Genomic DNA, 72,089 nt, shown 5'->3' on the forward strand with positions numbered 1-72,089 from the left:
GAGAGAGATTGAGAAATAAGATATAAATTCGATCAGAATTCGGTTGGCTTTATAGCCAGAAGTGAAATTTGGGGCTCCGCGACTCGCGGCAAAATGGCCTTAAAACTCCGCGAGTCGCGGAGAGGTATTTACAGTTCACACCCTTGGAGTTTCTGGCTGCCGACGGTTTTTAATATATATATATAATATATATATAATTAATATAATTAATTATATATTATATTATATTTATATACATAGTTAACTTGTAATTTTTAGTCCGTTGCGTCGAGCGTTAAGAGTTGACTCTGGTCCCGGTTCCGGATTTTCGAACGTCCTCGCGTACAATTTAATATCTTGTACTTTGCGTTTTGAATCTTGTACTCTTGTGATTTCGAGACGTTTCTTATCAATAATTGGAACCTTTTTGATTGTCTTTTGTTCTTTTGAGCTTTTTGGTCGTTTGCGTCTTCAATTCGTCGAATCTGTCTTTTGTCTTCACCTTTTATTATTTAAACGAATATCACTTGTAAATAGAACAATTGCAACTAAAAGCTTGTCTTTCTTGAGGAATAATGCTATGAAATATATGTTCGTTTTTAGCATTATCAATTTGCTATATATCTATATATATATGAATATTTGCATAAAATTCGTTAATATGATTAATACATACCTTTATGTAATATTACCTATAGAAATATATCTTTATATTCATAATATTTATTTACTAAAATATATTAATAATGGTAAGTAAAAGTTGTATTTGATTATAATAATAAAAAAAATATAATACTACTACTTAATAATACTACTAATAGTAATAATATTAGTAATAACAATAATAATAATCATCATAATTGAAATTACAAATAATGATAAATAATACATATATTATTAATAATAATAACTATTATTATTATAATACTTTTAATAACACTAACTAATAATAATCTTCATGGTAATAATATTCATATTATTATTATTATTGTTATATAAATACAACAATAATAAGTGTAACAATAATAGTAATAATAATAACAATAATAATAATAATAATAATAATAATAATAATATTAATAATAATAATAATAATAATAATAATAATAATAATAATAATAATAATAATAATAAAAGTAAAAAGAAATTGAAGCACAACCTTTGAAGAGCATGGCTAAAAAAATAATAGAAACTCCACTGCCGGGACTCGAACGCCCGACCTCTCGCATACCCGAATAATCCTCTAACCATTCAGCTGTTGCCGTTTTTCTGAATTAAAGTTCCAATGTAATTTATTTAACCCGATTATTATTAACTGTTCTATCTTCTCCCTTTCTTCAATATTCAGTCGACCCAAATTCAATTCCAATCGTTATTCCCCGTTCACAATTAATTAAATAATTCGTATTAGCATCTAAAATATATACAGAACCATTATAAGATGAATTAAATTAGTAAAAACAAAAAAATAAATAAAAAATACGCTGTAACAGTTTTTGAAGAACACAAACAAACTCAAAATCAAAATCGATAATCTAGAAAGTTTTAGACTAGATTTACAACACGAACTGTACTTAAAATCACACCCAGAAACTTTCTAAATTATTAATTCCCACAGAATCGATCTTCAAAACATTAATTTGATCAAAAGATAAAAGTTGACTTTTATTTTCAAAACTTTGACTCGATTAATTCGAACTCAATAGATCGAATTGATTCTTGAAACTTTGTAGATAGTTTAGACACTAGATTTATAACTAAACTGCATTTAAGGATTTTTAAATGTATTTCAAAATCGAGGTTTTCGTTGAATGAAACAAGAACAGAACAGTTTAACGGGTGTTTCTTGGTTTTTTTTATATTTAATTTGACGATTTACAACTATAATTGGGGTAATTGTGATTGATAATAGATAGTTTAAATCAACTGGTACCAGATAACAACTTGAGTGGATCGTTTATATATTGATTTTGAAGTCGACCCATTATTTTCTTTCAGTACAGATATATAAAAAAAAATAAAAAGAGAAACCCATAATTAACTGATTTTGTTTGTTTGCAATGATATTATTCGATTTTTGTTGATAGAAAACAAAACTAGTACACTATGATTTTGACAACAGCAGATTTCAATTTGAATATATCTGATTCTTTATAATTCTTATAATATAACTAATATTAATAAATAATTAAGTATATTAATAATAATAATCCTAATAATAATAATGATAAATATTAATGATAATAATAATAGATTTATTAGTGATAATAATATTATTAGTAATGATAATAATAATAATATGATGTTATTAATAATAACAATAATCAATAATAATCTTTAATAAGCTTAATATTAATTAATGATAATGATAGCAATAATAAAAATGTTAATAATAATAAAAGGTATTAGTTCCTAATAATAATATCATTTAATAATTCTTAATAATAATAATAATATCTAATAAATAAATAAAAATAACAAGTTACATGTATTCTATTTTTCATATTAGAATAATGATATTAATAATACTGATATAGATATTAATGTTAATATCAATAACAGTAATCATAATATTGTACAACTATATTTCCAACTTATAATTACATTTAATATATTAATGTTATAGTTTAGTAGTTATATCATATTACTAATAACATATATTGAATATTTAGTATTTATATATATATTATAAATGTTATAATATAACAATTACTATTAGAGATCTTATATATATATATATATATATATATATATATATATATATATATATATATATATATATATATATAAACTTATTAATAGGAATCATATATAGATTCATATATATATATAATTATATAATAGTAACTTATTAATTCTATTTATTAATTTACATTTTACGTTCTAAAGATTCAATTATATCTTATTATTTCCACTACTTACATTTATATATATACATCTATATATACACAATTGTTCGTGAATCGTCGAGAGCAGTCGAAGGTCAAATGAATATATTAAACACAGTTCAAAGATTTTTTGAAACTCAACATTACATATTTTTGCTTATCGTATCGAGATCATGTAAAGATTAAGTTTAAATTTGGTCGGAAATTCCCGGGTCATCACACATGCGATCGCATGGGGTACTGTAGCAGGCCACATACTATAAAAACTCGATTTCGTTCAGTTGTTTCTTCAATATTTTTACTCCGTATATATTTAAATTATATATTATTATTATTATTATTATTATTATTATTATTATTATTATTATTATTATTATTATTATTAGTATTAATAATATTAAGATTAATATTATTATTAATCTTATCATTATTAGTAGTATTAGTATTATTATTATTATTTATACATAAAATACTACGACGAGGTCATGAGCGTGTCACTTTCAAAATGGGTTTTCAAACGGGATAGAGCTAAGAAAATTATGGGTTTTAAATATGGAAGTTATGGGTAATATTCATGGGTTTTATTCGCAAGACAAACCTAGTGTTTATCATCTCTGTTGCGTCTACATATTTTCCTGCAATATTGGATCACAATATTGATACGTGAGCATTTATATCTTATTTTTATACATTAGTTGTGTATCCATGTCTAGTGCTCGAGTATATATATTTATGCATGCTTGTATGCTAAATTTTGTCGTTAAACAGTTATGATGAATCACGAAGTAAATACATATATTACTGATAAAAGGTATATGATATGCATGTTTTTGGAAAGCTGACGAAAAATCAATAACTTTTCATTTAGAAATCGCGTAATTTCGGTGAACGAATTAAAAGATATGATCAATTGAATTATGATTGACATTGATTGAAATTGCTTTTGAAATTTGTTTGTAAGAATGATAAATTAGATTTTTGAATATTACCAGCCAAGTAAATGAATCCATATATAAGGCACGTCTCGTTTTGTTGAATTATTGTCAAAATTGACTTTTTGAAACGACTTTGGATAACTTTTGTATGTCGATCTCGAGCATTAGGATTATGATACACTATGACCTGACCTAGCTTGATAGACATTTATTTTAGTGACCCGAACTTTTCCATGTTTATATATATTAATTGAGATTGATATTTACATGATTAAATGTTTCCAACATGTTAAGCAATCAAACTTGTTAAGACTTGATTAATTGAAATATGTTTCATATAGACAATTGACCACCCAAGTTGACCAGTGATTCACGAATGTTAAAACTTGTAAAAACTATATGATGACATATATATGGATATATATATATAGTTAACATGATACTATGATAAGTAAACATATCATTAAGTATATTAACAATGAACTACATATGTAAAAACAAGACTACTAACTTAATGATTTTTAAACGAGACATATATGTAACGATTATCGTTGTAAAGACATTTAATGTATATATATCATATTAAGAGATATTCATACATGATAATATCATGATAATATAATAATTTAAAATCTCATTTGATATTATAAACATTGGGTTAACAACATTTAACAAGATCGTTAACCTAAAGGTTTCAAAACAACACTTACATGTAACGACTAACGATGACTTAACGACTCAGTTAAAATGTATATACATGTAGTGTTTTAATATGTATTTATACACTTTTGAAAGACTTCAATACACTTATCAAAATACTTCTACTTAACAAAAATGCTTACAATTACATCCTCGTTCAGTTTCATCAACAATTCTACTCGTATGCACCCGTATTCGTACTCGTACAATACACAGCTTTTAGATGTATGTACTATTGGTATATACACTCCAATGATCAGCTCTTATCAGCCCATGTGAGTCACCTAACACATGTGGGAACCATCATTTGGCAACTAGCATGAAATATCTCATAAAATTACAAAAATATGAGTAATCATTCATGACTTATTTACATGAAAACAAAATTACATATCCTTTATATCTAATCCATACACCAACGACCAAAAACACCTACAAACACTTTCATTCTTCAATTTTATTCATCTAATTTATCTCTCTCAAGTTCTATCTTCAAGTTCTAAGTGTTCTTCATATATTCTACAAGTTCTAGTTACATAAAATCAAGAATACTTTCAAGTTTGCTAGCTCACTTCCAATCTTGTAAGGTGATCATCCAACCTCAAGAAATCTTTGTTTCTTACAGTAGGCTATCATTCTAATACAAGGTAATAATCATATTCAAACTTTGGTTCAATTTATATAACTATAACAATCTTATTTCAAGTGATGATCTTACTTGAACTTGTTTTCGTGTCATGATTCTGCTTCAAGAACTTCGAGCCATCCAAGGATCCGTTGAAGCTAGATCCATTTTTCTCTTTTCTAGTAGGTTTATCCAAGGAACTTAAGGTAGTAATTATGTTCATAACATCATTCGATTCATACATATAAAGCTATCTTATTCGAAGGTTTAAACTTGTAATCACTAGAACATAGTTTAGTTAATTCTAAACTTGTTCGCAAACAAAAGTTAATCCTTTTAACTTGACTTTTAAAATCAACTAAACACATGTTCTATATCTATATGATATGCTAACTTAATGATTTAAAACCTGGAAACACAAAAAACACCGTAAAACCGGATTTACGCCGTCGTAGTAACACCGCGGGCTGTTTTGGGTTAGTTAATTAAAAACTATGATAAACTTTGATTTAAAAGTTGTTATTCTGAGAAAATGATTTTTATTATGAACATGAAACTATATCCAAAAATTATGGTTAAACTCAAAGTGAAAGTATGTTTTCTAAAATGGTCATCTAGACGTCGTTCTTTCGACTGAAATGACTACCTTTACAAAAAAGACTTGTAACTTATTTTTCCGACTATAAACCTATACTTTTTCTGTTTAGATTCATAAAATAGAGTTCAATATGAAACCATAGCAATTTGATTCACTCCAAACGGATTTAAAATGAAGAAGTTATGGGTATAACAAGATTGGATAATTTTTCTCATTTTAGCTACGTGAAAATTGGTAACAAATCTATTCCAACCATAACTTAATCAAATTGTATTGTATATTATGTAATCTTGAGATACCATAGACACGTATACAATGTTTCGACCTATCATGTCGACACATCTATATATATTTCGGAACAACCATAGACACTCTATATGTGAATGTTGGAGTTAGCTATACAGGGTTGAGGTTGATTCCAAAATATATATAGTTTGAGTTGTGATCAATACTGAGATACGTATACACTGGGTCGTGGATTGATTCAAGATAATATTTATTGATTTATTTCTGTACATCTAACTGTGGACAACTAGTTGTAGGTTACTAACGAGGACAGCTGACTTAATAAACTTAAAACATCAAAATATATTAAAAGTGTTGTAAATATATTTTGAACATACTTTGATATATATGTATATATTGTTAAAGGTTCGTGAATCAACCAGTGGCCAAGTCTTACTTCCCGACGAAGTAAAAATATGTGAAAGTGAGTTATAGTCCCACTTTTAAAATCTAATATTTTTGGGATGAGAATACATGCAGGTTTTATAAATGATTTACAAAATAGACACAAGTACGTGAAACTACATTCTATGGTTGAATTATCGAAATCGAATATGCCCCTTTTTATTAAGTCTGGTAATCTAAGAATTAGGGAACAGACACCCTAATTGACGCGAATCCTAAAGATAGATCTATTGGGTCTAACAAACCCCATCCAAAGTACCGGATGCTTTAGTACTTCAAAATTTATATCATATCCGAAGGGTGTCCCGGAATGATGGGGATATTCTTATATATGCATCTTGTTAATGTCGATTACCAGGTGTTCACCATATGAATGATTTTTATCTCTATGTATGGGATGTGTATTTAAATATGAAATCTTGTGGTCTATTATTATGATTTGATATATATAGGTTAAACCTATAACTCACCAACATTTTTGTTGACGTTTTAAGCATGTTTATTCTCAGGTGATTATTAAGAGCTTCCGCTGTCGCATACTTAAATAAGGACGAGATTTGGAGTCCATGCTTGTATGATATTGTGTAAAAACTGCATTCAAGAAACTTATTTTGTTGTAACATATTTGTATTGTAAACCATTATGTAATGGTCGTGTGTAAACAGGATATTTTAGATTATCATTATTTGATAATCTACGTAAAGTTTTTTTAAACCTTTATTGATGAAATAAAGGTTATGGTTTGTTTTAAAATGAATGCAGTCTTTGAAAAACGTCTCATATAGAGGTCAAAACCTCGCAACGAAATCAATTAATATGGAACGTTTTTAATCAATAAGAACGGGACATTTCAGTTAGTATCAGAGCGTTGGTCTTAGAGAACCAGAATTTTGCATTAGTGTGTCTTATCGAGTTTGTTAGGATGCATTAGTGAGTCTGGACTTCGACCGTGTTTACTTGAAAAAAGATTGCTTAACAAATTTTGTTGGAAACTATATATTTTTAACATGTGAATATTATGTGATATATTAATCTCTTAACGCGTTTGATATTATGTGATAGATGTCTACCTCTAGAACAAGTCCCATTGACTCACCTAATAATAATGAAGAGTCAAATGTAAATTGGAATGATTCGTAGACTGATTCACAAGTTCCCGAAGAGGAACCGGAAGAAGAGTCGGAACCGGAAGAAGAATCGGAACCGGAAGAAGAATCGGAACCGGATGAAGAAATAGAACCGGTGGGGAAAATAATAAAACAGTTAAGTAAAAGAAAATCCTCAACCAACCGACCAAGGTTAATCGGGAGGATTACCAATTCTTCGATGAATCGGATTCCGACGAGAATTCCGATTATGTTATAGAAATTACCCCAACTGAATTTAAAAAGGCAAAAGAAAATAATAAGGGAAAGGGCATAAAAATAGAGAAATATAATTCCAACCCCGATGAACTTTATATGTATCGTCAACCCCCGAAGTCCTTAAGTTGTAACAATGACCCGGGAACCTCTAAACCACCAGGTTTTTCTAAACCAATGTGGAAAATGACGGCTCGTATTAGGGGAACATCATATATCCCTAAAAACTTGGCAAAATGAACCAAAACCGAAGAAGAAGAAACAAGCGAGTCGGAATAAGATAGTTGTATTCGTGTGGTGTAATATATGTAATATAGTGTGCTTATGCTTTATGATATATGTAAAAATTGCTTGTATTAATAAGTATTTTTTTTATGAATCTAACTCTTGTCTATTTTACAGTATAAAAACACAAAATGGATAGACAACCCAATATTTTAAGAGACCTACCCGGAGACATGATTGATGAAATCTTGTCTAGAGTCGGTCAGAATTCTTCGGCACAACTATTTAAGGCGAGATCAGTTTGTAAGACATTCGAAGGACGTTCCAAGAATGCCTTGGTTTATAAAAGGCTTTCGTTCGAAAGATGGGGATATCACATTGGGAAATCCATAAGTTACGATGTGTTTACTTTGACGCATATATTGCGGGGAACCCAAATGCTATTTTACGCAATGGGTTAAGAAATTATTTTGACTCAATATATCCGAATATTGGACTTCGTGATTTAGAAAAAACAGCTAACATGCAACATAAAGAAGCATGTTATGCTTACGGATTAGTAATGTTCGCTTATCACCTAAGTGAGAACAAGAACATCGAGCTACAACTATTAAACAAAACGTTCCCACAAGTGACGGAGTCGGTAATTGGGGTAAGAAATGAGGTTTTTAGATTGTTACGGGACTGTTGGACATTACGTAACCCTCGTCCCTTTGACGACGTTACAACACGCTATCTTATCAGCGGCCATAACGGTTATGTTCCACAAGACCAAGGATGGGAAGTAATCCTAGTAAAACCAGAATGCATGATTTGTTTTTGGACGTATGAATTACGTGTCTTTATTGCCTTTGCTGAACGACGTGTGTACTAGCTTGAATTATCTTCACAACCATCTTGTATCAAATTTATTGTGTGCTATATTTCATGCTATATGTAAAATAAGCGGTATTGTAAGTTTGTAAAATATTGTGTAAAAGTTTGAACGCGAAATATTATTATAATCAGTTTTTCATATAGAATTGTAGTAGTTGAATTGTATATTAGCTACTAAGTATGAACTTAATGGGTAGGTACTACCCGAATTTAAACTTATAAAACGCTAATATGAAGAAAAAGCTTTTATAAATGAGTTCATATTATGCTACGAAATACTATTAACTACTCTTAATATTCTGTATGATTAACTTGTTCCATTTGACTATTTTGAAGGAAATGGCACCGACTACTCGACACACCGTGAATATGAATGAAGAGGAATTCCGTACTTTTCTAGCTTCAAACATAGCCGCAGTACAGGCTGCGCTACATACCAACAATAACCTTGGATCTAGCAGTACAGGAAATCGTGTAGGATGCACCTACAAAGAATTCACTGCCTGCAAACCTTTGGAATTTGATGGAACCGAAGGACCGATCGGATTGAAACGGTGGACCGAGAAGGTCGAATCGGTGTTTGCCATAAGTAAGTGTACTGAAGAGGACAAAGTGAAGTACGCTATGCATACCTTCACAGGTTCTGCGTTAACATGGTGGAATACCTATCTAGAGCAAGTGGGACAAGACGATGCGTACGCACTACCGTGGTCAGCATTCAAGTACTTGATGAACGAGAAGTACCGTCCCAGAACCGAGGTCAATAAGCTCAAGACAGAACTTAGAGGGTTACGAACCCAAGGATTTGATATTACCACGTACGAAAGATGATTCACAGAATTGTGCCTATTGTGTCCAGGAGCATTCGAAGATGAGGAAGAGAAGATCGACGCGTTTGTGAAAGGATCACCGGAAAGAATCCAAGAAGATATAAGTTCACACAAGCCCGCCTCCATACAACTGGCATGTAGAATGGCTCATAAACTAGTGAACCAGATTGAAGAAAGAATTAAAGAACAGACTGCTGAAGAGGGAAAGAATTAAAGAACAGACTGCTGAAGAGGCCAATGTGAAGCAAGTCAAAAGAAAGTGGGAGGAAAACGGTGATAAGAATCACCAATACAACAACAACAACAATTACAACAATAATCGCAACAATTATCCCAACAATCGCAACATCAATAGCAACTACAACAAACGGCCCAACAACAACAACAACAACAACAAAAACAACAACAGCAACTACAACAATCATCCCAACAACAATAATAACAGCAACAACAGAAACAATCAGAAGCAGCTATGCCAAAGGTGTGAAAAGTATCACTCGAGGTTCTGCACCAAATTTTGCAACAAGTGTAAAAGAAATGGTCATAGCGCGGCGAAGTGTGAGGTCTACGGACCAGGGGTTAATAGAACGAAAGGAACAAATGGTGTCGGAACGAGTAATGGCGGAGCAAGTAGTGTCGGAGCAAGTTATGCCAATGTAGTTTGTTATAAATGTGGAAAACCGGGCCACATTATTAGAAATTGCCCGAACCAGGAGAACACGAATGGACAAGGCCATGGAAGAGTTTTCAATATTAATGCGGCAGAGGCACAGGAAGACCCGGAGCTTGTTACGGGTACGTTTCTTATTGACAATAAATCTGCTTACGTTTTATTTGATTCGGGTGCGGATAGAAGCTATATGAGTAGAGATTTTTGTGCTAAATTAAGTTGTCCATTGATGCCTTTGGATAGTAAATTTTTACTCGAATTAGCAAATGGTAAATTAATTTCAGCAGATAATATATGTCGGAATCGAGAAATTAAACTGGTTAGCGAAACATTTAAGATTGATTTGATACCAGTAGAGTTAGGGAGTTTTGATGTGATAATCGGTATGGATTGGTTGAAAGAAGTGAAAGCAGAGATCGTTTGTTACAAAAATGCAATTCGCATTATACGAGAAAAAGGAAAACCCTTAATGGTGTACGGAGAAAAGGGCAACACGAAGCTACATCTTATTAGTAATTTGAAGGCACAAAAACTAATAAGAAAAGGTTGCTATGCTGTTCTAGCACACGTCGAGAAAGTACAAACTGAAGAAAAGAGCATCAATGATGTTCCCATTGCAAAAGAATTTCCCGATGTATTTCCGAAAGAATTACCGGGATTACCCCCACATCGATCCGTTGAATTTCAAATAGATCTTGTACCAGGAGCTGCACCAATAGCTCGTGCTCCTTACAGACTCGCACCCAGCGAGATGAAAGAACTGCAAAGCCAATTACAAGAACTTTTAGAGCGTGGTTTCATTCGACCAAGCACATCACCGTGGGGAGCTCCTGTTTTGTTTGTCAAGAAGAAAGATGGAACATTCAGGTTGTGTATCGACTACCGAGAGTTGAACAAACTTACCATCAAGAACTGCTACCCACTACTGAGAATCGACGACTTATTTGATCAACTACAAGGCTCGTCTGTTTATTCAAAGATTGACTTACGTTCCGGGTATCATCAAATGCGGGTGAAAGAAGATGATATTCCAAAGACTGCTTTCAGAACACGTTACGGTCATTACGAGTTTATGGTCATGCCGTTTGGTTTAACTAATGCACCAGCTGTGTTCATGGACCTTATGAACCGAGTGTGTCGACCATACCTTGACAAGTTTGTCATTGTTTTCATTGATGACATACTTATTTACTCAAAGAATGACCAAGAACACGGTGAACATTTGAGAAAGGTGTTAGAAGTATTGAGGAAGGAAGAATTGTACGCTAAGTTTTCAAAGTGTGCATTTTGGTTGGAAGAAGTTCAATTCCTCGGTCACATAGTGAACAAAGAAGGTATTAAGGTGGATCCGACAAAGATAGAAACTGTTGAAAAGTGGGAAACCCCGAAAACTTCGAAACACATACGCCAGTTTTTAGGACTAGCTGGTTACTACAGAAGGTTCATCCAAGACTTTTCCAGAATAGCAAAACCCTTGACTGCATTAACGCATAAAGGGAAGAAATTTGAATGGAATGATGAATAAGAGAAAGCGTTTCAGTTATTGAAGAAAAAGCTAACTACGGCACCTATATTGTCATTGCCTGAAGGGAATGATGATTTTGTGATTTATTGTGACGCATCAAAGCAAGGTCTCGGTTGTGTATTAATGCAACGAACGAAGGTGATTGCTTATGCGTCTAGACAATTGAAGATTCACGAACAAAATTATACGACGCATGATTTGGAATTAGGCGCGGTTATTTTTGCATTAAAGACTTGGAGGCACTACTTATATGGGGTTAAAAGTATTATATATACCGACCACAAAAGTCTTCAACACATATTCAATCAGAAACAACTGAATATGAGGTAGCGTAGGTGGATTGAATTATTGAATGATTACGACTTTGAGATTCGTTACCACCCGGGGAAGGCAAATGTGGTAGCCGATGCCTTGAGCAGGAAGGACAGATAACCCATTCGAGTAAAATCTATGAATATAATGATTCATAATAACCTTACTACTCAAATAAAGGAGGCGCAACAAGGAGTTTTAAAAGAGGGAAATTTAAAGGATGAAATACCCAAAGGATCGGAGAAACATCTTAATATTCAGGAAGACGGAACCCGGTATAGGGCTGAAAGGATTTGGGTACCAAAATTTGGAGATATGAGAGAAATGGTACATAGAGAAGCTCATAAAACCAGATACTCAATACATCCTGGAACGGGGAAGATGTACAAGGATCTCAAGAAACATTTTTGGTGGCCGGGTATGAAAGCCGATGTTGCTAAATACGTAGGAGAATGTTTGACGTGTTTCAAGGTCAAAGTTGAGCATCAGAAACCATCAGGTCTACTTCAACAACCCGAAATCCCGGAATGGAAATGGGAAAACATTACCATGGATTTCATCACTAAATTGCCAAGGACTGCAAGTGGTTTTGATACTATTTGGGTAATAGTTGATCGTCTCACCAAATCAGCACACTTCCTGCCAATAAGAGAAGATGACAAGATGGAGAAGTTAGCACGACTGTATTTGAAGGAAGTCGTCTCCAGACCTGGAATACCAATCTCTATTATCTCTGATAGGGATGGCAGATTTATTTCAAGATTCTGGCAGACATTACAGCAAGCATTAGGAACTCGTCTAGACATGAGTACTGCCTATCATCCACAAACTGATGGGCAGAGCGAAAGGATGATACAAACGCTTGAAGACATGCTACGAGCATGTGTTATTGATTTCGGAAACAGTTGGGATCGACATCTACCGTTAGCAGAATTTTCCTACAACAACAGCTACCATTCAAGCATTGAGATGGCGCCGTTTGAAGCACTTTATGGTAGAAAGTGCAGGTCTCCGATTTGTTGGATTGAAGTAGGGGATAGACAGATTACGGGTCCGGAGATTATACAAGAAACTACCGAGAAGATCATCCAAATTCAACAACGGTTGAAAACCGCCCAAAGTCGACAAAAGAGCTACGCTGACATTAAAAGAAAAGATATAGAATTTGAAATTGGAGAGATGGTCATGCTTAAAGTTGCACCTTAGAAAGGCGTTGTTCGATTTGGTAAACGAGGGAAATTAAATCCAAGGTATATTGGACCATTCAAGATTATTGATCGTGTCGGACCAGTAGCTTACCGACTTGAGTTACCTCAACAACTCGCAGCTGTACATAACACTTTCCACGTCTCGAATTTGAAGAAATGTTTTGCTAAAGAAGATCTCACTATTCTGTTAGATGAAATCCAAATCAACGAAAAACTTCAATTCATCGAAGAACCCGTCGAAATAATGGATGGTGAGGTTAAAAGACTTAAGCAAAACAAGATACCAATTGTTAAGGTTCAATGGAATGCTCGTAGAGGACCCGAGTTCACCTGGGAGCGTGAAGATTAGATGAAGAAGAAATACCCGCATCTATTTCCAGAAGATTCATCAACACCTTCAACAGCTTAAAATTTCGGGACGAAATTTATTTAACGGGTAGGTAATGTAGTGACCCGAACTTTTCCATGTTTATATATATTAATTGAGATTGATATTTACATGATTAAATGTTTCCAACATGTTAAGCAATCAAACTTGTTAAGACTTGATTAATTGAAATATGTTTCATATAGACAATTGACCACCCAAGTTGACCGGTGATTCACGAACGTTAAAACTTGTAAAAACTATATGATGACATATATATGGATATATATATAGTTAACATGATACTATGATAAGTAAACATATCATTAAGTATATTGACAATGAACTACATATGTAAAAACAAGACTACTAACTTAATGATTTTTAAACGAGACATATATGTAACGATTATCGTTGTAAAGACATTTAATGTATATATATCATATTAAGAGATATTAATACATGATAATATCATGATAATATAATAATTTAAAATCTCATTTGATATTATAAACATTGGGTTAACAACATTTAACAAGATCGTTAACCTAAAGGTTTCAAAACAACACTTACATGTAACGACTAACGATGACTTAACGACTCAGTTAAAATGTATATACATGTAGTGTTTTAATATGTATTTATACACTTTTGAAAGACTTCAATACACTTATCAAAATACTTCTACTTAACAAAAATGCTTACAATTACATCCTCGTTCAGTTTCATCAACAATTCTACTCGTATGCACCCGTATTCGTACTCGTACAATACACAGCTTTTAGATGTATGTACTATTGGTATATACACTCCAATGATCAGCTCTTAGCAGCCCATGTGAGTCACCTAACACATGTAGGAACCATCATTTGGCAACTAGCATGAAATATCTCATAAAATTACAAAAATATGAGTAATCATTCATGACTTATTTACATGAAAACAAAATTACATATCCTTTATATCTAATCCATACACCAACGACCAAAAACACCTAAAAGCACTTTAATTCTTCAATTTTATTCATCTAATTGATCTCTCTCAAGTTCTATCTTCAAGTTCTAAGTGTTCTTCATATATTCTACAAGTTCTAGTTACATAAAATCAAGAATACTTTCAAGTTTGCTAGCTCACTTCCAATCTTGTAAGGTGATTATCCAACCTCAAGAAATCTTTGTTTCTTATAGTAGGCTATCATTCTAATACAAGGTAATAATCATATTCAAACTTTGGTTCAATTTCTATAACTATAACAATCTTATTTCAAGTGATGATCTTACTTGAACTTGTTTTCGTGTCATGATTCTGCTTAAGAACTTCGAGCCATCCAAGGATCCGTTGAAGCTAGATCCATTTTTCTCTTTTCCAGTAGGTTTATCCCAGGAACTTAAGGTAGTAATGATGTTCATAACATCATTCGATTCATACATATAAAGCTATCTTATTCGAAGGTTTAAACTTGTAATCACTAGAACATAGTTTAGTTAATTCTAAACTTGTTCGCAAACAAAAGTTAATCCTTCTAACTTTATTTTTAAAATCAACTAAACACATGTTCTATATCTATATGATATGCTAACTTAATGATTTAAAACCCGGAAACACAAAAAACACCGTAAAACCGGATTTACGCCGTCGTAGTAACACCGCGGGCTGTTTTGGGTTAGTTAATTAAAAACTATGATAAACTTTGATTTAAAAGTTGTTATTCTAAGAAAATGATTTTTATTATGAACATGAAACTATATCCAAAAATTATGGTTAAACTCAAAGTGAAAGTATGTTTTCTAAAATGGTCATCTAGACGTCGTTCTTTCGACTGAAATGACTACCTTTACAAAAACGACTTGTAACTTATTTTTCCGACTATAAACCTATACTTTTTATATTTAGATTCATAAAATAGAGTTCAATATGAAACCATAGCAATTTGATTCACTCCAAACGGATTTAAAATGAAGAAGTTATGGGTAAAACAAGATTGGATAATTTTTCTCATTTTAGCTACGTGAAAATTGGTAAGAAATCTATTCCAACCATAACTTAATCAAATTGTATTGTATATTATGTAATCTTGAGATACCATAGACACTCTATATGTGAATGTTGGAGTTAGCTATACAGGGTTGAGGTTGATTTCAAAATATATATAGTTTGAGTTGTGATCAATACTGAGATACGTATACACTGGGTCGTGGATTGATTCAAGATAATATTTATCAATTTATTTCTATACATCTAACTGTAGACAACTAGTTGTAGGTTACTAACGAGGACAGCTGACTTAATAAACTTAAAACATCAAAATATATTAAAAGTGTTGTAAATATATTTTGTACATACTTTGATATATATGTATATATTGTTATAGGTTCGTGAATCAACCAGTGGCCAAGTCTTACTTCCAGACGAAGTAAAAATCTGTGAAAGTGAGTTATAGTCCCACTTTTAAAATCTAATATTTTTGGGATGAGAATACATGCAGGTTTTATAAATGATTTACAAAATAGACACAAGTACGTGAAACTACATTCTATGGTTGAATTATCAAAATCGAATATGCCCCTTTTTATTAAGTCTGGTAATCTAAGAATTAGGGAACAGACACCCTAATTGACGCGAATCCTAAAGATAGATCTATTGGGTCTAACAAACCCCATCCAAAGTACCGGATGCTTTAGTACTTCGAAATTTATATCATATCCGAAGGGTGTCCCGGAATGATGGGGATATTCTTATATATGCATCTTGTTAATGTCGGTTACCAGGTGTTCACCATATGAATGATTTTTATCTCTATGTATGGGATGTGTATTGAAATATGAAATCTTGTGGTCTATTATTATGATTTGATATATATAGGTTAAACCTATAACTCACCAACATTTTTGTTGACGTTTTAAGCATGTTTATTCTCAGGTGATTATTAAGAGCTTCCGCTGTCGCATACTTAAATAAGGACGAGATTTAGAGTCCATGCTTGTATGATATTGTGTAAAAACTGCATTCAAGAAACTTATTTTATTGTAACATATTTGTATTGTAAACCATTATGTAATGGTCGTGTGTAAACAGGATATTTTAGATTATCATTATTTGATAATCTACGTAAAGTTTTTTTAAACCTTTATTGTTGAAATAAAGGTTATGGTTTGTTTTAAAATGAATGCAGTCTTTGAAAAACGTCTCATATAGAGGTCAAAACCTCGCAACGAAATCAATTAATATGGAACGTTTTTAATCAATAAGAACGGAACATTTCATTTATTGACCAACATATGTTCTCTAGATTGAGATCTACGGTTATTTGGTAATCCGAGTTTCAGTCACATTTTGGTGAACGACTTTATATGCTGCTAAGGTGAGTTTCATTTGCTCCCTTTTTAGTTGCTTTTGAAATCTATATTTTTGGGCTGAGAATACATGCACTTTATTTTAAAAACAATGGATACAAGTACATACTAAATTCTACACTGAGTTTAAACCGAAAATCCCTTAGCTTTGGTAACTAGTAACTGCCAGTTATAAGAACTGGTGGGCGCGAGTAGTAGTATATGGATCCATAGGGCTTGATATCCCCGTCCGAGCTAGAGCGCTAGCCTTTTAACGGACGTATGCTATTTGAGAAGCGTACACGTTGGTTTGCGTGTATTATTAAGATGATTATACAAAGGGTATAAAATATATATACGTTAAGTTTAGTTACCAGGGTGCTCAATTTCGTAGAATATTTTGATAAACATTTCTGGATGAAACAACTGAAAACTTGTGATTCACCTTTACATACAGATTATACGAAACAATAAAACTATGAACTCACCAACCTTTGTGTTGACACTTGTTAGCATGTTTATTCTCAAGTTTACTAGAAGTCTTCCGCTACTGCTTATATGTTAGACAAGCTATGTGCATGGAGTCTTACATGACATACTTTTCAAGGAAACGTTGCATTCACCAAATCATCACCATGTATCTTATTTTGACTTCATTGTCAAAGGAAGTACTATTGTAAACTATTATTTACGGTGATTGTCTATATGTAGAAATCATCAGATGTCGAAAACCTTTGATTTAAATATTCATTTATGGTGTGTCTTTTCAAAAGAATGCAATGTTTACAAAACGTATCATATAGAGGTCAAATGCCTCGCAATGAAATCAATGAATGACGTATTGTCCATATAGATTTGGAGCAATCGTCACATAAGGGTATGCCGTGACGAGATACAATCTCCTTTATGTATAGTTGCGTGAGTTTCTCCATCGTATCAATTTCCTTCATGGCTAGGAAGTGTGCAGATTTGGTAAGACGGTCAACGATAACCCAGATGGTATCATAACTGCCTACCGTCTTCGGTAGCATCGTGATGAAGTCCATCGTTATTCCTTCCCACTTCCATTGCGGGATATCGGGTTGCTGAAGTAACCCGGATGGCCTCTGATGTTCGGTTTTGATCTTAGAACAAGTCAAACACTTTCCAACATACGTACAACATCCCTTTTGAGGTTTGGCCACCAATATTGAACCTTGAGATCGTGGTACATCTTACCAGCTCCTGGATGAATCGAATACCTTGACTTGTGGGCTTCGTCTAGAATAAGGCTTCGTAAATCCCCACAACTAGGCACCCAAATTCTTCCGACAAAATATCGGAGTCCAGTCTCCTTAACCTCAAATCGAGAGACGAGAATGTTCAAATGCTCTTGAGCAATATTCTCCTCCTTGAGAGCTTCCTCTTGGGCTATACGGATTTGGTTATTGAGATTTGTGTGGATGGTGATGTTTAGAGCTCGGATACGAAGGGGTACCATTCTTTCATTTCGACTCAAGGCATCGGCTACAACATTTGCCTTGCCATGGTGGTAGCGAAGTTCGCAATCATAGTCGTTCAACGTCTCGATCCATCAACACTGTCTCATATTCAGTTGCTTCCGATCAAAGATGTGTTGGAGGCTTTTGTGGTCGGTGAAGATGGTACTCTTGGTTCCATACAGATAGTGTCTCCACAGTTTGAGTGCAAAGACAACGGCTCCAAGCTCGAGATCGTGAGTAGTGTAGTTTCGCTCATGAATCTTTAGTTGTCGGGAGGTGTAAGCAATAACCTTCTTCCGTTGCATCAGTACACACCCAAAACCTTGTCGGGAGGCATCGTAATACACAACGAAGTCATCACTGCCTTCGGGAAGGGACAGAATATGAGCGGTGGTTAACTTCTGCTTCAGGGTTTGGAATGCCGAATCTTGCTCGGTTTCTCAAACAAACTTCTTCCCTTTATGAGTTAACGCGGTCAAAGGATGCGCAATCAAAGAGAAACCTTCGATGAATCTACGATAGTAACCGGCGAGGCCTAAAAATTGGCGGATATGAGTAGGAGTACTGGGAGTTTCCCACTTGCTGATGGCTTCGATCTTTGTAGGATCGACTTTAATACCCTGATCGCTCACGATGTGACCAAGAAATTGGACTTCCTTCAACCAAAATTCACACTTGGAGAATTTGGCATAGAGTTGCTCTTGTCTCAAGAGTTCAAGCATGAGTCGAAGATGTTGCTCATGTTCTTCTTCGCTTTGGAATAGATTAGGATATCATCTATGAAGACGATAACGAACTTGTCCAGGTACGGCTTGCATACGCGATTCATGAGATCCATAAACACGGCAGGTGCGTTAGTTAAATCGAATGGCATCACCAGAAACTCATAGTGACCATAACGAGTTCGGAACGCAGTCTTTAGCACATCGCTCTCCTTCACCCTTAACTGGTGATAACCTGATCGTAAATCAATCTTGGAGTAAATGCTGGATCCTTGCAGCTGATCGAAAAGATCGTCAATTCTAGGAAGGAGATATCGATTCTTGATCGTCAACTTGTTTAGTTCACGATAATCGATACACATGCGGAAAGATCCGTCCTTCTTCTTCACGAACAAAATAGGTGCGCCCCAAGGTGATGAACTCGGTCGGATAAATCCATGGTCTAGCAGTTCCTGCAGTTGACTCTGCAACTCTTGCAGTTCGGAAGGTGCAAGTCGGTAACGTGCGCGAGCTACAGGTGCAACTCCTGGCACTAGATCAATCTGAAACTCCACTTATCTCGGCGGCGGTAATCCTGGTAATTCTTCTGGAAAGACGTCGGGAAATTCGTTCACAATTCGTACATCATCCACGCTTTTCTCCTCAGTTTCTAACTTCTTCACGTGCGCCAAAATGGCAAAACGCCCCTATTTCATAACCTTTTGTGCCTTCATGCAACTAATAAGGTTCAGCTTCGGGCTACATCTCTCTCCGTAAACAATTAGTGGCTCACCATCTTCGCGTGGTTTACGAAGAATCTTCTCTTCACATATAACTTCTGCTCATACCTTGGACAACCAGTCTATACCGACTATCACATCAAAACTCCCCAACTTAATGGGTATCAAATCAATCTCGAAATCCATACCAACTAAGTTTATAATACCTCCTCGGTCAATTTGGTCAACCTTCTCTTGTTTCCCATTGGCTACCTCAACAAGAATACTCTCATTCAAAGGCACTAACGACCAATCTATCTTAGAGCAAAAGTGTCTACATACATAACTCCTATCGCGGTATCTGATAGTGTTCCAAATGAACATATATTTAGTAGCAATATCGTTCCAATATGTAAAGTTTTTAAATGTAATTTCCTTATTTTTAGTTGTAATAGTTAAATAAATAAGTGCGAAGACGAAAGACGCAAATCGCTCGAAAATGAAGATTTAAAGACAAAAACGAAGATTTGAAAGACCAAAACGTCCAAAAAGCTCAAATGTACAAGATACAATTCAAAAGGTTCAATTTATTGATGAAGAACGTCTAAAAATGACAAGAGTACAAGTTACAAAACGCAAAGTACAAGATATAAAATTGTACGAAAGGACGTTCGAAAATCCGGAACCAGGACATGAACCAACTCTCAACGCTCGACGCAACGGTGTAAAAATTACAAGTCAACTATGCACAAGAATAAAATATAATATTTAAATAATTCATAATAAGAATAATATTAAATAATAAAAAGTTGTTAATTGAGCATAGTTCAGGGGTCGTAAATGAAAATTTGAATTCTAATTTTCCTATAAAAGGAACGATACGTTCGATGAAGAGGGAGGAGAATTTTTATCCGATCTTTTTTTTCTTCGATCAATTATCAATATCAATTATCAATATCTATATTCTATATCTCTATCATAATGTTAATGTAATAAGATATAACAATAATCTTAATTTTAAGTTTAAATTATGATAATAATAAGATTTATGATAGAGATCATTTGAGTGTGTAAGTCGAAATTCTGTCCGTGTAACGCTACGCTATTTTTAATCATTGTAAGTTATGTTCAACCTTTTTAATTTAATGTCTCGTAGCTAAGTTATTATTATGCTTATTTGAGCCGAAGTAATCGTGATGTTGGGCTAAAATATTAAGACGGGGTTATTGAACTTTGTACCATAATTGGGATTTGGGCAAAAGACCGACACTTGTGGAAATTGGACTATTGACTATTAATAGATGGGGGGTATTGTCTAATTGAGTGACAACTCATTGGAGTCTGTCGAACCTATCTTCAAATTAATTAACCTAATAATTAATAATGATTATGGTTGTCCTATTTAGTGACGTTCATATGGAATCTGTTATAATCATTTAATTAATCAATTGGGTTGGGTAATTGATTATTCATTCTGATCAAGTGGATGAATTAATATTCATAAACTAATTAAAACAGGGGTGGATTACATATAGTGATAACTGGTGTAATTGTTGACAGAAGTGATAACTGCGTCACAGTTTAAATCCTTAATCAGTTGGAATATTTGACTTCGGGTATAAGGGTAATTTGACGAGGATACTCGCACTTTATATTTATGACCGATGAACTATTATGGACAAAAACCAGATAGACGTATCAAATAAACCAGGACAAAGGACAATTAACCCATGGTAATAAATTAAAATCAACACGTCAAACATCATGATTACGGAAGTTTAAATAAGCATAATTCTTTTATTATATTTCTCATCGTATCTTTATTTACTGTCATTTTATTACTCGCAATTTTATTTACTGTCATTTTATTTATTGTCATTATTTTACGCACTTTAATTATCGTCATTTATCTTTACGCTTAAAATATAGAATCGACAAACCGGTCATTAAACGGTAAAACCCCCCTTTTATAATAATATTACTACTTATATAATTATATATATTTTGTATAAATATAGTTAAAAATATAGTAAGTATCACCAGCTCCCTGTGGAACGAACCGGACTTACTAAAAACTACACTACTCTACGATTAGGTACACTGCCTATAGTGTTGTAGCAAGGTTTAGGTATATCCCATCCGTAAATTAATAAAACTTGTGTCATATTTTGTAGTATTTTGTATTAAAAATAATACTATTTCGTACCCTCACGCTACATCATCAAGTTTTTGGCGCCGCTGCCGGGGAGCGCTAAAACGCTATATTTTTAATTATAATAATATTGAAATAGAATATAATAATATAATAATATTGAAATAGAATATAATAATATAAAAATATTTAAGAATCTTTACGTAAATTTTAAAAAAAAAAAGTCGTATTTATTAAATACTTCAGGGGTATATTATGTAACTTATAATTAATAATTGCTATCATGTCGCTTTCATGTGAATAGTAAATTAATTAATTTATTTTCATTTACTATTCATGAATAGTAAATGAATTAAAAAAAAAAAAGAGTTTTAAAAAAAATTATAATTATAAAAAAATTATTAATTTGTAAAAAAAAAATCGTTTTTAAAAAAAAAAAAAAATCGTTTTAAAAAAAAAAAAAAAAAAAAAAAAAAAACGAAAAAAAAAAAAAATATAAAAAAAGAAAAAAAAAAAAAAATATATGTATTTTTAAGACTTTGTTAAATAGTTAAGTTTTAAAAGTTTCTTTATTTTTATTTTAGTTTATAAAAATATAAGTTTTAATTTTAATATCTTTTATTTAATTAAAAAACAGAAAAATAGAAAAAAAAAAAAAAAAAAAAAAAAAGAAAAACGCGTAAAAACAAAAGCTGTCAACTGAATTCCTGAACCCCGCGACTCGCGGAGTTTTCCTCTTTATTTGCCGCGACTCGCGGAGGCCTTCTGACACACGGACAAAAACCCTAATCACGGGTTATTTTTAATTATTATTATTATTAAAACCTAATTATTATTATTATTATTATTAGTTTTAAGTTTTATTTTTATTTATGTATTTAGTTTAAATAAGTTTTTATTAAATTGTAAAATTAATAGTTTTATTAAATAAATAATATAAAATAATATTTTTATAAAAATTGTACTTTTTACAACTTTTTGTATATTTTTATATTTTGTACCTTTTTAATCGTTGTAGCGTAACTTTTGTATTTTTAGCTCATATTTAATTTTAAACTTAGTTTTGCCATAGTTATTTTTACTTCTAGAATTTTTAGGCTTTGCCGTAAAATCCCTTAAGTGCTTATTCCTTAGACTAAGTTTTAGGTGCTTTAGAATTTTACGACGCCGTATTTCGCACTACTTTCTTATTTTTATTTTCCGACGCCTATTTTTCGACCTTTTATTTTTCGACATTTTTCGACGCGCAATCTATTTCTTTCTTATTTCTCGCCATTCTAGTTTTTAGGACTTAGAATTTTTTTCTACTTCTTCTCTAAATTTCTTAAAATTACGAAAATTTATTTTAAGTGGTTAAATTGATAGACATCAAAATTTTCTGGTTCGTAGTAATAGTTGGATTTGTACGTGGACCGGGTTATTGGAGCCAAACAGTCCTCAATTATATTGAGACCAAACGAATCCTGCCCCTCTGCTGCATCTTTTGGCTATTCGAAACGTGGGCAAAATCAGAAAAGTCTATTGATTGGATAACTTATTATAATTTTTCTTTCCTTTTAAAAACTAATAGGATATTCAGTGAATGCACCGAGCAAGACGTTCACCACCTTTTGTACGTTCACCACCTGTAACTAGATCAAGACATTTAACAAATATAACCGCCGTTGATTTCTCTTTAGAATCGTCATCCAGTAGACCAAGTACTTTAGTTCAAATTTCCGATAATCCATTTTTTTTTGAACCCGACTTCACAATTAAGAACCCGGAGCATATTCAAGGACAATTCCAAGATCCTGAACCACTAATTATTCCTCCTGAGCCACAAACCATTAAATCAGAATCCTCTAGTGATTCGGATACAACAAATTCAATTATGGAAAATCTGGAACCTCTAAGTATGGAAGATCGAATGAGAGCCACACGCACGGGCCAAGGTCACGCCATTATTAAACCAGAAGTTAATGCTCCAGATTATGAAATTAAAGGACAAATCCTACACATGGTAACTAACCAATGCCAATTCAGTGGTGCACCGAATGAAGATCCTAACGAACACCTTCGTACGTTTAAAAGAATTTGTACACTATTCAAAATCCGAGAAGTGGAAGATGAGCAGATCTATCTCATGTTGTTTCCCTGGACTTTAAAGGGAGAAGCCAAAGATTGGTTAGAATCGTTACCTGAAGGGGCGATTGACACATGGGATGTTTTAGTTGAAAAATTTCTTAAACGATTCTTTCCGGCATCCAAAGCCGTGAGACTTCAAGGAGAAATTGTTACGTTCGCGCAAAATCCAAATGAAACATTATATGAGGCGTGGACAAGATTCGGAAGGATGTTGAGAGGATGTCCTCAACACGGATTAGATACTTTTCAAATAGTACAAATCTTCTATAAAGGCGTAGACATCGCCACACGAAAAGACATCGACATAACCGCTGGTGGATCCATTATGAAGAAAACCGCAACTGAAGCTTACAAAATTATTGATAACACAGCCTCCCACTCGCATGAGTGGCACCAAGAAAAAGATATCTTTCGATCATCTAAAGCGGCTAGAGCCGATTCTAGCCCTGACTTTGATTCCGTTTCCGCAAAAATAGATGCTTTCGAAAGACGAATGGAAAAGATGAATAAAGATATTCACGCAATACGAATCAGTTGTGAGCAATGCGGTGGACCACACTTATTGAAAGATTGTCACATTGAACCAACGATGGAACAACGAGAGAATGTTTCCTATATGAACCAAAGGCCGGGAAATAATTATCAAAATAATTATCAACCGCCAAGGCTAAACTTAAATCGAAATCAAAACATTCTTTACAATCCAAAAGGACCCGAAAATAACTGGTATAACCAACAAGGTCCGAATAACCAACCAACTCAAAACAACACTTTCAATCAACAAAGACCTAGCTTGTATAAACCACCACAACAACCCGAAGAGAAAAAGCCAAATCTAGAAGAAATGATGGCAAAGCTGATTGAATCTCAAACACAATTCATTACATCTCAAACCCAAACGAACGAGAGGTTTGATCAGTCATTAAGAACTCAACAAGCTTCCATTTTGAATCTAGAAAAACACGTAGGTACTCTTGCTAGCATGATGAGTGAGAGGGAACAAGGAAAGCTACCGAGTAATACTGAAGTAAATCCTCGGAATGAGAATGTTAATATGGTGTCAACGAATTCTGAAAAACCAGCATCAGAAGATGGGAAGGTTTTAGATGAGAGTAACAATGAAGAAGTTACACCACCACCACCCGAGTATGTAAAGCCAGTGGTGGCACCATACAAACCACCCATCCCGTTTCCAAGAAAAGGAGTTGAGTATGAGCAAGTGATAGGTAATAAAGATTGTGATACCTCTGGAAAGAAGAAGAAGAAAAAGAATAAGAAAGTGCAAGAAACAAAAGCCGTAAATATAAACCCGGTGAAGACAGTTCCACCAAAACCTCCACCTAGGGTAGGTGATCCGGGTGAATTTATTGTTCCTTGTCTACTTAGTGATTGTGTCATGTATGATGCACTAGCAGATTTAGGTGCAAGTGTAAGTGTTATGCCTCTTTCCTTATATAAGAGATTAGGTGTAGGTAAGTTAAGTCCAACGGATATGAGTGTTCGACTCTTTGATCAAACCATTAAGCACCCAGTTGGAATTGCTGACAACCTACCCGTTCAAGTAGGCAATTTAACCTTTCTAGTCGAATTTATTGTCATTGACATAGAAGAGGACCCAAACATTCCTCTAATTTTAGGTCGGCCATTCTTAGCGTCCACCGGGGCGTTATTTGATGTAGGAAATGGAAGAATGACACTTAAAAGTGGTAACAAATCAATCACCTTTATGATTCGAAAGTCTAAACCTCCACCAACTAAAACCGTTGAACCAGTAAAAACGATTGGTAATAACCATGTTGTTTTACCAACTCCAACGGTAGTGCTTAGCAATAATAAAACGCCTAAGTGTGGGGAAAATGAAGTAAAACCTAATGATGACTTGATAATAAAGAACCCCGTTGTTGATACGAAATTAAATGACCCCGTTATTAACAGTTCAATGAAGAAACTTTTTAAACGGGCTATCGATGCTAGAAGTAAGGGGAACTTTAAGTTATGTAACCGGTTAGTATCCAATCTGTCGCCTAAAGAAAAGGCGAAACTAGTTGAATTTTGGGATATTACGGAAGAAGCCGGGCACTGGCTTAAAGCAAAAGTCACAGATATGCAAGTTGATTATGGTCCAAGAGAAATTGACGATGAAGTTAATCACAATTTCGACACCACATCTACCTAAGTGTGAGGAGATTCAAATATTCTAAAAAGAAAATGCTGTTTGGAGTTAGTTGTTCTGTTCTCGTGTAGTTCCGAGAATGGAATCCGATTGGTCTTTTCCGCTAGCAGACACTAAAGAACTAGTTTTCTCCCTCCATTCTGAATTTTTGTTTTGTAGGTTTTATATAAAATTAATATGTTTTTTTTTTAAATTTAAGTTTTGTGTGAATTTTAAAAATCAAAATTTACTTTATTTCATTAAGTTGAAAAAAAATGCTTTCTAAAATTCGTCGTAAGTTGAACACTAGGTCATTGAACCGAAATTGCTTTACCCGAGGGCGGGGCGAAAAATTTTGTTATCATTATTTTTAATTTTATTGATCTAAAGTATGCTAAAAAAATATTATATTTTATAAATTTTTGAACGTGGGGAAATATACCCAACTTCAAAAATATGTATATATATGTTTGTATTTTATATTATGTACAAAACAGGGTAGAACAACGCACTTTCAAAGACTAACATTAAGTTCAACAAAAAGCTACTAATTTTGATGACAAGGCGCAAAATATCAAATGTGATGTAAAATAATATGCTTACAAACTGGGTATTTTTAATCACTTTTCTACGCTAATCACCCTCATGAATTTAAATTATAGTCTGATTTCATGCAAATGAGGGCATTGCATGATCTCAAGTGTGGGGAAGGGTTATAAATTCTCTCGGGTTTGCACTTAGTTTATTTGCCAAATTTTGTGAAAATTTGAAAAATTTTCAATTAAATGAAGTCAAAATCATGTTTATACATATTTATGAACGGTGAAAACTAGGTGATAATACCGAAATTATCGGAAAGGACATAAATTGAAAAACAACCTAAAATGCTTGAATTCATTTAAAATGGAATAAAGGAGAATAAAAAGGCAAAGAAAGAAACTAAGTGTGGGGAGAATGTACCAAGTTATTCAATTAAAAACTATCTATCACATATTTTCGTACAAGATTATTGCAGGTACTTTTGTTTTGGATGATACTAATCAGTTTTACCCGATTTACTATAATACTTTTGAAAGAAAGATGGATCTACACGATGAATCAATTCCATCATTAAAAGGAAGTAAAGTCTTCCGAAAAAGACACGCGCTTCTTGATTTAGGTCATGAAGTTGTCGTCCAGACCAGCTGTAGGTTGACGAAAAACCTAGAAAAGTCATCACTAAAATCAGCAGGAAATCCACGGACCTCAGCATCAAACAGGGTCGCCAAGTGGTCAGACTTATCCTAACCATGAGAGGGTCTGTCTTGTAAAATAGGGAGGGCACCGTGCAAATTAGCTTGATAAGACTAATGAATCAGATCCCCAGAAAGGATAATCTCCTTAAAGATTAAAAATCAGCTTTTAAGACTGATATTACTCAATCCTTGAGATTGAACTTAAAGATTGAGAATTCAAACTCATGGAATTCAATGATATCTAAACTCGAGCTTGAACGAGAAAATATTTTGATCAAAAATACAAACCGATTTGTTTTCTGAAAATCCATTTTCAATGCGTTCATTACCATTGAACGTAAAATCCTAGGAATTCACCTGGAATTCATTAGGTCACCTGAAGCAAATCGGGTGTCAACCGTAAGAACGGTGGTTGCATAGCATGGTCAGAGACAGGACCTTGTGCCAGACCGAAAAATTATAGGATGATCTTTACTATCGCTCCTACCAAGGATAGTTCTAGCATCCGACACGTTAATAAGACCATAATCATCTGCATGTCACGGGACATTGCCTTAACAGTTTCTTGTTCATCGCTTTCCTTTACAACCGGACGGTAGTTTGCCGAAAGGTAATATACGGGACAAGTAAACTGGACGTGTTGCTTTCCTAATACAAGGTTAGCAAGTGGGTAACACAAAACCACAAGTGTTGAGCTAAAAGTTTCAAATCTGAAACCCACACAACCCACAAAAATATTTTGCAAACACCGGTGAAGGGTTATTCCGGAAAACTTATCTAGGGTAAAAGCTAGATTAAATTTTCAAAAAGATCAAATGTTTTCATAAAGATCCAATTTCCTTAAAGGATCTAAATTTTTATAGTCATGTGGGACTGTAAACCGCCTTTCAAATGTGCACTTTGCTTTGGAAACCGAAAGTAAATCGGCTATTTGATTGCAAGTGTCGTTGACCTAAACCCGAGGCAACTGTGGATGACACACCCACCTTTAACCATCATTACTGTCATTGTTTATACCGCTATATCAAAATCACTGATGTACAAAATGTGATGAATAAAAAAGTGATTCATGTATGTTTTTATTTCAAGTTCTGTATTGCTTGAGGACAAGCAACGCTCAAGTGTGGGGATATTTGATAGTGTTCCAAATGAACATATATTTAGTAGCAATATCGTTCCAATATGTAAAGTTTTTAAATGTAATTTCCTTATTTTTAGTTGTAATAGTTAAATAAATAAGTGCGAAGACGAAAGACGCAAATCGCTCGAAAATGAAGATTTAAAGACAAAAACGAAGATTTGAAAGACCAAAACGTCCAAAAAGCTCAAATGTACAAGATACAATTCAAAAGGTTCAATTTATTGATGAAGAACGTCTAAAAATGACAAGAGTACAAGTTACAAAACGCAAAGTACAAGATATAAAATTGTACGAAAGGACGTTCGAAAATCCGGAACCAGGACATGAACCAACTCTCAACGCTCGACGCAACGGTGTAAAAATTACAAGTCAACTATGCACAAGAATAAAATATAATATTTAAATAATTCATAATAAGAATAATATTAAATAATAAAAAGTTGTTAATTGAGCATAGTTCAGGGGTCGTAAATGAAAATTTGAATTCTAATTTTCCTATAAAAGGAACGATACGTTCGATGAAGAGGGAGGAGAATTTTTATCCGATCTTTTTTTTCTTCGATCAATTATCAATATCAATTATCAATATCTATATTCTATATCTCTATCATAATGTTAATGTAATAAGATATAACAATAATCTTAATTTTAAGTTTAAATTATGATAATAATAAGATTTATGATAGAGATCATTTGAGTGTGTAAGTCGAAATTCTGTCCGTGTAACGCTACGCTATTTTTAATCATTGTAAGTTATGTTCAACCTTTTTAATTTAATGTCTCGTAGCTAAGTTATTATTATGCTTATTTGAGCCGAAGTAATCGTGATGTTGGGCTAAAATATTAAGACGGGGTTATTGAACTTTGTACCATAATTGGGATTTGGGCAAAAGACCGACACTTGTGGAAATTGGACTATTGACTATTAATAGATGGGGGGTATTGTCTAATTGAGTGACAACTCATTGGAGTCTGTCGAACCTATCTTCAAATTAATTAACCTAATAATTAATAATGATTATGGTTGTCCTATTTAGTGACGTTCATATGGAATCTGTTATAATCATTTAATTAATCAATTGGGTTGGGTAATTGATTATTCATTCTGATCAAGTGGATGAATTAATATTCATAAACTAATTAAAACAGGGGTGGATTACATATAGTGATAACTGGTGTAATTGTTGACAGAAGTGATAACTGCGTCACAGTTTAAATCCTTAATCAGTTGGAATATTTGACTTCGGGTATAAGGGTAATTTGACGAGGATACTCGCACTTTATATTTATGACCGATGAACTATTATGGACAAAAACCAGATAGACGTATCAAATAAACCAGGACAAAGGACAATTAACCCATGGTAATAAATTAAAATCAACACGTCAAACATCATGATTACGGAAGTTTAAATAAGCATAATTCTTTTATTATATTTCTCATCGTATCTTTATTTACTGTCATTTTATTACTCGCAATTTTATTTACTGTCATTTTATTTATTGTCATTATTTTACGCACTTTAATTATCGTCATTTATCTTTACGCTTAAAATATAGAATCGACAAACCGGTCATTAAACGGTAAAACCCCCCTTTTATAATAATATTACTACTTATATAATTATATATATTTTGTATAAATATAGTTAAAAATATAGTAAGTATCACCAGCTCCCTGTGGAACGAACCGGACTTACTAAAAACTACACTACTCTACGATTAGGTACACTGCCTATAGTGTTGTAGCAAGGTTTAGGTATATCCCATCCGTAAATTAATAAAACTTGTGTCATATTTTGTAGTATTTTGTATTAAAAATAATACTATTTCGTACCCTCACGCTACATCATCAGTATCAATCAGGACAGAAGCTAATAGTTTATTGATAGTGAATGTACCTGTAACCAAGTCAGGATCCTCGCGGGCATCTCTGGCGTTCATGTTGAAGACTCTTCTACGTGCTGGCCCACCATCCTTCTTCTTGTTGGGACATTCATTCCTGAAGTGGCCCTGCTGACTGCACTCATAGCACTTACTTGGTCCACTTGGGTTTGTCCTCACAGCTGGGATGGTGCTCTTACAATCTCTGCCGACGTGTCCAATCCTTTTACACTTCTCACACACTACGTTGCAGTGTCCAATGTGATGCTTGTAGGATCTCTTACACTGAGGAATGGTACCTTTGTAGTTAGGGTTAGAGCTAGGGTTCGGGTTAGGGTTCCTCCAGTCGTTGTTTCCCTTAAAATTCTCATACCTCTTAGCTGGGTTTTGATCAAAACCTTTTCTCTTGTTTCCGTCTCACTTACGTTTCCCATTACTAGCTCCCGATTCTGATTTCGCCTTCTCTGGCTCTTGGCGGGTAATTTGATTCATCAGGGTGTGCGCCATGCGCATAGCTTCTGGGACATTTGCTGGTTTCGAAGAAGTGACATTTTCCTAAATGTCCTTGGGGAGTCCCCACAGATACCTCTCTATCTGTTTGTACTCCGGAGTAACCATTGTGGGGCACATCAATGCCAACTCCAAGTACCTTCGGTTGTAGCCATCAAGGTCAGTTCCTACAACTTTCAGTTCCCAAAATTCTGCTTCCATTTTCTGCATTTCGGTTCTAGGGCAGTATTCCTCAATCATAGCCCTCTTAAACTCCTCCCATGGTGTAGCATAAGCTTCGCCAATTCCCTGAGCCTGGGCAAACGTATTCCACCAAGTCAAAGCGCCATCCGACAAAGTGCAGGATGCGAACTTTGTCTTATTCCCTTCGGAGCAGTTACTCACACAGAACACAGATTCCAACTTCTCAAACCATCTCGTCAGCCCAACTGGCCCTTCTGTTCCACTGAAATTGTGGGGCTTACAACTCTAAAATTCCTTGAAAGTGCACCCATTCCGAATGTTCTGGTTAGCCGGTGGAGCTTGGGGGTTGGCATTCGCCATAGATGCGGCTACTCGAGCGACTATAATCTCCTCAATATGTGCTGCTGTGGGCATTTCCCTTGGACCTCTTCTATTAGCCATCGATCTTCCAAACAAAATTTTTGACTTAAGTCAAAATCCATTAACCAATAACATCACGGCATAAGGTAAACAACATGGAAGCAACACAATACACGTTAACTAAGCATGGCAAACAAGCAGCAGATAGCACAAAAGCCAACATGTAATAAAACGCCGTACAATAATCAACAACAGTAATTCCATTCATAGTAAGAAAATTGCATACAACAGCATAAGGTTCGTACAATACATAAATGAAAAACAGGAAACTACTAACGGGATACATAAAGAACTCTAATACAACAGTCCTAGGGTGAGGGTGGGTAAATGATGTCCATCAGGTGGGTCATCTGGTCCTCGAGCTCAGTTACCCGAGCACGGAGGGCATGCACTTCCCTCGTCAGTTCCTCGATGGTGGGAGATGCTGGTGGGGCAGGTGACGCAGGTGGTCCAGATGGTGCGGATGTAGTACTAGAAGTAGACGGCACTGAGCGGGCGACCTTACGCACAAATGGATCGGCAGGATATGGTACAACCCGCTTACGGGCTGTGACCCTAACCAACTGTCCATGTGCGTTCACGAATGGCTTACCTCCATTAACCCCTGGAATAACAATACCATCGAAACGGTACCGCTTCTTCAGCGAGGTAGAGGGTGGCTGCACGGGCTCCTCCTCGGGGTTCTCCTCAGAATCCTCCTATGACAACCCGGAAATTTCTGACTAAATTTAAACCTAACTTCGACTAGTTCCGACGACTCACGAACAATTATTCATAAATAATTATGCATTTGTATTAATTTAATATTATTATTAATATCATTTTTATCACTAATCATTATCATTTACAAATATTATTATTATTAATGTTATTATTATTAATAATTATTAATAACATTAATATTATTAGTATTATCACTTTTAAGATTATTATAAATATCATTATTATTATTAATACAACTTATTATTAATAATAGTATTATGATTATTAATAGTGTTATTAACATTTATAATGATTATTATCATTATTATTAATTATAATTATAATTATCATTTTTATTATTAATATTGTCATATTAACATTATTATCTATCATTAATAATAATAATATTATTATTAATATAATAATAATTATTATTATTAATATTATTATTATTATTAATTCTATTATTATTAAAAGTATTATTATTATTAATATTATTATTAATTCTATTATTATTAGTATTAGTATTTTTATTATTAAAAAGTATTATTATTATTATTAATATAATAATTATTATTAGTATTATTATTATTAATATTAATTATTAATATCAATTAAAAATAAGTTAAAAGTCAAAATATAGGTACGAATCTGTTTTATTTTTTTATTTTAACGTGACTACCTTTAATCTTTCTTTTCTTCTTAATCGTGATTCTTTGTTGACAATTAGGATAATACAAAAGAATAGCAGTTAGAAATCCACATGAACTTTTATTTATTTATATTTTTTTATTTGTAATTATAAATTGACACCCACGTTTATTAATTAATCAAACATCTCAGGTGTAATCGAATCATCCTCCATTATCATTATCAGCAACTTGTGTTTCCTTGAATTTAAAAAAAAAATAAGTATAAAAGGCCGACACCTCTGTTCTTAAACTTATATCACAAAAACTCGAATTCAAAACCCATTTCAAAATCTATAAATACAGTTTTGTTAGGATTTTTATACTCAAACTATCTGTAAAATCTCAAGTCCTAATTCTTCAAAACGAATCTTAATTTTCGAGTCAAAGTTTCAAATTCAAAAAGTCAAACGAGTGTTCTACAATCGAATTAAAGAATTAGGTGATGTTTCTGTTCCAATTAATGATCTCAGAAGATTTGAGGAATGATTTCCTACATAATTCATGTAGAAATCATAATCTAAAACCATTTGAATTTGAAAATCACGATTTATGTTCATAATTATTTTTTCTCGAACAGCTGCTATTTTTCTTTTTTTTATATTTTGTTTTCGGGTCTGTTAATGAAGCGACCCGTCCTAATCTATCTGGACGAAGTCCATATCGATTACAAATGATTCACAATAATTGATTATATCGCGAGGTACTTGACCTCTATATGATACATTTTACAAACATTGCATTCGTTTTTAAAAGACAAACTTTCATTACAACGAAAATTGACGGCATGCATACCATTTCATAATATATCCAACTATAATTGACTTAGTAATAATCTTGGTGAAATCTATGACTCGAATGCAACGTCTTTTGAAATATGTAATGAATGACTCCAAGTAATATTTTTAATACGAGCAAATGCACAGCGGAAGATTTCTTTCGTACCTGAGAATAAACATGCTTTAAAGTGTCAACCAAAAGGTTGGTGAGTTCATTAGTTTAACATAAATAATCATTTCCATTATTTTAATAGACCACAAGATTTTCATTTTCAGTTCTCATAAATAAACGTCCCATGCATAGTGACAAAAATAATCATTCATATGGATTGAACACCTGGTAACCGACATTAACAAGATGCATATAAGAATATCCTCTATCATTCCAGAAAATCCTTCGGACATGATAAAAACAAATTCGAAGTACTAAAGCATCCGGTACTTTGGATGGGGTTCGTTAGGCCCAATAGATCTATCTTTAGGATTCGCATCAATTAGTAGATCAGTTTACTAATTCTTAGGTTACCAAGCAAAAAGGGGCATATTCGGCTTCGATCATTCACCCATATAATGTAGTTTTGATTACTTGTGTCTATTTCGTAAAACAGTTATAAAAAGCGCATGTATTCTCAGTCCCAAAAATATATATTGCAAAAGCATTTAAAAAGGGGGTAATGAAACTCACCTAATGTATTTTGTAGTAAAAATACATATGACGACATTTAACAAGTGTAGGGCTGGCCTCGGATTCACGAACCTATATCATTTATATATTTATTAACACATATAATTGTAATCAAATAAGTTCATATATTATATCTTAAATTATATATAATACGTATTTAATTTGTATATATTTAAAATAGTTAATATTTACATAGTTTAATATTATATTTAAAATCAATAATTTGTTATATGTAATTATTTATATAAATAATCTTAATATATATAATTATATGTAATATTATGATAGTTGTAATATATGTACTCTTATATAGAAAAATATTTATTTGTTATAATAATATTGTTAATATAAAAGTTGTAATCATAATAATAATATTAATAATAATAATAATACTAATAATAATAATAATAATAATAATAATAATAATAATAATAATAATAATAATAATAATAATAATAATAATAATAATAATAATAATAATAATAATAATGATAATAATGATAAAAATAATAATAATGATAAGTAAATAAATTAAATAACTACCTCAAAGATGTAGTCCTAAAAAAAATTGTCCAAGTCCGGGTTTGAACCCGCGACGTCCCGTTAACCCGAAACTCCCCCAAACTACTGCTCCGTTACTTATATTCTGTTTTAACTCATACCTTTTATTCTGTTAACTTTTTATTATCATAATTCTATTTCCTAATTAATAACATCAACCCAATATCATCATAATACGATCGAACATCATCATCATCTTATACATGTATCATCATCATCATGAAGTATCATCATTATCATCGCCACCCTAACTATATCATCGTCATAATCATGTAACATCTAATCATAATCATCATCATTGACCTCATTCACATATCAACGAATCATCCTAATATATACACATATATCATCGTTATTATTATTATTTTCATATTCATTATCGTTAGTCATAATTATATTCATATCGTAACATCATCATCCTATATCATCATCATATCTAATTACCATCATCTTCATCGTTCGGTTAGCATCAAATTTGATCATCATTATCGTTTTCAAAACACCACTATCAAAATCGTGATTCACCCTCATCATGGAAACGTCTCAACATTTTTCATCTCAATACTCGTTATGATACGTAACTGGTACAGCTGCAATAGCAGCCATCTAATCCGAGCACACAGAAAGGGAAACGGCAACAACGGCCCTCTTTTGCCTTGGCCCAAATGGAAAACTAACTTATAGCCCAATTTGATTTCTATGCTATTGGCCCAACATACCAAAACAATATCCATGAACAATTTAAAAGGGTACCGTTTATCTTAAAGAAAAATACAACAACGAATTTGGATTGGAAAGGTGAATTGAAGGTAACGAATAAATAACACAGTTGGTGGGGTATTTTCTTCAATCATTCACTCCATTATCATTATACCCGACGGCGTCATCATCATAAATACTTTTGTTTCACAGTTTAAAAGAACAGCAATTATAGATGGTTAGGTGATGCTTCGGTGGTGTTTGTCCACGAAGATGAGCAGTTGTAAAAACAAATGGGGTTTTTAATCATAACATAAACTTTACCTAATCCCTTCAAAGAAAAAGACACATCCCTTTATTCCTACACCTTTGTTTTTGGTAGGCCATCAAGGAACCATTCAGCAATCATTTGTTTCACTAGTGCAGGTATACTGTAATAGGATCAAGTAATAGCAGTTTTGTTGGTGGGTCTTCGATGGAATACAGTAAATCAATTGATGGGGGTTGTGTGGGTTTGAAACTATACGGAAACAAAATTAATCAAGTGAGTTTTTAGAAGGTTTAATCGAAACTGGAATGGGAAAAAGAATATAGAAGCAGGTAACATACATAGTTGATTGTGATGGATATGGAGATAGAAGGGATGGTGATCAAAGTGGGTTTGATGATGGTAGGTCCTAAAGAGAGTGATAGTGAATCGAGGGTATTTTAGCTTGATGTTTTGCGTTGGTTAAAATAAAGATAGAAACAGCGTAATAGTTCGAATATATATGTGATAGGTTTGTGGTTTGGGTCTTGATTTAACTCGTACAGGAAGTAATAACTAACACTGTGGAAGGTTGAGTTTAGTGGGTTTAATCGATTAAAACAGGAAGTGATTGTGAAGAAAGATGGTGGTTGGCGATGGTTGCTTACATGGTGAAGATAGGAGAGGGAGAGAGAGATATGGTAGTCGATGTTTGAGGTGATATTCAAGGTGGTGATGGGTGTCATATGTAAGAATATATATGCATGTATATATTGAGATTGTTAGAGAGTTTAGGTGAAGAAGTTCAAAATAAGATTAGTAATCGAATAACAAGAAATGGGTGTGGTGAGTGAATCAAACGGCGAAGGTGATATTGATGTAAATTACATATAGATAATTGAGCAGAGAGTGAATAAATTGAGATATTATGTGGTGTAAGTTGATGTAAATATACTTACATCAATAATTAGTAAGGAATTAGTCAAAAGGAGAAAGCACTAATTCAATTATATGACATCAAGAAATAGTATTGAATGTCCGTGAGTAAACAGATGAGTGAGGTTCACAAACAAAACCAAAAGTAGGAATAGATAGATGGTAGGGACCTTGATAATGCTAAAGAAGATTACTTATTTAAAAGAAGATACGGTGGATAGAATTTGAAATTGAATTATCGTACTTCTTCAAGGAAATAATATTTGATGCATTGAAGTTCACATGAATGAGCTTGAGACAACAGATATGTATATTAAACTTAAGATACTAGCTATAATAACAAAAATATAAATTTATAACTTTATAATTAAAGCTATAAGTAAGAAGTACGTATATGAAGAAGTAGATGCAGATTCTTTCAAATTAAATTTAGATGTTTGGTTATGTGATTTCTCTTTTGAAAGTTCTCTGTCTTTAAAGTAGGAGTAACTAATAATAAAATAATATAATAAACTACAATATATATATATAGAAGCTCATTTAGGCTCGCGAGCTTATACGAGCTCGGCATATGAAGCTCGAGTTAAATTTATTTAATATCTATCGAATGACAAACGAGTGTTACTATCGTTTACTAAATAAATTCGAAACCATATGTATATATATATATATATATATATATATATATATATATATATATTCAATATATTTCATTTATATATATAGATATGTTCAATAATAGTCATTATATATTATTTTATTTTACAATATTATTTCTAACTATTAAATGGTATATTATTTCCCATTATATTTCAAATTATTATATATATTTATATATTTAAATATATATGTACATATTTACAAGTAATTGTTCGTGAATCGTCAGGAACAGTCGAAGGTCAATTGAATATATGAACATCGTTCCAAAATTTTTGAGACCCAACATTACAGACTTTGCTTATCGTGTCGGAAACATATAAAGATTAAGTTTAAATTTGATCGAAAATTTCCGGGTCGTCACAGTTAAATTAAAATCACAGTTATAAGTTGTTTTCTGTTTCAATTGAAGCACCTAAATCGTTAGTCAATTAGTTTGTTATGGTTGGTTATACCTGGTCGATAAATTGAAGAAGAAGAAGGAAATCACAGAATACGGGTTATATGTTTTGGGAAGGGAAATAAAATCGGAAAAATAGATTTGGAAGGATGGTTTAGCGTGTTTGCGGGTTAGCGAGAGGTTGAGGGTTCGAGTCCCGTTCTTGACATTTTTTTAAACAAGCTCTTAAGGTAGTTTTATTTACTTCTACTACTACTATTATTATTATTATTATTATTATTATTATTATTATTATTATTATTATTATTATTAACATTTTTATTAGCTTATTATTTATAATTAACATTATTATTATAATTAATTTTATCATTGTTATTAATCTTATTATTATAAAATTTTATAATTATGGTATTATTATTACTATACTAAAATGAATATTCTTATTATCAAAATTACTATTATCATTATAATTATTAATATGACTATTTTTATTAGTATTATTATTAAAAAGTATTATCATTATTATCATTTTTACAAAAATTATTATTTTTGCTATCATCAAAACTATATTATTATTATTATTATTATTATTATTATTATTATTAATTATTATTATTATTATTATTATTATTATTATTATTATTATTATTATTATTATTATTATTATTATTATTATTATTTTAAAAACCTTATTATGATTATTATCATTTTTACTACTAGTATTATTATTGTTATTATAAAATAATACAACTCTTTATTCATTATCATTATTAAAATCATTTTTTCAAACAAATACTTATACATAGAATATATATATATATATATATATATATATATATATATATATATATATATATATATATATATATATATATATATATATATATATATATATATAACATGTGAAATAATATAAATAAACTTATTCGATTACAAGTATATGTGTTAATATATATACTGGATATAGGTTCGTGAATCCGAGGTCAAACTCTGCACTTGTTCAGTGCCGTCAAACGCATAATTACTACAAACTATTGTATCGTGAGTTTCATTTGCTCCCTTTTTATCTATATTTTTGGGCTGAGAATACATGTACTATTTTTATAACTGATAGACACAAGTACAAACTATTATGCGACCAACATGAGTACTTTTATTGTGTTCATTTAAAACATGCAAAAACCCTGCTTTGTAATATCATTAATTGCTAGATAATGAAGAGGCAAACGGAATTATTATAAATAACGCTATTGGGAGTAACGTCCCGCACTGTTGACCTCAGGTCAATTGGTGGTATAATAATGATCTCGACAATTACATATGTATTGTTACGGGGTAAAATCGTTTAGTTTTGATATTATACGCGCATGGCATACTTTTGATATACATGATATATCGACTTTTATTGTATTAAATTTTGTGATCTATTACTGAAATCATTATTTATGACAAACCTATGAACTCACTCAACCTCGTGTTGACTTTTTAAGCATGTTTATTCTCAGGTACTTAAATATTGTTTCCGCTGTATATCTGCTGCTTTGATGATGATTTCTTGCCATGCTTCGAGTCTTCATGCATTACTTACCAATTCATTTAAAAACATTTAATGCTCTAAATACAATGTAATCTATTTATCTTCCGATGCAAAAACTCAATAAAACGTCTCATATAGAGTCGTTCTCGTTTATACAACTGTGATTTGATATAATTAGTCACAAATACCCAGGCCCTATTTGGGGGTGTGACAGAAATGGTATGAGAGTAGTATTGTTGTAGAGAACCAGGATTGCATTTTATGTGTGCCTTATAAATTAGGTACCTTAGCAATGTAGGACTACAATTTTCCTTGACCATAGTGCCTTTAATTGTTGCCTTTAATTGATAAATGCTACACTATACTTTAGAAACTATGCTTATTAAATTCTTTAATCTTCCTTAGAATGTAAAGCCAATCTAAGAACTCTGCTCACTCTCCTAAGTACTATCCAATTCCGCCACCATATTTAAATGCGACACCATGATTTCTGAAATTCTCGACATTCCTTTGTCATCTATCATGGTTTTGTGTATTACATATGTATTACATGAAATGTTATCCATGATTCTTGAAATCTCTACTATTCATATTCATTACTTTTAAATCTTTGCATTCTCTTTATTTTTGATAATTAAACTTTCTTGACGAGTGGCGTCTACGAAACTCTAGAATGGAAGGGTTTGGATTACCGTTTTAAAGGATCCTATAGCTCAAGCCCCTAGACCCGAATAGGCCATTGCGAATTGAAAGTCTTTAATCGAAAGATTATCTGATTTCTTACTTATCATTTTTATCTCAACACATCATACTGCAATTATTGCATAAATGAAGTATAGACACATCATATCTTATCTTATCTTATCATATCTATCCCAATAGACCTTGTCTAACACTTTTCCTAAATTTTCTCCATAAATTACGGAAATCTTTTTGCTATATATACGTATTCGAGGAGACGAAGGTATCATTCAATATTCAACACCCATTTCATATCAAAAACCCTTTATTCAATCATATAATATGGATTTCTCATCTGATTCCTCGAGCTCCATAGGCAGCATAACCGGAACGAATAAACCAATTAGTCATCATCTATTCTGGATGAATTGGGGATGGGTTCGTAGCCGACTCAATCAATGGAGGCGAGAAGAAGGAGATCCCTTCCGCTCATCAAATTTCCCTATTGGCGAAGAACCTGAAGCACTTATCGGCGAACCAATCCGGAACACCGTTTTTACCCTCATTTCCATGATATCCCGCCACGAGTATATAATATCTAGAATTCTAGATCTTATTCATCCACTTGTCCGAACCGGCAATAATCCCAGAATAATAGAAGAAGTCAACGAGCTTGGTGCTCGAGTAGTGGCTCTGGAGAATATGGTGCAAAATCTAAGAGCATCAGCAGCACCAGTAGCATAACCAGCAGTACCATCAGTACCATCAGTACCACCAACATCACCGACACCACAAGCACTGTAAGCACCATCAGCATCACCACCAACAGCATCAGCACCACCAACAACAACATCTGCATCCCACGTCTTAACATCATACTCGGTACCTCAAACATCAACATCATATGCCCCATAGATACCAAGGAATATTAGTAATAATAAGTTAAGATGTATTGACTCATTTTTCCTGAAGAATTATATATGTATACCTTATATATATATATATATATATATATATATATATATATATATATATATATATATATATATATATATATATATATATGGTTTGGAACAATAAGAAATCTTTTTGTACTAAGACATTACGTGTGAATCTTAACTAGTACTACTTGGTTAATTCATATCACTAATATGCTATGATGTACATCCTTCATTAATGACTTAACAATTGTTAATCACTGCTGTCGCACAATAAACTCCATTTCATAATAAACTAAGTGTATTATTCGAATACATGTTTGATTGTATACTTTCATTTTTGATGTACTCGAAACTTTTTAGAAAAACATTATTCGTGCCTTGCGAAGTTCACAAGAATTCCACGAGCAGCAACATCGTATACAGAGGTATATCAATAACAATGAATGATGGAGTATTGATTCATAACTTCATTAAAGAAATATTCCGTGACGATTATGTAATCTCCAAAGTTTTGAAGATTATTTATTCTCGTTTCAACCGTAAATCAAATGAGTTTAATATTATAGTAACTCATTACATCCATGATTACATCTAAAAGAAAATATATATGTACGTATATTTTCATAAAGATTGTAATTAAATATTCTGTTGTACAAACTGTTGATGATGAAAATATTTTAACGGGTAGGTAATACCCAAGAAATATTTAAATTTTACATTAATATGTTACACCGTACATCCTTCAATTCTGATTCAACAAGTCATTAACTATACTACCTACATCCACAGATATATGTAGCTGCTCACCAAAGAACAATAATTTCATACAAATCCAATTACATATAACAGATGACATCACTCTTAGATCCCTACATCTTTCAAAGCTATACTTTGACTTCAAAACTGTGCTAGAACATCACCTCTATTCATAAAACTCAGAAAAATATTCATGTCGTTCAAAATTCTAGAACATCATATGTATATTGACGATTACCATCTGCGTTCAAACTCTTCAAAATTCTTGAACACACCTCGGATTGATAACCAATGATTTAGATATGTTAACGTTGTGAATGCTAATGAAGCAGCAAAAGCTATAGATGGTCTTAATGGCCAAAAGCTTGATAATAAAGAAAAAAAAAGTGTTGGAAAAGCTCAAAAGAAAATCTGGTATTGAAAAACGGATTGAGCAAAACATAAAGGAAGCTGTGGATAAATCACAAAGACTAAACCTGTATTCAAAGAATCTAGATGATTCAGTATCTGCTGAAATCATTATCAATTACCCTGATCCTTACTTATCTTAAATCCTTATAGAAGAATTTTCTTCATTATCCTTCGATTTTAGAAATTCTAAGATATCATCGTATCTTTCAGTATAAATATCCTCAATATTTCTGAAGATATCTTCATAACGATTCTTGTCCGCAATTAATTATCTCTTTGCGATATCTTTATTACATCATAAAGTAAACTGTTTAAGTTTCTATATTTTGTAAAATTCGAGTTTAAATTATGAATGATTTTTGAAAAGTGTCGAGAATTGAAGCATGAGTTAGTAAAAATATAATGACGTCAGGCCAACGTGATTATATTACAGTAAGTCATGCTAAATTTTTAATGGAAGAAGATGATTCATAGACTTTATAAATCATCATTTTCCATGTTACACGACTCTTACATTCTACTTAACCTCTGAACATATCAAGAAAATATAATCTTGATAGTTCTTTCCTCAGTAATTTTGGTAATTTAACAAATCAAATTGTGATATTACGTTCCTTTCTGCTTAGAACATTAGGTTCATATGAAACTTCATACCTACGAATTCTGGACCATTATTCGCTTTACTTAAATTCGAGAAGAGAAAGCAAGAGCATGGAACTCCGAAATATAAAGAAAAATATAAAACCCGATAACAACACCGAAATTACAAACCGTGTATATCAATGCGTATAGCAATATAAAAACACGGGAGAACTAAAAACACTATAAATCCAAGAGCATAGTAGAAGTAAACAGATTCCTCTGGTGATAAATGAAAAAGTAGAATGATTGTATATATGGTCAATATAATAACAAGGATCAATACGGGATTAAGCATTTCCTTAATCTTTTAGAATTATGATTTGAGGAAGAAAGTATAGAAGTGGTGAAGATAATGAAACGGAAGAAGCTAATTTATAGCGAAATTCCAGGCACAACAATCGAGACAATTTACCGCATTTAATCAAAGAAAATCCTAATTTCCTTAATTACCGGATAATCAAATCTTATAAAGATTTCGAAGATTTATTTAAATCCCTTGAATTCCGGAAATCAACTTTAGCTATGTCAAAAGTTAAGATGAACATTTAATTTCCTCATTTCACTCTTTTGTGATAGCTTCGCGTATACTCTTCCTATAATCTAATTGTTTTATCCATACTATTCAAAGGTGATAAAACTCTATTTTTCAACTCATATTCATCATTAAATATTCTTGTTGTCAACAATGACGATCTCTATCAAATTTCATGACTGTGATTTTCACGAACTCCTCTCTATTTTGTCTTTCCTAATATTGTGGCATAACGCTCAAGGTTTAAATAAGCTCAATATTATTCATAACACATTTCATATGTACTGAAATGCTTGTTTAGCGTCATCATCTCTTCTGAGAAAACCTAATCAATGACACTCGTGTTATTCCCTTGAATAACCTCCGCATTAATAACAAAATGCACTTCGTAAAATTTATGGATCGTAAGATTTAAACGCTTGAAACAAAACAATATTCTATCCATTGGAATTCACGCAAGGCCCCGAGTATACCTGGGAATGTGAAGACCAAATAAAACGTAAATATCCTCATCTATTTATAAACAACGCTGACTGATGGCAACAACTAAATTTTGGGACGAAATTTCTTTTAACGGGTAGGTACTATGACAACCCGAAAATTTCCGACTAAATTTAAACCTAACTTCGATTAGTTCCGACGACTCACGAACAATTATTCATAAATAATTATGCATTTGTATTAATTTAATATTATTATTAATATCATTTTTTATCACTAATCATTATCATTTACAAATATTATTATTATTATTATTAATGTTATTATTATTAATAATTATAATTATTAATAACATTAATTTTATTAGTATTATCACTTTTAAGATTATTAAATATCATTATTATTATTAATACAACTTATTATTAATATTATTATTATTATTAATAGTATTATTAACATTTATAATGACTATTATCATTATTATTAATTATAATTGTAATTATCATTTTTATTATTAATATTGTCATATTAACATTATTATCTATCATTAATAATAATAATATTATTATTAATATAATAATAATTATTATTATTAATTCTATTATTATTATTAAAAGTATTATTATTATTAATATTATTATTAATTCTATTATTATTAGTATTAGTATTTTTATTATTAAAAAGTATTATTATTATCATTAATATAATAATTATTATTAGTATTATTATTAATATTAATTATTAATATCAATTAAAAATAAGTTAAAAGTCAAAATATAGTACGAATCTGTTTTATTTTTTTTATTTTAACGTGACTGCCTTTAATCTTTCTTTTCTTTTTAATCGTGATTTTTTTTTTGACAATTAGGATAATACAAAAGAATAGCAGTTAGAAATCCACATGAACTTTTATTTATTTATTTTTTTTTATCTGTAATTACAAATTGACACCCACGTTTATTAATTAATCAAACATCTCAGGTGTAATCGAATCATCCTCCATTATCATTATCAGCAACTTGTGTTTCCTTGAATTAAAAAAAAAATAAGTATAAAAGGCCGACACCTCTGTTCTTAAACTCATATCACAAAAACTCGAATTCGAAACCCATTTCAAAATCTAAAAATACAGTTTTGTTAGGATTTTTATACTCAAACTATCTGTAAAATCTCAAGTCCCAATTCTTCAAAACGAGTCTTAATTTTCGAGTCAAAGTTTCAAATTCAAAAAGTCAAACGAGTGTTCTACAATCGAATTAAAGAATTAGGTGATGTTTCTGTTCCAATTAATGATCTCAGAAGATTTGGGGAATGATTTCCTACATAATTCATGTAGAAATCATAATCTAAAACCATTCGAATTTGAAAATCACGATTTATGTTCATAATTATTTTTTCTCGAACAGCTGATGTTTTTCTTTTTTTTATTTTGTTTTCGGGTTTGTTAAATTAAAATCACAGTTATAAGTTGTTTTCTGTTTCAATTGAAGCACCTAAATCGTTAGTCAATTAGTTTGTTATGGTTGGATATACCTGGTCGATAAATTGAAGAAGAAGAAGAAGGAAATCCCAGAATACGGGTTATATGTTTTGGGAAGGAAAATAAAATCAGAAAAACAGATTTGGAAGGATGGTTTAGTGTGTTTGCGGGATAGCGAGAGGTCGAGGGTTCGAGTCCCGTTCTTGACATTTTTTTAAACAAGCTCTTAAGGTAGTTTTATTTGCTACTGCTGCTGCTAACATTTTTATTAGCTTATTATTTATAATTAACATTATTATTATAATTAATTTTATCATTGTTATTAATCTTATTATTATAAAATTTTATAATTATGGTATTATTATTACTATAACTAAAATGAATATTCTTATTATCAAAAATTACAATTATCATTATAATTATTAATATGACAATTTTTATTAGTATTATTATTAAAAAGTATTATCATTATTATCATTTTTACAAAAATTATTATTTTTGCTATCATCAAAACTGTATTATTATTATTATTATTATTATTATTATTATTATTATTATTATTATTATTATTATTATTATTATTATTATTATTATTATTATTATTATTATTATTATTATTATTATTATTATTATTTTTAAAACCTTATTATGATTATTATCATTTTTACTACTACTACTACCACCACCACTACCACGACTACCACGGCTACCACGACTACGGCTACGAAGACCACGACGACTACGACTACGACGACGACTACCACGACTACTACGACGACTACGACGACTACGATGACTACGACGACTACGACGACTACGACTACTACTACGACGACGACGATGACGACTACTACTGCTACTGCTGCTGCTGCTGCTGCTGCCGCTGCTGCCGCTGCGGCCGCCGCCGGCGGCCTACTGCCGCCTACTGCTTCCTACTACTACTACTACTACTACTACTACTAGTACGGCGGCGGCGGCTGCGGTGGCGGCGGCAGCTGCGGTGGCGGCGGCGGCTGCGGTGGCGGCGGCGGCGGCTCCGGCTGCTGCCGGCGGCGGCAGCGGCTGCTGCTGCTGCTTTTTATTAGCTTATTATTTATTATTAACATTATTATTATAATTAATTTTATCATTGTTATTAATCTTATTATTATAAAATTTTATAATTATGGTATTATTATTATTATTACTATAACTAAAATGAATATTCTTATTATCAAAATTACTATTATCATTATAATTATTAATATGACTATTTTTATTAGTATTATTATTAAAAAGTATTATCATTATTATCATTTTTACAAAAATTATTATTTTTGCTATCATCAAAACTATATTATTATTATTATTATTATTATTATTATTATTATTATTATTATTATTATTATTATTATTATTATTATTATTATTTTAAAACCTTATTATGATTATTATCATTTTTACTACTAGTATTATTATTGTTATTACAAAATAATACAACTCTTTATTCATTATCATTATTAAAATCATTTTTTCAAACAAATACTTATACATAGAAATATATAACAAGTGAAATAATATATATAAACTTATTCGATTGCAAGTATATGTGTTAATATATATACTGGATATAGGTTCGTGAATTCGAGGTCAAACTCTGCACTTGTTCAGTGCCGTCAAACGCATAATTACTACAAACTATCGTATCGTGAGTTTCATTTGCTCCCTTTTTATCTATATTTTTGGGCTGAGAATACATGTACTATTTTTATAACTGATAGACAAAAGTACAAACTATTATGCGACCAACATGAGTACTTTTATTGTGTTCATTTGAAACATGCAAAAACCTTGCTTTGTAATATCATTAATTGCTAGATAATGAAGAGGCAAACGGAATTATTATAAATAACGCTATTGGAAGTAACGTCCCGCACTGTTGACCTCAGGTTAATTGGTGGTATAATAATGATCTCGACAATTACATATGTATTGTTACGGGGTAAAATCGTTTAGTTTTGATATTATACGCTCATGGCATTGTAACACCCGTTTTTCAGTTACACGTTATTTCGAGCGTCATTCGAAATACGAGGCATGTAAGTGTATATTTGGATCCCAAATAATGTTGGAGTTGATGTTCTAAAACCTTACCATTGGATAGTAAATCTCATTACGTTTCCAACGATATTTGATTAGTCGAAAACGGAGTTACGGTTTGAAAGTTACGACCAAAACAAGTTCAGTTTCAGACTCAGTTCATTGGGACTCCGTCCAGACTTTAGGACGCCGTCCAACAATGAAGGTTAGGACGTCGTCCAAGCTTTTTGGACGCCGTCCAGAAGGCCTGACGGGCCAGCAGCTCTATTTTACTCAAATTAAAAGGGGTATTTGGGTCTTTTCACTTGGGGTCGGTTTGGGATCATCAAAAATGATCTAGAACTCCATTTGGAGCTCATTCTCACCCACACAAAACACTCTCATCTTATTTTAGAGAGAGAGGGTTAATTTAGAGTGAGAAAGCTTGGTTTGGTGAAGAAGATGAGCGTTTCGGGTCAAAGCTCGAGAGTTAAAGTTGTTCCTTTCGTTCACGGCTACATTTTGGTAGTATTGGTAAGTCTCAACTCCGAATTTCATTGTTAAGATTCTTGTGTACATTTAGGGTTTGAGCTTGTTATTTGTAAAACCCTTTTAGATGATGAAGAGGGTTTATGGAAACCCATTATTTTGATATTTTGCGGGTTTTGGGTTGGTTAATGATTTAAGCATGTTTAAGGTTTGTAAGTGGGGTATAATCACTAGTATTAGTGATTTTAGGAGTGTTGGAACTTGTAAGACCCATTTGGGGGTAAAATGGGTGAATTTAGATTATGTTGAGATAAGGAAAACCCTAATAGCTATGATCTAGGGTTTGGCCATGTGAATTGAAGTTGTAAGTGTTAAATTGTGTTGATTGGTCATTAATACACTTGTAAATGATGGAAGAATTGTAAATGGGTCATGTTTGGCTAAAATGGTATGTATAAGTGTTGAAATGGGTCAAATGAGTTAAGGTTGACCTAATTGGGTGAAATGGGTATGAAACACCCTAAGTTTGTGCTAATTGGTGTTAGTAGACTTACATCACTAATTTTAGTAATTAAAGATGAGTCTTGGCCATTTTATGGGCGGTTTTGGGTGTGAGTGAGTATTGTGGTTAATTCCATAAGTTGTGTATTAAATGTGTACTTATGTATTAGGTACCTTGCTCGAAGCATACAGAAGTGCTAAATCACCACCGACGTGATAAGGTGAGTGGAATAATTATATGCGTGGGTATATAATGTATCTATTTGTTGTAGCGTGAAATGTGTAGTGTCGAGGTGTTAAGACACCACGTTTCACGTGAAGAGTGTAGCATCGAGGTGTTAAGATGCCACTCGGGTGTAGCATCGAGGTGTTAAGATGCCACCTAGGAGTGTAGTGTCGAGGTGTTAAGACACCACTCCGTAAAATAATGAGTGAAGCATCGAGGTGTTAAGATGCCACTCGGGGTGAAGTGCCGAGGTGTTAAGGTGCCACCCTAGGGGTTAGTGGTGCGAGGTGTTAAGTGCCCTAACGGATGTTGTGAACACCGATGGCGTTTTCGCGAGCGCCGTTCCCTTGTACTATTGGTTAACCATGGTTATTGTGTTGTAGTGAAAGCATATTACTTTGTTCATGTTATATATGCTTGTGTTATGCTAGCATGATTATTGGAGGTTATAGCTTGTATTTGTGACGATAAGCTAATTGTGTTTGCTAGCATGTTTGCGGTATTTGTGTAAGTGATTGCAAGTAGGTATATTATATATGTATGTGTATAATTATTGCATTCACTAAGCTTTATGCTTACCCCTCTCGTTGTTTACCTTTTTACAGGTATTGTGTTATTGATGCTAGCTAGTTGTTAGACTAGACGTGCAGGAGCGCTTGGGCTTGATGGGGTAGCTTTCGGATAATTGGACGCGAATGGGAGTTTTAGTAGTCCCCGGGATTATGCTCTTGGTATCGGGTTGGGTTGTAGAGTTCTAATCCGTCTAAAGAGATAAATGGGTCGAAACTGCTACTTTATTTGTAAAACGGGTCATTGTGAGCCCGGGGTTGTAAAACTTGTTTTTATGGTGGCAATATCTTAGTTTTACTTAATATGTCATATTGTGAAAATGGTTTCGTTGAAAAGTGTCGGGGAGCGAGTTTTTCGCTCGCGTGTAAACAAAAACTGATCAGTACTTTTTAGTTCATTGGGACGCCGTCCCAAATCCTTGGACGCCGTCCCAGTTGTAAAGGCTGGACGCCGTCCCGATTTCTGGACGCCGTCCAGATGAGCAGTCACAGAAAATTTTTTTTGTGTCGTGTTTTTGGTAAATCAATGTCGGGTTGTTACAAGTGGTATCAGAGCATAGTCTAAGGGAATTAGGTGACCTTGGAATAGGTGCCTAGTCTTAGACTTATTGGCGGTTGTGCGTTATTTGTGGGACTTGTAGGATTACGGGTCGGATTGAGATTTGTTAGTGCCTTAGAGTAGGTGACTAACTAGGACTTGTTTTTGTCCAAAGTGTGATGATGTGGGGCCTTATTTCGTGAGTAAATTAGTGCCTTAGATTGTTAGTGCCTAAGGTAAGTAGGCGAACGGGGACGTTGTTTTAGTGATAGTCACCTAGGCTGTAGGATGACGTGTTATTGCGGTGTACTTGTGTATCTTTATTATTATGTTGTATATAGGTGTAAATATACAGGTATCTTTTATGCGGTATCCTAGGGATGAATCTATTGGGGAGATTCATATGTTTGGCGGTTTTGAGTGATCAAGTTCACGGTAAGGACTTTGGTCATTCGGGTACTAGGAGTTATCGCGTGTTATTTTGTGTGAATGTTGCGTCAGTCCGGGTAAAGTACTTTGCGTGACCATGTGGAAATGGTAAGGTACGCATTTGTAATAGTGACCGATCACCATTATTACGAAAGTGTATCTTGACATCAAGCATGACATGACAAGTACCGAACGAAGGAGACGAGGCATGGTTGGGGTAGAACAGGACGAATTAGGAATCTTTTATTGGTTCCTAGGATATAGTAGTCTCGAGTGATGTGCTTGTTATCACATCAGGTTCTTTGTGAGTCGGGAAGTGTATGATGGAATCGGTTAGTTAAGTGAGCGATCTAACTCACGAGTTTGGTGCGTGCTTAGCCACCCTAAGTAGTGGGTGCATTATTGAGATTGTAATTGGTTTTAGTTACCCATCGTAACTAGGATGACCGATTTACGCTTGCGTGTGTGCGACGAGGACTTGAATTCCGTAATGGAATGCGACAAGTCTAATGATTGTAGTTTTGAGTTACACTCGGTAGAGTGTGTGGGTAGAGAATCATGTTAGGATTCTTGTTGTGAGTCGCCTTGGAATTGGCGAATCGAGGAGTCTTCGGGTCGTTAAACTCATGGGAGTGGGACCCGTGTAATGTTGATTGCGTTAGTGTGTTGTAGATTATAGGGCAACATTCCTAATGGAATATCCCTTGTAGTAGTGGTTTTATCGAGATGTAGAAGGGTGTAAGACTTGGTATCCCCGAGCATCTCCTTGTGTTAGATGAAGGGCCTCATTAGGCTATATCGTTTGGCCTTGTGGAAACTGCGGGTAGCGTGTGATCGCTAGGAACTTTCGATAAGACAATAAACCGTAAGGTTGTCAGGTAGGTATGACTTCGGGTCATTATTATAGAGAGATGGGTGACATCGGGTGTATGGAACCTAAAGATCGATTTTCTAAAATTCATTTGATTGTGGTGGGAGTCTGCATGACACTGCGTCAGGTGCCTTTTTATACCTGCTAGTGTAATGTTCAACTCCGGTAGTGGTGTGATCACTTTGTGCTTAGGGTGCCCGTGAGATACCTTTGGAAGCATCGGAGATTATAATAGTGATCGACGGGTGATGGTAATTCGACGGTTGCGAAAGTAGAAGTTTAAGAGCATTGTGACGAATACTTCTTATGAAGTGACTGGTGAGCGAATCTTGTTGCTCTTAAGTGATAGACGGGTAGAGATGACTGGTGAGCCGGTGACGGACTTAATGGTCGGTTAGTCCGAAGGATATGATGAACTGTTGACATTGTGGTGAACGCAATTATGGTGTCGGAATTGGTCACTCTTCTCCATGAGAGTGAGCAATTGTTGAAAAAGTTCGTTGCGTGGAAGGGCGGGTGATCTCGACTGAGATGCACGACTGAGTAAGCGGAGTGACATATGCCTAGGCTTAGAGGCATATGTAGGACTTTGGTGGAGTTTGCTTTTCAAACAATTAAGGTAGTTAGTTGTGAATTGTGGTATGAATGTGCGATGTCATCGCGTGTACGACGTCTCAAGTGATTGTGCATGTCGGCTCTGAGAGCTTAAAGTGAATTTGCGGTGAATTGATATTTATGACCAACGGTGACAATGGTCAGGTGTGACGTGGAATTTCAATTCTGCGGGATGTTATCATCTTGGCGGTGAGAATAGGGAGATAAATCCTAAGTGGGGGAGTTTTTACTGCCGCCCGAGGAAAACTCCAGTGGTGTTATGTATAGTGAAATGTCGGAGCATACCGTGCTAAGCCTCAATAGGTATTCGGAGTTCCTAACGAGGAAGAGTGACGGGTTGCTAATGTCGACTCGAGATCGTGCTTTACGATTGTGAGTTACAACTCTGGAATGTTATGCGTGAAGATTGTGATGATGGGATCGAAGGAAGTGTAAGACTTCCTATGTAAGGTGGTCGTGTAGTACCAATGTGCGGTATGAGACCAAATGTGAAGTTTGAGATCCCGGAGTGAGAGAATGAAGTGTCGTTGCGAGTGCTCCCGTAGTGAAAAAAAAAATCTGGGTTGTCATGAAACCCGGACAGTATAATTGAATGAGAACGAGTTCGATATCGTGGCGAATATCGTATTTTCCCTGTCGGGAAATGCAATCGTGAAGATTGTCAGTGGATTATTCCACTTTATGGACGAATGTGAGGCGGAGAGTGTCGATTCTGATTGTCTCACATCGAGACACGCAGATGTTGTTTGTTTACGAGAGTGTGCTCCCTAGTGATGCGACTGTTAGTTGCATTGAAATGTTGAGACCATCCTTAACGGACGGTCTAGGTAGGAAAGTTCACCCGGCGTGGTGAATATTTTTGTGAGTCGTGTGGCGAATTGCGGAAATTTTGTGATGATAATTCGCCGTTGACGGGATTTTGGTATACGAATAGCTTCTATGCTAGTACTAGGAAGCCGTATTGTATGGTTCAGAGGAGAAACCCTATGACGATGTGTTGATGCTTCGTCTAATTCGTGGTGTATTATTGTTGTCCTGGATTAATCCAGTGACAGATTGGTCGTGTGCGGATTGACTGATTGAGTGATATGGTTACGGACGTAGCTTGTGGCGAGTTGTAGCCAAGAGAACTTGAAGGTATATGTAGTGATTTTCGTATTTTCCTAAATGGAAATTCTGGACGTTGAGTGTATGAGATATCGTTTATTGCGGTAGTGCACGCTAGTAATTATTAGCGTGTGGTTAGATCTTCGGATTTGTAGAAGATGTTATGGATGTCGGGCTTGGTTGTGTTTCGTAAGATCGTGAGGCGTGACGACGATGTTTGTCGGCAAATTGTTCTACTCTTAGGACGATTGTGAAGTGTATGGTATGAGTTTGGATACTCGGCGTAGGAGCAACGGTTACGGTTATTTCGACTCGTGGGTTGATTACCCAATATTGTGGTATTATGATGCGTTAGTGCACGAAGCGAGGATTCGGATGAGTTTACTACTTGTGTGACTCCGCGTCGGAAGCGAAAATGTTCGTGGGAGAAGTGCTTAACTTCTAGTGTTTGTGCGGATCACGAGGACGTGATCCAATTTAAGTGGGGGAGAGTTGTAACACCCGTTTTTCAGTTACACGTTATTTCGAGCGTCATTCGAAATACGAGGCATGTAAGTGTATATTTGGATCCCAAATAAAGTTGGAGTTGATGTTCTAAAACCTTACCATTGGATAGTAAATCTCATTACGTTTCCAACGATATTTGATTCGTCGAAAACGGAGTTACGGTTTGAAAGTTACGACCAAAACAAGTTCAGTTTCAGACTCAGTTCATTGGGACTCCGTCCAGACTTTAGGACGCCGTCCAACAATGAAGGTTAGGACGCCGTCCAAGCTTTTTGGACGCCGTCCAGAAGGCCTGACGGGCCAGCAGCTCTATTTTACTCAAATTAAAAGGGGTATTTGGGTCTTTTCACTTGGGGTCAGTTTGGGATCATCAAAAATGATCTAGAACTCCATTTGGAGCTCATTCTCACTCACACAAAACATTCTCATCTTATTTTAGAGAGAGAGGGTTAATTTAGAGTGAGAAAGCTTGGTTTGGTGAAGAAGATGAGCGTTTCGGGTCAAAGCTCGAGAGTTAAAGTTGTTCCTTTCGTTCACGGCTACATTTTGGTAGTATTGGTAAGTCTCAACTCCGAATTTCATTGTTAAGATTCTTGTGTACATTTAGGGTTTGAGCTTGTTATTTGTAAAACCCTTTTAGATGATGAAGAGGGTTTATGGAAACCCACTATTTTGATATTTTGCGGGTTTTGGGTTGGTTAATGATTTAAGCATGTTTAAGGTTTGTAAGTGGGGTATAATCACTAGTATTAGTGATTTTAGGAGTGTTGGAACTTGTAAGACCCATTTGGGGGTAAAATGGGTGAATTTGGATTATGTTGAGATATGGAAAACCCTAATAGCTATGATCTAGGGTTTGGCCATGTGAATTGAAGTTGTAAGTGTTAAATTGTGTTGATTGGTCATTAATACTCTTGTAAATGATGGAAGAATTGTAAATGGGTCATGTTTGGCTAAAATGGTATGTATAAGTGTTGAAATGGGTCAAATGAGTTAAGGTTGACCTAATTGGGTGAAATGGGTATGAAACACCCTAAGTTTGTGCTAATTGGTGTTAGTAGACTTACATCACTAATTTTAGTAATTAAAGATGAGTCTTGGCCATTTTATGGGCGGTTTTGGGTGTGAGTGAGTATTGTGGTTAATTCCACAAGTTGTGTATTAAATGTGTACTTATGTATTAGGTACCTTGCTCGAAGCATACGGAAGTGCTAAATCACCACCGACGTGATAAGGTGAGTGGAATAATTATATGCGTAGGTATATAATGTATCTATTTGTTGTAGCGTGAAATGTGTAGTGTCGAGGTGTTAAGACACCACGTTTCACGTGAAGAGTGTAGTATCGAGGTGTTAAGATGCCACTCGGGTGTAGCATCGAGGTGTTAAGATGCCACCTAGGAGTGTAGTGTCGAGGTGTTAAGACACCACTCCGTAAAATAATGAGTGAAGCATCGAGGTGTTAAGATGCCACTCGGGGTGAAGTGCCGAGGTGTTAAGGTGCCACCCTAGGGGTTAGTGGTGCGAGGTGTTAAGTGCCCTAACGGATGTTGTGAACACCGATGGCGTTTTCGCGAGCACCGTTCCCTTGTACTATTGGTTAACCATGGTTATTGTGTTGTAGTGAAAGCATATTACTTTGTTCATGTTATATATGCTTGTGTTATGCTAGCATGATTATTGGAGGTTATAGCTTGTATTTGTGACGATAAGCTAATTGTGTTTGCTAGCATGTTTGCGGTATTTGTGTAAGTGATTGCAAGTAGGTATATTATATATGTATGTGTATAATTATTGCATTCACTAAGCTTTATGCTTACCCCTCTCGTTGTTTACCTTTTTACAGGTATTGTGTTATTGATGCTAGCTAGTTGTTAGACTAGACGTGCAGGAGCGGTTGGGCTTGATGGGGTAGCTTTCGGATAATTAGACGCGGATGGAGGTTTTAGTAGTCCCCGGGATTATGCTCTTGGTATCGGGTTGGGTTGTAGAGTTCTAATCCGTCTAAAGAGATAAATGGGTCGAAACTGCTACTTTATTTGTAAAACGGGTCATTGTGAGCCCGGGGTTGTAAAACTTGTTTTTATGGTGGCAATATCTTAGTTTTACTTAATATGTCATATTGTGAAAATGGTTTCGTTGAAAAGTGTCGGGGAGCGAGTTTTTCGCTCGCGTGTAAACAAAAACTGATCAGTACTTTTTAGTTCATTGGGACGCCGTCCCAAATCCTTGGACGCCGTCCCAGTTGTAAAGGCTGGACGCCGTCCCGATTTCTAGACGCCGTCCAGATGGGCAGTCACAGAAATTTTTTTTTGTGTCGTGTTTTTGGTAAATCAATGTCGGGTTGTTACAGGCATACTTTTGATATTCATGATATATCGACTTTTATTGTATTAAATCTTGTGATCTATTACTGAAATCATTATTTATGACAAACCTATGAACTCACTCAGCCTCGTGTTGACTTTTTAAGCATGTTTATTCTCATGTACTTAAATATTGCTTCCGCTGTATATCTGCTGCTTTGATGATGATTTCTTGCCATGCTTGGAGTCCTCATGCATTACTTACCAATTCATTTAAAAACATTTAATGCTCTAAATACAATGTAATCTATTTATCTTTCGCTGCAAAACTCAATAAAATGTCTCATATAGAGTTGTTCTCGTTTATACAACTGTGATTTGATATAATTAGTCACAAATACCCCAGGCCCTATTTGGGGGTGTGACACCTCCTCGGGATCCTCGTCTCCGTCTGAGATGTCCATGAGGTGAAGCGCGTATCTACTATCTCCAGAAGACGAATCGCCAGAGTCGCCGGAGGGTAACGGTAAGTCAGCAACAATAGTAGGCGAGGTAGCAGACGTATATGAGTCGCTCTCGAAGTCAAAGGTCATGGGCGGCATGTCTGACATCTGAACAAGGAAAAATAACTTTTTTCATGTCAGTAAGACATATAGCAAGCACGTAATCAGGCACTACAGCATCCTAGCAGTACATAGCATGGAAATCGTAACAGTATCAAACAAAAGTAACATGCAATCAAAGGAAGATAGTAGCATGCAGTATCGAGAAAATAGCAGTAGCATACAACAAGTTCACATAGCAGTAAAGGTAAGCAGTAGCATGCAGTAGTAGTAAGCAGTAACATGCAGTAATATAATACAGTAGCATGCAGCAGTTCCGCAGAAACAAGTAAACGAGCAAGTTGTAGATTAGTCCTATTAGCAAATCCTACTCAGCTCGGTCAAGACTCACTAATGCCACCTAATTCCCTACAACCGATGCTCTGATACCGAATGTGACGCCCCGTACAAAACCATCATGTACGAATCGTTAACAACAGGTCCATTGTAGTGACCCGAACTTTTCCATGTTTATATATATTAATTGAGATTGATATTTACATGATTAAATGTTTCCAACATGTTAAGCAATTAAACTTGTTAAGACTTGATTAATTGAAATATGTTTCATATAGACAATTGACCACCCAAGTTGACCGGTGATTCACGAACGTTAAAACTTGTAAAAACTATATGATGACATATATATGGATATATATATAGTTAACATGATACTATGATAAATAAACATATCATTAAGTATATTAACAATGAACTACATATGTAAAAACAAGACTACTAACTTAATAATTTTTAAACGAGACATATATGTAACGATTATCGTTGTAAAGACATTTAATGTATATATATCATATTAAGAGATATTCATACATGATAATATCATGATAATATAATAATTTAAAATCTCATTTGATATTATAAACATTGGGTTAACAACATTTAACAAGATCGTTAACCTAAAGGTTTCAAAACAACACTTACATGTAACGACTAACGATGACTTAACGACTCAGTTAAAATGTATATACATGTAGTGTTTTAATATGTATTTATACACTTTTGAAAGACTTCAATACACTTATCAAAATACTTCTACTTAACAAAAATGCTTACAATTACATCCTCGTTCAGTTTCATCAACAATTCTACTCGTATGCACCCGTATTCGTACTCGTACAATACACAGCTTTTAGATGTATGTACTATTGGTATATACACTCCAATGATCAGCTCTTAGCAGCCCATGTGAGTCACCTAACACATGTGGGAACCATCATTTGGCAACTAGCATAAAATATCTCATAAAATTACAAAAATATGAGTAATCATTCATGACTTATTTACATGAAAACAAAATTACATATCCTTTATATCTAATCCATACACCAACGACCAAAAACACCTACAAACACTTTCATTCTTCAATTTTCTTCATCTAATTGATCTCTCTCAAGTTCTATCTTCAAGTTCTAAGTGTTCTTCATATATTCTACAAGTTCTAGTTACATAAAATCAAGAATATTTTCAAAGTTTGCTAGCTCACTTCCAATCTTGTAAGGTGATCATCCAACCTCAAGAAATATTTGTTTCTTATAGTAGGTTATCATTCTAATACAAGGTAATAATCATATTCAAACTTTGGTTCAATTTCTATAACTATAACAATCTTATTTCAAGTGATGATCTTACTTGAACTTGTTTTCGTGTCATGATTCTGCTTCAAGAACTTCGAGCCATCCAAGGATCCGTTGAAGCTAGATCCATTTTTCTCTTTTCCAGTAGGTTTATCCAAGGAACTTAAGGTAGTAATGATGTTCATAACATCATTCGATTCATACATATAAAGCTATCTTATTCGAAGGTTTAAACTTGTAATCACTAGAACATAGTTTAGTTAATTCTAAACTTGTTCGCAAACAAAAGTTAATCCTTCTAACTTGACTTTTAAAATCAACTAAACACATGTTCTATATCTATATGATATGCTAACTTAATGATTTAAAACCTGGAAACACGAAAAACACCGTAAAACCGGATTTACGCCGTCGTAGTAACACCGCGGGCTGTTTTGGGTTAGTTAATTAAAAACTATGATAAACTTTGATTTAATAGTTGTTATTCTGAGAAAATTATTTTTATTATGAACATGAAACTATATCCAAAAATTATGGTTAGACTCAAAGTGGAAGTATGTTTTCTAAAATGGTCATCTAGACGTCGTTCTTTCGACTGAAATGACTACCTTTACAAAAATGACTTGTTACTTATTTTTCCGACTATAAACCTATACTTTTTCTGTTTAGATTCATAAAATAGAGTTCAATATGAAACCATGGCAATTTGATTCACTCAAAACGGATTTAAAATGAAGAAGTTATGGGTAAAACAAGATTGGATAATTTTTCTCATTTTAGCTACGTGAAAATTGGTAACAAATCTATTCCAACCATAACTTAATCAACTTGTATTGTATATTATGTAATCTTGAGATACCATAGACACGTATACAATGTTTCGACCTATCATGTCGACACATCTATATATATTTCGGAACAACCATAGACACTCTATATGTGAATGTTGGAGTTAGCTATACAGGGTTGAGGTTGATTCCAAAATATATATAGTTTGAGTTGTGATCAATACTGAGATACGTATACACTGGGTCGTGGATTGATTCAAGATAATATTTATCGATTTATTTCTGTACATCTAACTGTAGACAACTAGTTGTAGGTTACTAACGAGGACATCTGATTTAATAAACTTAAAACATCAAAATATATTAAAAGTGTTGTAAATATATTTTGAACATACTTTGATATATATGTATATATTGTTATAGGTTCGTGAATCAACCAGTGGCCAAGTCTTACTTCCCGACGAAGTAAAAAATCTGTGAAAGTGAGTTATAGTCCCACTTTTAAAATCTAATATTTTTGGGATGAGAATACATGCAGGTTTTATAAATGATTTACAAAATAGACACAAGTACGTGAAACTACATTCTATGGTTGAATTATCGAAATCGAATATGCCCCTTTTTATTAAGTCTGGTAATCTAAGAATTAGGGAACAGACACCCTAATTGATGCGAATCCTAAAGATAGATCTATTGGGCCTAACAAACCCCATCCAAAGTATCGGATGCTTTAGTACTTCGAAATTTATATCATATCCGAAGGGTGTCCCGGAATGATGGGGATATTCTTATATATGCATCTTGTTAATGTCGGTTACCAGGTGTTCACCATATGAATGATTTTTATCTCTATGTATGGGATGTGTATTGAAATATGAAATCTTGTGGTCTATTGTTACGATTTGATATATATAGGTTAAACCTATAACTCACCAACATTTTTGTTGACGTTTAAAGCATGTTTATTCTCAGGTGAATACTAAGAGCTTCCGCTGTTGCATACTAAAATAAGGACAAGATTTGGAGTCCATGTTTGTATGATATTGTGTAAAAACTGCATTCAAGAAACTGATTTCGATGTAACATATTTGTATTGTAAACCATCATGTAATGGTCGTGTGTAAACAGGATATTTTAGATTATCATTATTTGATAATCTACGTAAAGCTTTTTAAACCTTTATTTATGAAATAAAGGTTATGGTTTGTTATAAAAATGAATGCAGTCTTTGAAAAACGTCTCATATAGAGGTCAAAACCTCGCAACGAAATCAATTAATATGGAACGTTTTTAATCAATAAGAACGGGACATTTCAGTTGGTATCAGAGCGTTGGTCTTAGAGAACCAGAATTTTGCATTAGTGTGTCTTATCGAGTTTGTTACGATGCATTAGTGAGTATGTACTTCGACCGTGTTTACTTGAAAAATGATTGCTTAACAAATTTTGTTGGAAACTATATATTTTTAACATGTGAATATTATGTGATATATTAATCTCTTAACGCGTTTGATATTATGTGATAGATGTCTACCTCTAGAACAAGTCCCATTGACTCACCTAATAATAATGAAGAGTCAAATGTAAATTGGAATGATTCGTGGACTGATTCACAAGTTCCCGAAGAGGAACCGAAAGAAGAGTCGGAACCGGAAGAAGAATCGGAACCGGAAGAAGAATCGGAACAGGATGAAGAAATAGAACCGGTGGGGGAAATAATAAAGCGGTTAAGTAAAAGAAAATCCTCAACCAACCGACCAAGGTTAATTATGGTCAATGGTGTTTCCGCAAAGGAAGCAAAATATTGGGAGGATTACCAATTCTCCGATGAATCGGATTCCGACGAGAATTCCGATGATGTTATAGAAATTACCCCAACTGAATTTAAAAAGGCAAAAGAAAATAATAAGGGAAAGGGCATAAAAATAGAGAAATCTAATTCCAACCCCGATGAACTTTATATGTATCGTCAACCCCCGAAGTCCTTAAGTTGTAACAATGACCCGGGAACCTCTAAACCACCAGGTTTTTCTAAACCAATGTGGAAAACGACGGCTCGTATTAGGGGAACATCATATATCCCTAGAAACTTGGCAAAACGAACCAAAACCGAAGAAGAAGAAACAAGCGAGTCGGAATAAGATAGTTGTCTTCGTGTGGTGTAATATATGTAATATAGTGTGCTTATGCTTTATGATATATGTAAAAATTGCTTGTATTAATAAGTATTTGTTTATGAATCTAACTCTTGTCTATTTTACAGTATAAAAACACAAAATGGATAGACAACCCAATATTTTAAGAGACCTACCCGGAGACATGATTGATGAAATCTTGTCTAGAGTCGGTCAGAATTCTTCGGCACAACTATTTAAGGCAAGATCAGTTTGTAAGACATTCGAAGAACGTTCCAAGAATGCCTTGGTTTATAAAAGGCTTTCGTTCGAAAGATGGGGGATATCACATTGGGAAATCCATAAGTTACGATGTGTTTACTTTGACGCATATATTGCGGGGAACCCAAATGCTATTTTACGCAATGGTTTAAGAAATTATTTTGACTCAATATATCCAAATATTGGACTTCGTGATTTAGAAAAAGCGGCTAACATGCAACATAAAGAAGCATGTTATGCTTACGGATTAGTAATGTTCGCTTCTCACCAAAGTGAGAACAAGAACATCGGGCTACAACTATTAAACAAAACATTCCCACAAGTGACGGAGTAGGTAATTGGGGTAAGAAATGAGGTTTTTAGATTGTTACGGGACTGTTGGACATTACGTAACCCTCGTCCCTTTGACGACGTTACAACACGCTGTCTTATCAACGGCCATAACGGTTATTTTCCACAAGACCAAGGATGGGAAGTAATCCTAGTAAAACCAGAATGCATGACTTATTTCTGGACGTATGAAATACGTGTCTTTATTGCCTTTGCTGAACGACTTGTGTACTAGCTAGAATTATCTTCACAACCATCTTGTATCAAATTTATTGTGTGCTATATTTCATGCTATATGTAAAATAAGCGGTATTGTAAGTTTGTAAAATATTGTGTAAAAGTTTGAACGCGAAATATTATTATAATCAGTTTTTCATATAGAATTGTAGTAGTTGAATTGTATATTAGCTACTAAGTATGAACTTAACGGGTAGGTACTACCCGAATTTAAACTTATAAAACGCTAATATGAAGAAAAAGCTTTTATAAATGAGTTCATATTATGCTACGAAATACTATTAACTACTCTTAATATTCTGTATGATTAACTTGTTCCATTTGACTATTTTGAAGGAAAGGGCACCGACTACTCGACACACCGTGAATATGAACGAAGAGGAATTCCGTACTTTTCTAGCTTCAAACATAGCCGCAGTACAGGCTGCGCTACATACCAACAATAACCTTGGATCTAGCAGTACAGGAAATCGTGTAGGATGCACCTACAAAGAATTCACTGCCTGCAAACCTTTGGAATTTGATGGAACCGAAGGACCGATCGGATTGAAACGGTGGACCGAGAAGGTCGAATTGGTGTTTGCCATAAGTAAGTGTACTGAAGAGGACAAAGTAAAGTACGCTACGCATACCTTCACAGGTTCTGCGTTAACATGGTGGAATACCTATCTAGAGCAAGTGGGACAAGACGATGCGTACGCACTACCGTGGTCAGCATTCAAGCACTTGATGAACGAGAAGTACCGTCCCAGAACCGAGGTTAATAATCTCAAGACAGAACTTAGAGGGTTACGAACCCAAGGATTTGATATTACCACGTACGAAAGACGATTCACAGAATTGTGCCTATTGTGTCCGGGAGCATTCGAAGATGAGGAAGAGAAGATCGACGCGTTTGTAAAAGGATTACCGGAAAGAATCCAAGAAGATATAAGTTCACACGAGCCCACCTCCATACAACAGGCATGTAGAATGGCTTACAAACTAGTGAACCAGATTGAAGAAAGAATTAAAGAACAGACTGCTGAAGAGGCCAATGTGAAGCAAGTCAAAAGAAAGTGGGAGGAAAACGGTGATAAGAATCACCAATACAACAACAACAGCAATTACAACAATAATTGCAACAATTATCCCAACAATCGCAACATCAATCGCAACTACAACAAACGACCCAACAACAACAACAACAACAGCAACTACAACAATCATCCCAACAACAATAATAACAGCAACAACAACAACAATCAGAAGCAGCTATGCCAAAGGTGTGAAAAGTATCACTCGGGGTTCTGCACCAAATTTTGCAACAAGTGTAAAAGAAATGGTCATAGCGCGGCGAAGTGTGAGGTCTACGGACCAGGGGTTAATAGAACGAAAGGAACAAATGGTGTCGGAACGAGTAATGGCGGAGCAAGTAGTGTCGGAGCAAGTTATGCCAATGTAGTTTGTTATAAATGTGGAAAACCGGGCCACATTATTAGAAATTGCCCGAACCAGGAGAACACGAATGGACAAGGCCGCGGAAGAGTTTTCAATATTAATGCGGCAGAGGCACAGGAAGACCCGGAGCTTGTTACGGGTACGTTTCTTATTGACAATAAATCTGCTTACGTTTTATTTGATTCGGGTGCGGATAGAAGCTATATGAGTAGAGATTTTTGTGCTAAATTAAGTTGTCCATTGATGCCTTTGGATAGTAAATTTTTACTCGAATTAGCAAATGGTAAATTAATTTCAGCAGATAATATATGTCGGAATCGAGAAATTAAACTGGTTAGTGAAACATTTAAGATTGATTTGATACCAGTAGAGTTAGGGAGTTTTGATGTAATAATCGGTATGGACTGGTTGAAAGAAGTGAAAGCAGCGATCGTTTGTTACAAAAATGCAATTCGCATTATACGAGAAAAAGGAAAACCCTTAATGGTGTACGGAGAAAAGGGCAACACGAAGCTACATCTTATTAGTAATTTGAAGGCACAAAAACTAATAAGAAAAGGTTGCTATGCTGTTCTAGCACACGTTGAAAAAGTACAAACTGAAGAAAAGAGCATCAATGATGTTCCCATTGCAAAAGAATTTCCCGATGTATTTCCGAAAGAATTACCGGGATTACCCCCACATCGATCCGTTGAATTTCAAATAGATCTTGTACCAGGAGCTGCACCAATAGCTCGTGCTCCTTACAGACTCGCACCCAGCGAGATGAAAGAACTGCAAAGCCAATTACAAGAACTTTTAGAGCGTGGTTTCATTCGACCAAGCACATCACCGTGGGGAGCTCCTGTTTTGTTTGTCAAGAAGAAAGATGGTACATTCAGGTTGTGTATCGACTACCGAGAGTTAAACAAACTTACCATCAAGAACCGCTACCCACTACCGAGAATCGACGACTTATTTGATCAACTACAAGGCTCGTCTGTTTATTCAAAGATTGACTTACGTTCCGGGTATCATCAAATGCGGGTGAAAGAAGATGATATTCCAAAGACTGCTTTCAGAACACGTTACGGTCATTACGAGTTTATGGTCATGCCGTTTGGTTTAACTAATGCACCAGCTGTGTTCATGGACCTTATGAACCGAGTGTGTGGACCATACCTTGACAAGTTTGTCATTGTTTTCATTGATGACATACTTATTTACTCAAAGAATGACCAAGAACACGGTGAACATTTGAGAAAGGTGTTAGAAGTATTGAGGAAGGAAGAATTGTACGCTAAGTTTTCAAAGTGTGCATTTTGGTTGGAAGAAGTTCAATTCCTCGGTCACATAGTGAACAAAGAAGGTATTAAGGTGGATCCGGCAAAGATAGAAACTGTTGAAAAGTGGGAAACCCCGAAAACTCCGAAACACATACGCCAGTTTTTAGGGCTAGCTGGTTACTACAGAAGGTTCATCCAAGACTTTTCCAGAATAGCAAAATCCTTGACTGCATTAACGCATAAAGGGAAGAAATTTGAATGGAATGATGAACAAGAGAAAGCGTTTCAGTTATTGAAGAAAAAGCTAACTACGGCACCTATATTGTCATTGCCTGAAGGGAATGATGATTTTGTGATTTATTGTGACGCATCAAAGCAAGGTCTCGGTTGTGTATTAATGCAACGAACGAAGGTGATTGCTTATGCGTCTAGACAATTGAAGATTCACGAACAAAATTATACGACGCATGATTTGGAATTAGGCGCGGTTGTTTTTGCATTAAAGACTTGGAGGCACTACTTATATGGGGTCAAAAGTATTATATATACCGACCACAAAAGTCTTCAACACATATTTAATCAGAAACAACTGAATATGAGGCAGCGTAGGTGGATTGAATTATTGAATGATTACGACTTTGAGATTCGTTACCACCCGGGGAAGGCAAATGTGGTAGCCGATGCCTTGAGCAGGAAGGACAGAGAACCCATTCGAGTAAAATCTATGAATATAATGATTCATAATAACCTTACTACTCAAATAAAGGAGGCGCAACAAGGAGTTTTAAAAAAGGGAAATTTAAAGGATGAAATACCCAAAGGATCGGAGAAGCATCTTAATATTCGGGAAGACGGAACCCGGTATAGGGCTGAAAGGATTTGGGTACCAAAATTTGGAGATATGAGAGAAATGGTACTTAGAGAAGCTCATAAAACTAGATACTCAATACATCCTGGAACGGGGAAGATGTACAAGGATCTCAAGAAACATTTTTGGTGGCCGGGTATGAAAGCCGATGTTGCTAAATACGTAGGAGAATGTTTGACGTGTTCTAAGGTCAAAGCTGAGCATCAGAAACCATCAGGTCTACTTCAACAACCCGAAATCCCGGAATGGAAATGGGAAAACATTACCATGGATTTCATCACTAAATTGCCAAGGACTGCAAGTGGTTTTGATACTATTTGGGTAATAGTTGATCGTCTCACCAAATCAGCACACTTCCTGCCAATAAGAGAAGATGACAAGATGGAGAAGTTAGCACGACTGTATTTGAAGGAAGTCGTCTCCAGACATGGAATACCAATCTCTATTATCTCTGATAGGGATGGCAGATTTATTTCAAGATTCTGGCAGACATTACAGCAAGCATTAGGAACTCGTCTAGACATGAGTACTACCTATCATCCACAAACTGATGGGCAGAGCGAAAGGACGATACAAACGCTTGAAGACATGCTACGAGCATGTGTTATTGATTTCGGAAACAGTTGGGATCGACATCTACCGTTAGCAGAATTTTCCTACAACAACAGCTACCATTCAAGCATTGAGATGGCGCCGTTTGAAGCACTTTATGGTAGAAAGTGCAGGTCTCCAATTTGTTGGAGTGAAATGGGGGATAGACAGATTACGGGTCCGGAGATTATACAAGAAACTACCGAGAAGATCATCCAAATTCAACAACGGTTGAAAACCGCCCAAAGTCGACAAAAGAGCTACGCTGACATTAAAAGAAAAGATATAGAATTTGAAATTGGAGAGATGGTCATGCTTAAAGTTGCACCTTGGAAAGGCGTTGTTCGATTTGGTAAACGAGGGAAATTAAATCCAAGGTATATTGGACCATTCAAGATTATTGATCGTGTCGGACCAGTAACTTACCGACTTGAGTTACCTCAACAACTCGCAGCTGTACATAACACTTTCCACGTCTCGAATTTGAAGAAATATTTTGCTAAAGAAGATCTCACTATTCCGTTAGATGAAATCCAAATCAACGAAAAACTTCAATTCATCGAAGAACCCGTCGAAATAATGGATCGTGAGGTTAAAAGACTTAAGCAAAACAAGATACCAATTATTAAGGTTCGATGGAATGCTCGTAGAGGACCCGATTTCACCTGGGAGCGTGAAGTTCAGATGAAGAAGAAATACCCGCATATATTTCCAGAAGATTCGTCAACACCTTCAACAGCTTAAAATTTCGGGACGAAATTTATTTAACGGGTAGGTACTGTAGTGACCCGAACTTTTCCATGTTTATATATATTAATTGAGATTGATATTTACATGATTAAATGTTTCCAACATGTTAAGCAATTAAACTTGTTAAGACTTGATTAATTGAAATATGTTTCATATAGACAATTGACCACCCAAGTTGACCGGTGATTCAAGAACGTTAAAACTTGTAAAAACTATATGATGACATATATATGGATATATATATAGTTAACATGATACTATGATAAGTAAACATATCATTAAGTATATTAACAATGAACTACATATGTAAAAACAAGACTACTAACTTAATGATTTTTAAACGAGACATATATGTAACGATTATCGTTGTAAAGACATTTAATGTATATATATCATATTAAGAGATATTCATACATGATAATATCATGATAATATAATAATTTAAAATCTCATTTGATATTATAAACATTGGGTTAACAACATTTAACAAGATCGTTAACCTAAAGGTTTCAAAACAACACTTACATGTAACGACTAACGATGACTTAGCGACTCAGTTAAAATGTATATACATGTAGTGTTTTAATATGTATTTATACACTTTTGAAAGACTTCAATACACTTATCAAAATACTTCTACTTAACAAAAATGCTTACAATTACATCCTCGTTCAGTTTCATCAACAATTCTACTCGTATGCACCCGTATTCGTACTCGTACAATACACAGCTTTTAGATGTATGTACTATTGGTATATACACTCTAATGATCAGCTCTTAGCAGCCCATGTGAGTCACCTAACACATGTGGGAACCATCATTTGGCAACTAGCATGAAATATCTCATAAAATTACAAAAATATGAGTAATCATTCATGACTTATTTACATGAAAACAAAATTACATATCCTTTATATCTAATCCATACACCAACGACCAAAAACACCTACAAACACTTTCATTCTTCAATTTTATTCATCTAATTGATCTCTCTCAAGTTCTATCTTCAAGTTCTAAGTGTTCTTCATATATTCTACAAGTTCTAGTTACATAAAATCAAGAATATTTTCAAAGTTTGCTAGCTCACTTCCAATCTTGTAAGGTGATCATCCAACCTCAAGAAATCTTTGTTTCTTACAGTAGGTTATCATTCTAATACAAGGTAATAGTCATATTCAAACTTTGGTTCAATTTCTATAACTATAACAATCTTATTTCAAGTGATGATCTTACTTGAACTTGTTTTCGTGTCATGATTCTGCTTCAAGAACTTCGAGCCATCCAAGGATCCGTTGAAGCTAGATCCATTTTTCTCTTTTCCAGTAGGTTTATCCAAGGAACTTAAGGTAGTAATGATATTCATAATATCATTCGATTCATACATATAAAGCTATCTTATTCGAAGGTTTAAACTTGTAATCACTAGAACATAGTTTAGTTAATTCTAAACTTGTTCGCAAACAAAAGTTAATCCTTCTAACTTAACTTTTAAAATCAACTAAACACATGTTCTATATCTATATGATATGCTAACTTAATGATTTAAAACCTGGAAACACGAAAAACACCGTAAAACCGGATTTACGCCGTCGTAGTAACACCGCGGGCTGTTTTAGGTTAGTTAATTAAAAACTATGATAAACTTTGATTTAATAGTTGTTATTCTGAGAAAATGATTTTTATTATGAACATGAAACTATATCCAAAAATTATGGTTAGACTCAAAGTGGAAGTATGTTTTCTAAAATGGTCATCTAGACGTCGTTCTTTCGACTGAAATGACTACCTTTACAAAAACGACTTGTAACTTATTTTTCCGACTACAAACCTATACTTTTTCTGTTTAGATTCATAAAATAGAGTTCAATATGAAACCATGGCAATTTGATTCACTCAAAACGGATTTAAAATGAAGAAGTTATGGGTAAAACAAGATTGGATAATTTTTCTCATTTTAGCTACGTGAAAATTGGTAACAAATCTATTCCAACCATAACTTAATCAACTTGTATTGTATATTATGTAATCTTGAGATACCATAGACACGTATACAATGTTTCGACCTATCATGTCGACACATCTATATATATTTCGGAACAACCATAGACACTCTATATGTGAATGTTGGAGTTAGCTATACAGGGTTGAGGTTGATTCCAAAATATATATAGTTTGAGTTGTGATCAATACTGAGATACGTATACACTGGGTCGTGGATTGATTCAAGATAATATTTATCGATTTATTTCTGTACATCTAACTGTGGACAACTAGTTGTAGGTTACTAACGAGGACAGCTGATTTAATAAACTTAAAACATCAAAATATATTAAAAGTGTTGTAAATATATTTTGAACATACTTTGATATATATGTATATATTGTTATAGGTTCGTGAATCAACCAGTGGCCAAGTCTTACTTCCCGACGAAGTAAAAAATCTGTGAAAGTGAGTTATAGTCCCACTTTTAAAATCTAATATTTTTGGGATGAGAATACATGCAGGTTTTATAAATGATTTACAAAATAGACACAAGTACGTGAAACTACATTCTATGGTTGAATTATCGAAATCGAATATGCCCCTTTTTATTAAGTCTGGTAATCTAAGAATTAGGGAACAGACACCCTAATTGACGCGAATCCTAAAGATAGATCTATTGGGCCTAACAAACCCCATCCAAAGTATCGGATGCTTTAGTACTTCGAAATTTATATCATATCCGAAGGGTGTCCCGGAATGATGGGGATATTCTTATATATGCATCTTGTTAATGTCGGTTACCAGGTGTTCACCATATGAATGATTTTTATCTCTATGTATGGGATGTGTATTGAAATATGAAATCTTGTGGTCTATTGTTACGATTTGATATATATAGGTTAAACCTATAACTCACCAACATTTTTGTTGACGTTTAAAGCATGTTTATTCTCAGGTGAATACTAAGAGCTTCCGCTGTTGCATACTAAAATAAGGACAAGATTTGGAGTCCATGTTTTTATGATATTGTGTAAAAACTGCATTCAAGAAACTGATTTCGATGTAACATATTTGTATTGTAAATCATTATGTAATGGTCGTGTGTAAACAGGATATTTTAGATTATCATTATTTGATAATCTACGTAAAGCTTTTTAAACCTTTATTTATGAAATAAAGGTTATGGTTTGTTTTAAAAATGAATGCAGTCTTTGAAAAACGTCTCATATAGAGGTCAAAACCTCGCAACGAAATCAATTAATATGGAACGTTTTTAATCAATAAGAACGGGACATTTCATCCATTACACGGTATAATACTACATGCTGTTTTAAAACGAGTTTTGCATTCATGGAAAGATAATGTTTTACAAAAGATAACGTGACACAAAGGTCGTTACAAAGCCATTATTCAAAATAACATAAGTTGCGAATGCAAAATAAAAGTTCCATGATTGGGACATCTCTAAGTAATGCAACGGGATTCTAACACAGCGAGTCTGTAACAGCAAGTCTATAACACCAAGACAGCAAGTCTAACAGCGGAAGCAACAACGTTTAAGCACCTGAGAAATACACGCTTAAAAGGTCAACATGAATGTTGGTGAGCTATAGTTTGTTTGTAATCAGGAATGTAATGTAGACCACGAGATTTCGTATTCAAAACAGTATGAAAAGTATATGCTTATCCGTGGGCACCCGGTAACTAACTTAACGTAATATTACCCCCTAAAAGTACACTTGGCGAGTGCGTCTGTTTACGAAGTATTAAACACCCGTTGAATGCTAGCGCGACTAGCCCGAGTGGGGATGTCAAACCCTATGGATCCATATCTAAGATTCGTGTTCACCGGTTCATAAACCAATGACTAAACGTTACCGAGCTAAGGGGAATCTTTGTGCCGTTATGTCACCCACACATATATAAAGTTTAAGTACTCGTGTCTAGTAAGTAAAACATAAAAAGCGCATGTATTCTCAGTCCCAAAAATAGTTAAAGTAAAAAGGGAAACTATAACTCAAAGTGAATAAGCAGTAAAAGTTGATATGAAAAGTATGCAAGTAGTAAGTCGGTCCGAAAGGTCGTCAACCTAAGTAAAAGGTCACTAAGTCAGTATATTGTCCCCAAAAGTTTAAAAGTGAATAAATTAAGTATTAAGTATCATCATCATCATCATTCGTAAAAGCTAAAGTAAGTTTTCAACAAGAATAAAGATCGAAACAAAAGGCTGACTTCGGACAGCTGCTACGACCTCTATACAAACCGAAAAGATGCTTGGTCAGTGGCCAAGGCTCCGTATGTGAGTCCTCTAACCGCTGTCCAATTTTCAGATCCTAACTCGATGTCATTTGACCGTGGCGACGGTTCAAGCGCGAGTAGGTCAGAATTTTCAGCACGTCGTTACAAAGGCGTAGTGATTTTCGGAAGGCTATAAATCCTAAACCGTATATCGGATTTAGGCGAGTCCTAAACGAAAAATAATCTACTCGAAACGAACTATCTGAAAATCAATTTTACAGAAGTCCTAGGAGCCCGAAAAACAGCAAACAAGTGCTCCGGTGGGTTTCTTGGTGCTTGATGCTCATCACTGTTCTCATCCTTGATGTGTGTAAGCTTCAAGTGTACAACTCTTTGATGTTTTAGCATCACTTTGACCAAGTTTCAACCAGCAACACACAATGTCAAGACTAAGCAAGAATACAACTTAAGAGTTTTAGAAGGATGATGAACCAAGGTTACATCATGTTCTTAGTCTTAACACAAATACAAGTTCTATCTACAACTAAAGCTACAAACTTTCATTCAATCAAACAAGTAAGAACATAAACTTGATCAAACAAAGTAATGGAACCCTAAGCTAGAGAGCTTGGATCCTTTTAACCAATGTTATGAGATTTCAAAGCTAGAAAGCTTGAATCTTTTATGTTCTTGAAGATCTTCAAAGCAAAAGGCTAGATCTTCAAGTTCCATGAAGATCATAAACACAAGTTTTGATCTTTTAACAAAATAAAAGAGATCATAAGTTATAAAACTTAGATCCAACAAAAGTAATGAAGATTCAAAGCTAGAAAGCTTGAATCTTGAATGTTCTTGAAGATCTTTAAAGCATGAAGCTAGATCTTCAAGTTTCATGAAGATCATAAACATAAGTTTTGATCTTTTAACAAAAATAAAGTGATCTTAAGCTATAAAGCTTAGATCCATCAAAGTAATGAAGATTCAAAGCTATAAAGCTTGAATCTTTAATGTTCTTGAAGGATTCAAATCAAGGTTTGAATCTACAAGATATAACAAGATCAAGAAGCTAAAAAGCTTGATCCTTTAGTGATGATGATGATGTCGAAAATAATAAGAAAAGAAGAAGAAGAAGAAAATTTGAAACTTACACTTTTTAGAGTAAGAAAGACTAGAGAGAAAATAAGAGAGTAA

The sequence above is a fragment of the Rutidosis leptorrhynchoides genome, chromosome 1, assembly GCF_046630445.1.
Source record: "Rutidosis leptorrhynchoides isolate AG116_Rl617_1_P2 chromosome 1, CSIRO_AGI_Rlap_v1, whole genome shotgun sequence".
Lineage (NCBI taxonomy): Eukaryota > Viridiplantae > Streptophyta > Magnoliopsida > Asterales > Asteraceae > Rutidosis > Rutidosis leptorrhynchoides.